The 71,802-nt window shown below is 33.8% G+C and overlaps 1 pseudogene; it reads left to right on the top strand.

Moving 5' to 3' along the window:
• Window positions 1-64,584: 64,584 nt before the first annotated feature.
• Window positions 64,585-67,764, top strand: LOC143535784 (putative late blight resistance protein homolog R1B-16; annotated as a pseudogene).
• Window positions 67,765-71,802: the final 4,038 nt, after the last annotated feature.

Genomic DNA, 71,802 nt, shown 5'->3' with positions numbered 1-71,802 from the left:
CAAGAGCAAGCCTACGAAATCTGAGAGCAGAACCGAGCTGCCAAGACCTACCTCTACCTTTCGTCAGACATGGACTATGTTCTGTATCCGGAACCGAGGAATCATTACGAGATGGTGACACTGGGATATCGTGACCCACCTCCACAGTGCGGATACCCCAATGTAGTCCCGCAATCGTATGAGGAGCATTTGGATCGCGCTCTACAAGAAACTGATGACTGAAGGAAGAGGGCAGCTGAGGAAAAGAAGAAGAAAAAGAACGTGGGAGAGAAACTTCTTCACAAATGCAACAAACTAACGAAAGTTGTGAAGAAGTTTATGAAAGATTGAAGACGGTGGTGATGTGAGGATATGTGTGTAAAAATAGTCCTGTATGTTATGTGTATAAATAAAGAACGTTTGAAACGTTCTCATGTAATGATAGGACAAGTTATATATATCGTTGGAACGATATATATGTATGTGTAATAGAAAATAAATATATATATCTTTTGTGATATATATATATATATGTGTGTGTGTGTGTAATAAACTTGTGTGTTTAATAAACGAAATATTGTTAAAATTTCAGACTTTATTGAAAAAGAAAAAGAAAATGTCTGAACAAAGTAACAATAACGAGAATGCTCGTAAAGAAAGAGAGATAAAAGCTAAGGGGAAATGCCCCGAGAACGAGCGAGAGGAAAAAATTCCTGAAAAATATATGCCTAAAATACAAAAGATGATAAGAGATGCGGTTAGGGAAGAATCAATGAATCAAATTCATTCTAGACAAACTAGAAATTCCTAATCTGTAAATCCTTCCGTTCATCCCTCTCGAAAATCTGAAAAATCTCGTCCAAACCCATCTCATGTTGAGGAAAGTGTGCATGAGTCTAACGCCACGGTGGAGTTAGACGTGAGTTCAAGAAACTCAAAATTAGTGGGTGTTCATTTAATGGCTTCAAGTACTATGGACCGAAAGAGTTCCATGGTGACAAAGGAGCCATTTCAACCGTGAGGTGGCTAGAGGAGATGGAAACCATCGTGATTACTAGTAATTGTTCCGAAGTAGAAAAGATTCAGTACTCTGCCTTAATGTTCAAAGGAGAGGTGTTGGAGTGGTGGAATGCTCTGTTGATGAGCAAAGGAAGAGATGTGATGTATGGTTTAAGTTGGGAAAAAATTAAAGCTTTGTTGATGGCAAAGTTCTGTCCCATGCACGAAACCAACCAGATTCAAAAGAAATTTCTTAATCTCAAGGTCGTAGGGACAAACCTTCGAGAGTACAATACCAAATTCCATGAGTACTGTCGCCATGTTCCCCAGCTGGTTAACCCTGAGTCCAGCAAAGTTACAAGATATATTTGGGGACATCCACGGGAAATCCGCGACATGGTAAGGTCACACCTACCGCAAACCGCCGACTCCGCAATGGAGTTAGCAGGTTATTTAATGGGCGGTATGGTTCGTAACAAAGAAGAAGACAAAAAGGTTACGACGGAAACAACTCAAGGAAGGACAAGTGGAGGAAACAATCGATTCAAAGGTAAGGGCGTGAACCAAAGTCGATTTAATTCAAACGCCACACAATGCAAGATTTGTAGGAGGTATCATAAGGGACGATGCAACTTCACCCCACCTCCTAAGGTTTGCGAATCATGCAATCGCACGGGTCATGATGCTGCTGATTGCTGGAAGAAAAAGATGACTTGCTACAACTACAAGGAGATGGGCCATCTGAGTTTCGAGTGCCCAAAGAATAAACCTGCTGCTGTTGGTGCGGGTGGTAGTGGCAAGGATAAGAAGGGAAACGCTCAAGTCTTCGTACTCGACACAAAAAGGGCCGCTGGCGTGCCAGAAACCATCACTGGTACATTTCTAGTCAACGACACCTATGCTAGAGTTTTGTTTGATTAGGGTGTGAATTTAAGTTTTATAGATTATAGTTTATGTAGTCTATTAAACGAACCATTAACTAAATTAGATAAAACTCTAAGCGTCGAGACTACTAGTGACGAAATCGTTAAAATCTCCGAAGCTCTTAAAAACGGAAAAATTCTTTTAGAAGGTTATATCTTACCTATTTGTTTGTTACCCATGAGTCTGGCTGGTTTTGATATTGTACTTGGTATGGATTGGTTATCCGATAACCAAGCCCGTATCATCTGCAATAGCAAAATTGTGGAACTTCAAGCCCCCGATAAACGAACAATTCGAATTGAAGGGGACAAAGACGCTGGTCAAGTTAGCATAATCTCCATGATTAGGGCTAACAAATGTTTAAATCAAGGATGCCTCGCATTCATGGCCAACGTCACTGAAGAGTCTAAGTCAAAAGAAATCAAAGACGTTCCTATCGTTTCCGAATTTTCTGACGTCTTTCCTGATGAACTTCCTGGAATCCCTCCCGAACGTGAAGTAGAATTTAGAATCGATCTTATTCCCGGCACTTCTCTGATCGCTAAAGCTCCATATCGCTTAGCGCCAACCGAGATGAAGGAGTTAAAGAAACAACTCGATGAGCTTTTGGAGAAAGGATTCATTCGACCGAGTTCGTCGCCTTGGGGAGCACCAATTCTATTCGTCAAGAAGAAAGACGGTTCCATGAGGATGTGTATCGACTATCGTGCGTTAAACAAAGTTATAATCAGAAACCGATATCCACTCCCTCGTATTGATGACCTTTTCGATCAACTTCAAGGTGCTAGCTTCTTTTCAAAGATCGATCTTCGTTCCGGCTATCACCAACTCAAAGTCCAATCCGAAGACATTCCAAAGACTGCTTTCTGAACAAGGTATGGATATTATGAGTTCACGGTTATGCCGTTTGGACTTACTAATGCTCCGGCCGCATTCATGGATATGATGAACCGTATTTGCAAGCCTTACTTAGATAAATTTGTTATCGTATTCATTGACGACATACTTATTTATTCAAAGTCAAAGGCCGATCATGAAATTCATCTTCGAACGTTGCTTGAAATTCTAAGAACCGAGAAGTTGTACACCAAGTTCTCGAAGTGCGAGTTCTGGTTGCACGAAGTGCAATTTCTTGGTCACATCATCAACGTAAACGGTATTCAAGTGGACCCCGCTAAGATTGAAGCTATCTCTAAGTGGGAGGTCCCAAAGTCGCCAACCGAGATCCGAAGTTTCTTAGGTTTGACCGGCTATTACAGTAGATTCATCGAAAACTTTTCTCATATCTCCGTTCCCTTAACTTCTTTAACTCGTAAGAACAACAAGTATGAATGGGGAACGAAGCAACAAGAGGCGTTCGATATACTCAAACAAAAACTCACCCAAGCACCTATCTTGGCTTTGATAGAAGGTACTGAGGATTTTGTGGTATTTAGTGACGCGTCTCACTCGGGTTTGGGATGCGTACTAATGCAACGAAAGAAAGTAATCGCTTACGCCTCTCGACAACTCAAAGTACATGAAAAGAATTATACGACTCACGATCTAGAGTTAGGTGCCATAATTTTTGCACTTAAGATATGGAGGCACTATCTCTATGGAGTAAGATTTACCGTGTACACCGATCATAAGAGCTTAAAACATATTTTCGATCAAAAAGAGCTAAACATGCGCCAACGGCGATGGATGGAAACGCTCAATGATTATGATTGCGAGATTGTCTATCATGAAGGCAAGGCCAACGTGGTAGCCGATGCCTTAAGTCGTAAAGAGCACAAGAAACCAAAAAGAGTTCGAGCGTTACGTCTAGAGCTTCAAATTGATCTTATCGAACAAATCAAATTTGCTTAAACTCAAGCAATCAACGAAAACCAAATCTCCGACGAAAAACGCAATGGCACCATTGACTCGTTAGTCAAAGGTGACGATGGTATCCTTAGACTCGGTAATAGGATTTGGGTACCAATCGTTGGAGGTTTACGTGAGAAAATTTTGAACGAAGCTCACAAATCTAAGTATATGATACATCCAGGAAGTGATAAGATGTACCACAACCTCAAAGAGAATTATTGGTGGAATGGGATGAAAAAGGATGTCGCTTCGCATGTTGCGAAATGTTTGACGTGTTTAAAGGTCAAGGCTGAACATCAAAAGCCTTCGGGATTGCTTCAGCAACCCGAACTTCCCGTATGGAAGTGGGAGTTGATTACTATGGATTTCATTACTAAACTCCCAAAGACGACTCGACAACACAATGCTATTTGGGTAATTGTGGATCGTTTAACAAAATCCGCACGCTTTATACCCATCAATGAGTCATACTCTATGGATAGATTAGCGCGTATCTATGTAAACACCATTGTCGCTTTGCATGGAGTACCGCTGTCTATTATATCTGATCGAGACAGTCGTTTTACGTCTCATTTCTGGAAAAGCTTCCAACAATCTCTCGGTACACAGTTGAACCTTAGCACTGCTTATCATCCACAAACCAATGGGCAAAGCGAAAGGACGATTCAAACGTTGGAAGATATGCTCCGCGCTTGTGTGATTGATCTAGGTGGAAGTTGGGACGACCACTTACCCCTAATGGAATTTTCGTACAATAATAGCTATCACGCAAGTATTCAAACCTCACCATTCGAGGCGTTGTATGGAAGAAAGTGTAGAACGCCCGTGTGTTGGTTTGAAACCGGAGACAATCAGTTATCTTGAGCCGAAATAGTCCAAGAAACTACCGACGAAGTTATTCAAATCCGAGAACGACTTAAGACGGCGCGTGATCGCCAAAAGAGTTACGCCGATGTCCGTCGTAAGCCGTTAGAATTTAATGTCGGTGACAAAGTACTTTTGAAAGTCTCGCCTTGGAAAGGCGTCGTTCGCTTCGGTAAGAAAGGAAAATTGAGTCCTTGATTCGTTGGACCTTTTAAGGTACTCGAACGAATAGGCACTGTTGCATACCGTTTGCGACTGCCCGAGGAAATGCAAGGGATACATGATGTATTCCATGTTTCGAATCTGCGTAAGTGTTTTACCGACGAATCTTTGACCATGCCATTAAAAGACGTAGAAATAAATGAGAATTTAAAATTCGTAGAAAGTCCAAGACAAATTGAATATTCGAAAACAAAGAAATTAAAGAAAAGAACGTTGAGAATTGTGAAAGTAAAATGGGACTCGCGTAGAGGGCCCGAATATACTTGGGAACTCGAATCGGAAATGAGAAAGAAATACCCCCACTTATTCGTGTAAAGCAATCTCGAGGACTAGATTTGTTTCAAGGTGGGGAGGATGTAACATCGTGAAAATTTCGAGTTCAAAGTATCAACTTTCCAAAGTCTAGGGACTAAAATTGCCAAATTCCAAAGTTGAGGGTTAAAAATGAAAATTATGTTTTCTAGACCCATAGCGGTACGCGCCGGGCAGAAAGAAACACCCATCGCGGTACGCGATGGGGTGTCTGACAAAGTGTGACACGTGTGCCACGTGGCACACGGTGGCAACATCTGCTGCCACGTGTCACCACGTGGCAACACTGCTGACACGTGTCGTCACGTGGAGCGACGCCTTCCACGTGTCACCACGTGGCAGGTCTACGCTGTGACTCAGCCAAGCTACGTCGCGGCACGTGACGAGCTGGCTTAAGGACCCATCGCGGTACACGATGGGATCCAAAATATTGCCTGTAAATAGCGGCCATGGGCAGATCATTTTCACACACCAAATCAGCTCTCACATCTCTCTACTCTCTCTCTAGCCATACCTCGATAAACGTGCCATAATATCTCGTTAAGGGTGCCCCAATCCCTCGTTTGTGAACCTATGTTTCCTCAAAGTTTGTGCCACCCTCCACCCACATACCAAGAAGGTGTTTGTTATTATGGCGATGAATCTCGTAAAGCGTGTCGACGAGTATTGAAGTTGGCGTTATTGTTTGACGATCGAGAAAGAAGCGGCGTTGGAGTGCTGCTTGAGTCCCTTGGGTTTTCTATACGCGACTAAGGTTAGGCATAATAACGAATTCAATATAATTCAATATTTTATTAAAGGCTTAAGCCTTAAGTCGAGGTTATACTCGATACCTCGATAAATGAAAAGATATGAAAACATAACAAAGAAAAGAATGAAAGAATGAATATTGAATATTATGATTACATATATATGTGTGTAAGTATATATGAACTAAAGGTTCACCGAGGATTGAGATAAACTAAAGGTTTTCAAGTAAAAGAAAATGAGCTAAAGGTTCATCGAGGATTGAGACAAGACTAAAGGTCTTAAGCCGGATCGTGTATCCGACTAACAAATATTTATACTCGTACTATAGGTGCGAGATAAAGAAAGGGAAAGACCCTTGGACGGTGAGTGAAGCCGATCCTAAAGAGATAAGGTGAATACGCCCCCAACTTTTATAAAATTGTTTTCAAATAGTTCAACGTGTTATATGAAATTGTTTACAAGGAACTATGTGTTCCTAAAACCGTTATGAATAAGGGTATAAACCTAGCCCTCAGGCTGTGGTATACGTATGTCTGGATCCTTACATAGGTGGTACTATGCGATGTATGGGCATGATCGCACCACCCTTGGTCGTAGGACGCTCTCCTGCAGGGAGTACGACCGTTGTGTATATATACGGGTACTTAACTAAGTCGAACACTGCGGTGTTTGCTGAGGTGACCTAGAGTAGAGGCTCATATTTATAATGTGTTATTTGACTTTGTTATTCTTAAGCCACGTTGGGCTGAGGCAGGCGTAGTCTTGAGGGGTAATAAAGTAAAAGAAAGTATTTTTGCGTCAGCGTGTTCACCAGCATTCGTTGCTGACGTATTTTCTTACATTTTGCAGGTGAACAAAGTTAGAGCTTGGAATGATGAAGTACTATGATATCCGATGGCTCGGATTAATTTTGTATAAACTTAATATGGTGGTTTGTAAATATAAACATGTAATCTTTTGTTAACAACTCTAAACGGGTAATTTATAATTCCCGTCTTTTGAATATATATAAACTACACTTTCGATCCTTAAAGTTTTATAAGTCTTCCGCAACTTAACGCAACTCTGATTTATTTACCACTAAGATACCAACTTATGGGTCGCACTCCTAGGCCTTAGATGGGGTGTGACACCAAATTACATAGTAATCAAAATAACCCCAAAACCTGAACCAGATTTCTAGCACAAAAATGTTTCTATTTTTAACCCTAATTGACCAATTAATCTGCAAATTGACCAATTTCTAACCATAATTGACCAGGAAAAAATATCGACGAGTGTAGGGAGACAATGTCGTACCTGGTTGTAAGTGGAATCATGCAGAAATCGAGCGATGATGGTGGTGATGTGCATTAGTCGGTCACCCAGAAGAGAAGAAGAAATGAATGATGTGTGGGCAATTAGGTTGGTCATCTTCTCATTTAGTTTCCATTCAGCAATGTTTTAAAACTGAATGGTTCAGAGCCTCATTTAGAATTCAAATCTGAGCTTGGATGAAACAAACGATCTAAAGTCTGAGCGAATCAGACTTCAAACCCATTCAGACCCATTCAGATCTCAAACAAACACACCCTAACTATTTTAGATGCTAAAGTTGAAGAACTCGAGTTAGGTCTTGCTGAGAGAAAGATAACTGTAGATAAGTTAGAAATGGCCTCTAATTAGTTAAATGGTATTACCGGTTCACAAATGGGAGTAAAACAAAAGAGGGGTTTGGGATATGAATATGAAGTTGTTCCCCACCATTTAATAATAACTATACATCCCTACCCCACTTTAGTTTAACACCCCTCCTGAAAATGAAATGGTCTATGGAGTTGGTCACCAAATCCTAAGATATTTGTCCCTAAGGTATCTCTATCTGTTGATCCAATTTATGAACCAGTGAGTACTAATGAAAATTCATCTTCTTCACCAAGTGGTTTAGGAGATGAGGATTCGTTGGACAATGCCATGAGTTGTGATAAGAATAACGTTTTAAATTCACTTTTTGAGTGTGTTGTGGATTTAAAAAAAATTAAATTTCAACTCTGTCTGTAATGATAATAATTCTGTTTCAATGCAAAATACATTAAACTCATCTTTGGATATTAATGTTAATTGTGACAATGTTGATATTGGCACTGGTCATGATGTTTTGGATGATAATATTGATGTTGTCTCTGATATTGATTGTGCTAACTTAACTAATGATTCTTGTGTTGAAATTTAAATGAGAATGTTGATATGAACATATTAATTTGTTCGTCGTCAAATTGTGAGACTAGGGATATTTCACCAAAAAACAAAGTATTTCAGAATGTTAATTAAGCAAGTACTTCAAGTAAACATGTGCCACAGTACAAAATATCATTTTCTCAAACACCTAATCACATAAGGAATCCTCAATCTTACAACTGCACCTAAGGAAACTATTATGGTCATGAAACACATTCTAATGTTGAGTCTTTTTACACAAATTCTTTTGATGATTTGAGTCAGAAATTTGACAGAAGACACAATCATGATCCATTTTCCAAAGATCACTTATTCTGCACCATCAAAATTCTTACAGTTCTAATGAGTATTATGGTGTTTAGAGTAGAAAATGTCGCTTTGTGTGTGGTAACCCATCTCATATTGCAAGACATTGCAAGAACTGGTTTAAGCAATAAATAGATATGCAAAAGTAGTTTAATCATTCCCGATCAAAAACTTCTAGCAGCTCGGGGTCAAGGACTAATCAAACTGACAACAAAACAATGAAATGGATGTGAGATCCAAAGTCAACAAAAACAAGAAAAGAAGAAAGCCTTATTGGAGAACAATATGGAAAAAAAATAAAAGGAATACAAAGATTGGAAAATGAGGATTGTTGTTTTAAAAATAAAGAAAACAAAGTCCAAAACTGTTAATCAAAAGGAACAAGGTTTTTGCTTGGATTCCTAAGGACTACTCTTCAAGTGATCACTCACCTAGAAGTAAAACGTTTTCTGGAAATAAAATAAAATTTGGTGATTTTATTGTTAATCTTCCAGAGACAACTTTGTCTCAGGAACCTATGTCTAACTAATTGTTGACGGCATGTAGGGTTAGTCATAAGGCCTGCCAATAGTTTTTCGTACTTAGACAATGGCTGCACCCTACATATAACGGAATACAAATCCTTACTTTTTGATGTGCAACCATTCGAAGTTGGATCCGTATCTTTCGTAGGTGGGAGGGAAAATAACTTCGAGAGGAAAGGTCTCAACCGACACTTTAACTTTTGAGGACGTCAATCTCGTTGAACAACTCAATCACAATCTGTTCAGCGTACCCCAAATTTGTGATACGAAATACTCAACCTTGTTTATTGAAAATGAATGCTTTACCTTGAAATCAAGTTTTAAAGTTCCAAAGGAATGGATTTTGATGCGTACTCCGATGCATAATGTTGCTTACATATTGGACATGAGAAGTTCGTATTCACCACAAACTGCCTCATGTTTGATATCCAAGGCCTCGGAGAACGATTCATCTCTTTGGCATCGACGTTTGGTCATGTCAACTTTAAGAATTTAGACAGACTTTTCAAAGGTGAGCATGTGAGGGGTTTGTGTGAGAACTAACATTTTCATGTCAATATCCGTACAACTCATTAATAAAAATAAATCATTATTACTTATCATAGGCGTTTTAACACGTATGCATGATCATTCATCACCTAGAGGTCATAAATTCCAAACATGTTTGTTATGTACATTAGATAATTATAATTACCACGTCACATATACAAACACTTGTCACACACACAAAAGTTGGTGATACCATATTTTAAATACTAAAATGATACTTTTATATTTTATAGGGTATATAACGACTCTGAGCCGTATCCAAAGCACAATGGAACGTTAGAACTTGGCGAACAAACTTAGTATAAACGAAACATAGTGAGATTAAATATAAAATATAAAACTAAGCATCAAACTAATGACTACTAAGTAATGTTATTATACGACTACGAGTATAATGAACTCATATTTTAAACCTTAGTTATACTAAATTAATTATAAAATAAATATCTAATAATAATTCAAATCAGTTCATGCATGCATGCGCCAATTTGTTGCACACCACAAGCAAGCAATACACCTAGTGTTGTTCAGGAGTCGAGCCAGGGTGGTTCCGAGCTCGGGCTCAATATTAAACGGGGCAAATCAACTAAGTCTCTAGCTCGATTTTGACGTTAAACGAGATTAAGATCGAGCCAACGAGTCGAGCCATAATCGAGCCAAGCCTAGGTTAATTTTGGCTCGGTTACAAAAATGAGGCAGCTCAACTCAGGATGTTTCAAATCAAGTTTTTTACCTAGTTTTATTCGAGCTTTTATCGAGCGAGTCACGAGCCCGAGCTTTGAGCTTTTTGAACAGCCCTAAATACACCACAAAGCCCCATGCCTTATATTGTGTTGTGATAAAATATAAAAGAAAAAGAAACTAAGCAACATTTGACCAAAAGACATGCCAAATTTAGTGATACAAGAAAAGTAACAAAAGAAAGTCAAGAATAGAAAAGTAAGTGCAGGCCCCAATTTTCCTTCCATCTATCCCGTGAATTTGAAGCTCACGACCCAAAATAAAAAAAGTTGCCATCTAGTGTTATGACAAGGTAAACTAAGTGCCATGCATGCAACTCATTAAATTACCAAGGACATGGAGGGATTCTTTCACAAGAATGACAAGATGAGGAACAAGAGAAGTCAACATAAAGGAAAGAACAATCTCAATACAATCCTATTTTATTTCTTCCCAAGCCCGATCCAACCACCATTTCTTTAATATAAATCAGTTTATACATACACACTAAAATTTTGTCCTCTAGTTACTCCTACATTGCATTTAGTGATTATATAAGAAACCTTAGGCCAACCACACCACCACATTTTAAATATTTCAAACACCCTAGCTCACCACACTCTTTTTCCTTTGTCTTTAATTGTCTTGACCAAACTCTTACCAACCACCCCCTCATTTTGGTTCTAGCCTAACAAGTTCAATGGCCTAGTAAAGTCCAAGAAAAGAGTGTTTGAGCTCAAGGAGGAATTAAGGAGTAGGAAGGTTTTACAAGTGCTAGAAGTTGTTTTGATCATATTCATCTCCCCACTAGAAATCTCCACCTAGCTTGTCTAGTGGTATGGACACCATTCTAACCCTCTCTTTACACTAATAATCTTGATTAGGCTATGCTTAGTTCATCCAAGTAAAAACAACAAAATAAAACTAATAATGTAGCAAGGTGACTAAATTTGTTAAACTAGTATTAGGTAAATATGAACATAACGACAAAACAAAAAAAATCTAATATGTTGTCACTTAAAATATAGTTGTAAGTTATGGACTTGTAAGTTATGGACTGAGTAATGTGTAACTAGTAAATATAAGGTATAAACCTTAAGATGACCAAAAGATATATTTAACATATACTTAGTGGATTAGAAACACATAAAATAAGTTATGTTTGAACAAAGAATTAATTATAGACACACTAAATAATATGGTGGTTAAAGTTAAGCTAATAAGTTACATGAATATAATAAAATGTTATAAATTTATTACTTTGTCTTGAAAAATATTATATTCTTTTTAAATATCAAGACTAGTTAGGAAGACATTTATTTAAAGTGAGACACTTGAGTTTAACTTTACAAATTATAAGTTTATTTATTAAAGTAATTTAGCTTTCAAGAACTTATTTTAACCATACATAAGAATAGATATATTTAAGATTATATATTTTTTAAACTAGTTAGATGTTTTGTGTAAAAACATAGGCATATTTATCTATATAATCTATATTATATATAAAGGAGGAGTGATGGGCACAAAAGTAATTTCATAATTGCATGGCAAGGGTAAACTTGACATTTCATAATAGCGCAAGAAAAGTAATTTGTCAACGTATACATCAATTCTTAAAGCTTTTGGTACAACATCATGAAGCTACACGTTTTGTGACATTACTTTTCAATCCTTGAGAAAACAAAAGGTTATGGTTTAAATATGTTATTATTGTTATTATTATGGTGACTATTCACATTCTTAACTCTCATGTGTCATTATGTGTCTATTAACTTTGTTAGCCTATATATAGTGGGTTCTTGTGTATACATGCATACATACCAATGAAGAATAAACTCTCTTTTCTCTACTTATTTTGCTCTCTATACATAATTCAAAACGACAACGACAACTAACATAAAGCAAGGCCCGCTTTGGATTTAGAAGGGTGGACTAATCGTTGTTGGTTCTCATTTTAGGGAATGTTGTGTAGAAATTAGAATGTTTAATTTTTATGCTACTTTAAATCAAACTTGTACTTGATGTATATGGTTGATGAAAGTGATAATAATGTTTTATGTTAAAGAGTAATGTAACAAAAATTAGAAATCAAATAGTTTTACTTATAAGTGTCATATATACATGTGTGTGTATACTAGAGAGAGAGAGAGAGAGTTACCGAAGCTTCTTTTTTAAAGGGTCATAAAGCTTAAAGAAAACTAGGATCTCCTCCTTAGTTTTCGCAGGTGGGGAAACTGGCTTTGAATCCTACATCAATAAAATAATCAGTGAAATTAATAAAATATTGATTTTAATATTACCATATAATAAAGGGGTGAAGGTGTATAATTTACATACGAATTCATATCAATAAATGATACCTGTCCTTCTACCTCCAAAAACAACTTAACCTCAGCATTGTTATCCTTATTTGATACCTCTCTCAAATGTCCAACCTAAACATAAATTAAAATTAAAAAAAAAGATTGAGCAATATTAAGGATCACTAACCAATTAAAAATATTAAAGGTACATACAGATTGAGCTTCTTCTAAAAGAGTCAATGGACAATTTGGACGATAAGTATGATTTTGGCGTTTTGCTCAAAGCCAGAAACGTTGATGTTGTACTGGTATACCCAATTCTTTGGCTACTTCCTGCTAGAAAAGTAACATATGGAGCTTGATAAAATAAAATCTATGAAAATGAAAAATAAAATAATTTATAAATAAAAAATATAAAATAATTTATAAATAATAAAGTTGATCAGTGATAATACCTTGAAAAGAAGGTATCTGCTTTTGGATAAGGAAACTACGTATGTTATCATGATCCACTAGGTCATAAAATATAGTTTCCCCTATTTGTCAATGAAAATTCTAATCACGTGCAACCTGCTCACATTAAATGAAGACCACTGCAGCACCACTTTTATTATCAGCCGTGTGCCTACTTCTGCTACATGTATTAACTCAGTGTACTTATGATTGAGACATGGTTCTCTTTTATTATTTGCTTTACTACTTTTTATTAATTATTAACATATAAAAGATATTAGCCATATCAAGATCACCCATCCTTAAAGTCATATTAAATTAAATTAAATAACCTATCATTTTATATTGATGCAATGAAACTCTCACTCCATGAAGTTACCAATTAATACCTATTTATATATGCATTGAACTTGAACATTTCAATTGCCATTCAAGTAATTATAATTATTATAAGTTATTATCTACAATACTATCATCTTAAAGTCTCATGATGTTAGGATTAGTTACTTATATAGCATCATTTTCTATATATGTGTGTACTTTTGAAGAATTCCTATCAATGTTATATGCATTGCACGTTTAGAGGTGTTTTTCTTGTTATTTAGATTCAGGAAGGTTGTTTGATGTTCCCTTTATTTAAGAAGAAAAACAAACTACATGTATTGTTATTTTCTATACATTTTTTATCATAATTTAAACAAATTATTTTAATTAATGCGACTTAAAATGAGTATGATTAGTTTTTTTTTATGTTTTTGGGTAATTATATGATTATTCATGTGTTAACTCAAGCATGTATTGTTCTTTCTTTACATTTTTTTATCATAGTTAAGCAAATTTTTCTGATTAATGCACTTTTGGGTATGATTAGTCTTTTATGTTTTTGGTTAATTATATGATTATTTAGGTGTCAAGTCATTAGTTTTGGATAACAAGAATGATTTATTTACCTAAAACCGCCACCTAAAAAGTGTTTGTTCAAGAATGGTGCAACGTCATATATACCTCTCAATTAAAAAAAGCAAGAGTCGTAGCAGGAGCAAGAGTTTATCGGGGTATGATAAAATAAAAAAGTTGTGTTATCTTAAATACATGTAGATGCTGATAATAGCATTAATATAATGTGCAGGTGATGGTTTGGTGTGACTGTGAAATGATGGAGCGGGAAAGGTTACTTAGATGCATGTTTTGTGTATTACAGCATTCTAGAAAGTTAAATTTAATATAGAACATTTATTGTATTAAATTATACCGAGAGTGTATGGCTTGAAGAATGTCATTGTCTGTTTATGTTTTCTAGACGAGGTTGGATAAATTTGTAAAATTGGAATCTATTGTTGTCTTGATGATGAGATTTAGTGTGTTTTTAACTTTTTATTAGTTGTCACATCATTTTTAGGAGGTGCTATTAAACAGAGTCCAATAAAACCATATGGCTAAATTGTCTTAAACCGTATATGTGTCATTGTTTTAATTTTTTCAGATATGAAACATATAATCACAAAAGTTAATCAAGAACCACCAAACAAGCATTATAATAAATTAAGACATGATCATATAGACTTGTAATGTTCCTCAAAAAAACTACTACGTTATGTAAAATTTTACTTCAAGTACTTGATATTTATAGATGCAAGCTAATAACTCATCAATTTAAACCAATATTAATTAATAACTCATCAACTTATATTAGTATATTCACGAAAACCCACTTTCCATTTACTCACCAATTAATACCCATTGATGCATCCATTCTATGACACTTTCGATTTCACAAACACCATCACTAGCCTTATTTCAAGTTAAATCCCATATTATTCCTAGCCACTCTTTGCAGTCAACATTCCATCTACCACTATGCTCACAACAAGTATGCACATTGTTAATTCCATCAACACTTTCTTTCAGAATGTTAGAAAGAAACATTGCCTCTCGCGCACTTCACAAATACAACATGCACAAGTACCACTATTCGGGCCACCTATTCAATATTTTTAGCATTATATGTGAATACCGGGTATGGTGGGTAAAATCTTAGTTTTACGCAACAAATTTAAATGGTAGTTAATATAAGGATTAATTTCATATATACCCTTACAAACATTACAAATATCATATATGCCCATGCAAAACTTGATATATCATACTTACAAAGTAACTAAAATATCATATAAGCCCTTATAAACATAATTAAAGTATCATATATACCTCTGTTAGTTAATAACAATTTAATAAATGACCATTTTTATCGTTATTTTTTAAAAAAATTAACTTTTATTTATGCCCATTTTAACAAATATACCATTATACCCTTTCTATTAGATAATGTGTTTATACCGTATGTTATTATTTTAATTTTAATTGACGTTTCTCACCTTTAACGACAACCAAATCGTCTATCGTCACTACTTCAAAATTGCAAACCATTCGAAGATTTATCGCATCAAATGGTCTACACTATAAAACATGTTATCACTTCTAATCAAACAAGAGTACTGGTCATTTTTTAAATTTTTTAAAGAACTGATATATTAATAACTATGTAAGGGCGTATACGATATTTTTAGTTTTGCATGGGTATATATGATATTTTTAATATTTGTAAGGGTATATATGAAATTGCACCTTGATATAATCATTATCTAACACTAACCGATTTGTCCATTATGTGTGTGAATAGAACTTGAATTTTGATGGTCCATGGGTGAACATGGATGGGTCGTTTGGGAGGATTGGGGTAGGAATGATCAAATATATATTATTTCTAATCTTCATGGAGTCATGAACATTAATTGCAAGTAAATGTGCTATTAGAGAGGACGGGGCACCCATATAGATAGAGTGAATGGGTTTCAAGTCACATGGCAACACCACCTCACCCAATTAGGGTGAGGTGCGTGACTTCATTTCATGGAAAATGTTTGCCATACAAAATTGATTCATTGTTGGCCATTGAAGAATTAAAATGAATTATTAAAGTTTTAGGGTACTTGTGGGTAGGTGTTGCCGGTAATTTTGTGGTTTATGGGTAATTAAGAGTAGAAATGAGGTGACAATACATGATTGACTGATTCATGAGTAATACCCATGAGTGACCATTCTCCCCTCACATCTTAAATATGTATATACACCATTTTGATACACAGATTTGATAAGATACTAATGAAATGAGAAAACACGCACCAAGAATGCCTCATGACAAAATTAAAACTCATACACCACTAAGCAACACTAACACGAGTTCTGCTTCAAGAAAGGATTCATTATCAAAATGTCCAAAAGGACCAGACCCTGGTACACTCATAACATATTTCATTACTCATAGGATTAAACTACAATTTATATAGTTTGTTTTTATTAACAAAAATAACATTGTTGGTTGTTAGCAACACCCACACCCACTTCAAAAACAACTAAACTATGGTTAAAAATCGGATGTCCTGTCATGTTGCTAAGAAACATTACCCCATAAAACGTCATAGAAAAGGGAACAAGGCTATATGCAAGGCATTCAAGCGTAACACGATTGACACTAAGATAGCTATCGGGAACACCAAGGAAAAAGAGTGTTTCTACTAAAGTATCACACTAACCGTATTTGCAGACGACATGTCAGGCGTAACGTTGCTTTTGAAATAATACCGTTTGCTGAGCTTATTTTAAAATTATTCCGGTATTGTTATTTTACTAACTACCTAGATTGTTTCACTTATATCTTATGTTATTGATATTTTTAATATTTACTTTATGAATCAAAACCTTATTGTTAATGTTCTGTAGTTTTAATCGAATATAAAAAAAGCAGTATATTTTCTAAATCACATCATTACATCACTTTACACTAACTATTTTACACTAACTAAATTGTCTTAGAAATATCAATAATAAAATTTGACTATTTTTCTAACTAAATATGATAAGAGTATCATGAATATGGTGACATAGTAAATTTTAATTTTTGGTGATGTAGCATGTGTGTGAATAAAACTCGAATTGTGATTGTCCATGGGTGAACATGGATGGGCCATTTGGGTGGATTGGGTTAGGAATGGTCAAATATATATTCTTTCTAATCTGCATGGAGTTTTGAACATTAATTCCAAGTAAATGTGTTATAGCACGGTTGCATGCCAAGTTCTCTTCGTGGACTATTAACTACTCTTACACACATACAAATTATAATAATAACTCATTATTTTATATTCATATTATATAAATAAGAAATTAAACTGACACTTTATCAAGTGACCGATATCAAAATTAAGGGAACAAGGCTAATATGAAAAGTGTTCAAGTTCAAGTGTAACGTGATTGACGCTGAGATAGCTATCGGGGAACACCAAGGAAAAACATGTTTCTACCAACGACAACACTCACCGTATCTGAAGATGACATGTCAGGCGTAACATTATTTTAAAATAATACTGTTCGTTGAGGTTCTATTAATGTCTTGCTATCTTACTAACTACTTGGATTGTTTCACTTTTATCTTATGTTTGTTACTGGTATTTTTAATATTTATCTTATGAACCAAAACCTTATTCTCAATTTATGTGAACTACCCTTTGAGTCCACTAATATCTTCATGGAGATTGCATATGGTATTGTTTATGGTGCTTTTTCTACTTTGCTCACAAACCCTAGGAAAGTTGTAAAGTTGAAGAGATGAAAAGAATTGCCATATCTTCTAGGATGGCTATACCTTACCACTTTGAGGGCTTGTAATGTTTGATATCATTATTATTTTTATTTGTAAATAAATGTCCTTAATTTAAGCTGGTAAAATCATTGTTAATGGTAGGTTTTGAACTTTTAATTAACATAAAGAATTGAATGTGTATTAATTGGTGAATAGTTAGAGATGAAAGAGATACTCAAACTAATGTCAATTAAGTTGTCTGTACACGAATGATAGAATGGGTAAAGAGGTGGGCATATGTGAGTTGGTTGTGCACATGCATACTGGTGTATGCATATATATTGAATCGATGATGTCATAAAGTAACTGGTACTAACTTGCATAAACAAAAAGTTTCTACTTGGTGCCTTACAAACTGATAAGCAAGAATATTAACAAATGTTTCACAAAACATGGTGTATCCAATATATATGCATGCATTAATATTTTAGTGCGCAACCCCCCCCCCCCACCCCCACCCCATCCACACGTGAGCACACACACACAAACAAGTGCAAATGCAAAAATGTGATCGCACTGATAACCCATTACACACCACGCCAAACACTACAAACCAATACAAGGAGATAAGTTACTCGAACCCGCAGCAACGCGCGGGCACTTTTGCTAGTATATTATTAAGAAAGAGTGATGGAAAACCTTGGTAATTTCACAATTAGATTACAAGGACAAAAGAGACAATTCACAATTGGATAGAAAAAGTAATTTTCCATTACATTATTTCGGTTTTCAAGCCTATTGTACAAGTTCATAAAGCCTCACGTTTAGTGTGATTACTCTTGTATCCCTTGGCATGCAAAGTGTTATTAAATACATTAAATTAAATACATCTATATTATATTATATATTATACAATATTAGCAACCTTCCGTCAGCATTTCCAACAGTTTGATCATTAATCCATTTGATTACCATTGAATTGTTATTAATTATTTCATCATCAATTGTCATTCTAAATTCAACCTATATATACTACGTTGGCGCGTTGCTGACTCCTAACCATCCGTTTTCGTGATTGAAGGCGGTGGGTGGGGTTTTATCATCTTCATTTGTATCTATACCGAGCCTGCAATTCGTTCATTATTATTTTGTGGTTACTTTTATCATATGCCATTTCCCTACGCCGTTTCGATTCGATACTCCGATTTTCTTGTTTGGTTAATGTGTTGTTGATTTATGATTGATATGTGGGAAATAAAATCAGGTTTTCTTTATGTTTTGCTTTAACAGAACTAGAAAGAAGTGCCTTTTGGAAGTTCAGAATTTTAGTTTCATGGTAAGGTAAGTTGATGCTACATCGTTCTTTGTAGAAACAATTCAATTTGTTGCTATTTGTTTATTTATTAATTTATTTATATTTTGTTTAGACTTTAACATAAGTCGATTTTGATCTTGCCCATGCGTATATAAACAGATTTGTTGATGAATAGGAAAAATATGATTTTAAATTACTATTATGTATAATATGATTGGTTTCATATATATGCATTTGATTTATTTAATTGGGTATTTAGTTTGTATATTGTGAAAGTTGTTTGATGAAATGCTCCATGGAAAAATTATACATATTTTTTTTTATCTTTGAGCTGAGTAGGTAAAGATTAACATGCACTTTATCTTACAGTGTAATGTAAGCATTTGGAAATTGTTTAGTTGTTTTTGATATATGAATTGTAGAAAATTCAAAATGATAAGAACCGAAAGTACAAGGAAAGGACACAATTTTTGAACGATAGTTAGTTTTCATGTTAACTATAGATTTTTTGAATGATTCAAAACGTGTTAATGTTTGTATGTAGATTTAACCTTAAAAAGGAAAAGTAACTAAAAGATTTTGAGTTGATGATTCTGTTAGAAAAGTGGTTCTTTTATCACACTAATGTTGTCTAATGCAAATAAGAATTTTGATTATCGCATATAAGGATTTTGATAATCCATGAGTAACTGCTATACAAATGAATAAGAATCGAAATTGAAGTTTAGGGTGTTGATATTTGAAACATAATTGGTGGACCAAATGCAACTGGAATTAGCATAAGCCCATCAGATGTACGACGCCTTTCGCACGCCGGCTGAAAATAATCTTTACAACCACATGTCACATAAGGCACACTAGATTATATAAAGAATTGTTTTTTGAGTTTGATACAATTGCCTCATGCAATGTTTGTCACTTTGTTGCTCAATTATTTTTAAGGTTTACTTAAATTTTTTTATTTATACGAGTTTAGATAATTCAATTGGTCATGTTGGACAATAATGGAAATAGTACAGGGTCTTTCTTTGTACATTGTTTTTAACTCATTTAAAAGCTTCTCAAACTGTAAGTGACATTTTAAACTAAAATTTTGTGACTTGAATTAGCATAAGCCCATCAGGTATATGACGCCGACGCCTTTCACACGCCAACTGAAAATAATATCTACAACCACATGTCACATAAGGCACACTGGATTATGTATTTATTGTTTTTTGAGTTAGGTACATTTGTTTAATACAATGTTTGTCGCTTTGTAGCTCAATTATTTTTAAGGTTAGCTCTGTTATTATTTATATGAGATAATTCAATAGATTATGTTGGATAATAATGGAAATAGTAGAGGGTCTTTCTTTGTTGCATTTAACTCCTAAAAAAGCTTATGACATTTTAAACTAAAATGTGTAATGTTAATACACATTTTAACAGTGCAAAGTAATTATTATAATTTGGCTATACATTAGACTTAATATATAATTTACGGGTATGGATAGGAAGATGGTTGTTGTCGTACCAATTAGCATTCAAATTCATAATGGAAATAAACCACTTTAAGTCACGCTAACTCAACATAAAGAAGAGAGAATGACGAAACTGCAGGTTTTCTCTTGGTTTTTAAGTTTTTGAAAACCGTTTTCTTGGGTTTATCATTTGGGTTGAAAAATATTGACCCAATATATTGAATGTGTCTTAATCGTTCTTTTAAGTTATAATTAATTGATTATTAATACATGTAACTAAAAATATTTGGGTAACAAGTCCAGGAGTCCATCATTGATAAATAATGTTATCAAGTTAGTTCATGATCAAGGAAGTCAATGATAATGCTTCAGTCAGTTTTACTCTAAACAAAGTTTAATATATATATATATACTTAATCATATATATATATATATAATATATATATATATACACTTAGTCGGTTCTTGACTCTTGTATGACTGAACAAACACGCCATCGCCAACTCCTTAATACGACCCCGCCGCAACGCGCGGGCACTTACACTAGTACTTATAATAACACACATATATAAGTATCTAGTAGCTACTTACTTGTTTAATTTCATAAAAGTCCATAAAAGTACAAGGTATGATAATTTATTAAAATCATTTTTACAATAATATGTATTTTTGGCTGTATAAATACTTATAGTTTCTCAAAATATGTTTATACATGTAATATATTTATTAACATAAATATATACAAATATATTTTTCCTTTAAAATAAAGATATAGTTTAATATATATTTGATTTACTATTACTTAAAAGATAAGTAGATGAAGATATATTTATGAAACATAATATATTAAACTTAATGTCACCAACGAGGCGTACCATGCCTAGGTCTAAGTTGTTGGATGAACACATAGCATAAACTGGCATAACTAATATGTTGTGCCGACCCCAAAAAATGGCCTGTACTTGTTATAGGACACACTTAGGCCTGATACTGTCAAGATCTTTGTCATCACTATTCACCAACACTAAGGTGAGTTTCACAACCCCTCTTTACAGTTTTACTATTTTTGGGGTGCAAACATACTTAATCTTTTAATGCGTAATAAATCATCTTTATATAATCATGAGTAACTCGAGACACTTAGATCTTCGGATCAATGCATTCTATAATCAACAACTATGGGTTTAGCCGAGGATCATGTGGGTAGTACTATCGGGATTGATTCCCCGCTCATGGTTAGTCGCTCTAACCGACGTGCTAATGGGAACATATATTCTACAATTCACACCTTGATGGCACGGTTATCGGGAATACATAACCAATTTAGGTTTGATTATAGGCTCATGTTATATATTAATTTGTACTCCTTGCAAGTTTACAGAGGATCACGCATTACATTATTTTACACGTTTTTAAATTCCTTATTTAACATAAATGTTTTAAATTTTGGAAACAAATGATTTATATTGTGTCATTAAACCTCTGAGCTCACCAACATTATGTTGATGTTTTCAAATATGTTTTTTAGGTCGCTAAACAAGTAAGAATTATTATGGTTACCAAGAATTGCATGTCGGATCACCTATTTTGGAGGATTTTTGTCTATAACTTAAATTATTTTGAGTCATAGATTTGGGAATCCTATAATTATGTTATGTTTTGAAATACTTTCAAACCTTTTTATTTTGAAAAATAATTGAATTATTTGGTTATCTATGAATGTGATGTTTGCTTTAATCAATAGCTGTGATTATCCATGATTCGTCGCACGCTCGCGATTCCGTTGTGGCGGGGTGTGACACTTTTCCTATTAAAACCTTTTCAACTATTGATAAATGTATTTGTGCCCAAAATGCAAACAAAACAAACTCCCTCACATGCCCAAAACTCTTAATTCTATAGATTCCATTCTTCATTCGTTACACATGGATTTATTTGGACCAGTTCATTTTTTGGCGATAGTCCGAAAAGCCTATTGTCTTGTTGTTATTGATGATTTCTCTCGTTTCAGTTGGACTTTTTTTTCCTAGGATCTAAGGATGAAACTCCTCAATTCTTGATTAGATTCATGACTTTGTCGATAACCAAACTGACAAAAGAATCAAGTGTGTTCAAAGTGACAATGGAACGGAATTCTGCAACCGCAGAATGAATGATTTCTATCACTCCAAGGGGATTGAGCGTCATTTCAATGCCCCGTACACTCCACAACAAAATGGGGTTGCTGAAAGATGAAACAAAACATTGATTGACGTTGCAAGAACAATGATTTCAGATTCAAAGCTAGCGATATTTTTCTAGGGCGAAGCAATCAACAAAGCATACTTTGTCCAGAACCTTGTGTTGAGCAACAAGCGTTTGAAGAAGACTTCGTATGAAGTTTACAACAAGACGAAGCCTCAAGTCAAAAAATTCAAGACTTTTGGAATCATGCACTTTGCGTCATACCGATGCCATTTCAGGTTCCAAGTTTGGTTTAAAAGGTAAATGGGTGTTGTTTTATAGGATTTGCATAAAAAATATCTATTATCTGGTTTACAACAAAAAAGAAAGGGTGATTGTGAAATCCTTCAAACAAATCAAATGTTGGCACATGTCCATATTGGATGTTCAACTATTACTCATTGTTCAATCTGTTTCACGTTTTGTCTACTTCTCCGGTTGTAGTTTCTCCAGCCTCAGCTACAATATCCCAGTCTACATAAATTCATTCTCGCATAGACAGTTTGGGTCGTGTTGATGTATCTGGTTGTCCTAAAATTGAAAATGTATTACCTACAGTTCCTTAACTAGCCAGAGTTAATCCTGCTCCTTAGACTGCAGATACTACGAATGTAGTTCTTAATGAAGAAGATTCTGATCCATATTCTTCCTATATGTCAGCTAACAACATCAATAACAACATTGATCCACCCCCACAGAGCCTGTAATTGGTATTTAGTTATAGCCAATTGTGGTTGAATCTATATCCATAAATCCTCCTTCAAGTGATAAAGTACAAGATACGTCTAAAGCTGTGGTTACAAATGAAATTCCTTCTGGTGCTTTAAGTAGTGGTTATGCTCCAGTCACTTCACATCAAGTTCCCTTCATGAAAGATTTTTGGGATGGTCCTATTGCTCAATAACATGTGTTTGACCAACCAGAAGACATTTAACATACCAATGATGTTCTAGCCAATGCCCCAAGGGTTTTTCACCCATTGAGAATATGACTGTTGAGTTACAAGTGGATCCGATTCCTCATATGAGCGTTCGCACAACACATTAGCCGACATCCAAACAAGGAGCCAGTCTGGAACTATTAACAAATTTCTTTTTGCTTGTTTTATATCTCAGGTTTAACCTAAAGATAATCTTGTTGCTTTTAAAGAAAATATTGGGTTGAAACTATGTGTGAAGGATTTCTATAGTTCAAGAAGCACAATGTGTGGAGATTTATGAAGAAGTCGGAGAACAAGAAGCCGATTGGTGAAAAGTGGGTGTTCATGAATAAAAATGATGATAAGGGTGTGATTATAAGAAACAAAGCGATGTTGGTGGTACGAGGATTTTCTTAGCGTGTAGGTCTTGATTATGATGAAGTCTATGTTCCCGTGGCTAGACTTGAAGCCATTCGTATCTTCTTGGGTTATACATCGTACATGAACTCCAAAGTGTATCAAATGGATGTGAAGACTGCTTTCTTATATGGAAAAGTGAAAGAAGAAAGTTATGTCAAGCAAAGTCATGATCGTCCAAATTTGTTTACCTTCTTGACAAAGCTCTCTATGGTCTCCATCAAGCACCCCTTGCATGATATGCTACTTTGGCTGAATATTTGTTGGAAAATGGCTATAAGAGAGGTGTTATTGATCAAAAACTCTTTGTCAAACGTGTTGGCAACGATATGAGCCTGATCCAAGTGTATGTTGATGATATTATTTTTGGGTCAAAGAATGATGAATTGCGTAGAGAGTTTTCCAATGTCATGTAGAATTGGTTTGAAATGAGTTCTTTGGGAGAGATTACATTCTTTCTAGGCCTACAAGTTGAATAGAAGACGGATGGGATTTTAATTCATTAAGAAAAATACGTCCATGAAATTTTTCAAAAGTTTGGGTTCAAAGATTTTATTTCTTTCGCCACTCCGATTACTACAAGACCAGTGTCAGCTCCAGATCCCTTAGGGAAGTCAGTCAATCAACATCTTTGTAAGGCACCATTACCGGTGCCTCACATGTGGGTGTTGGATTTACTCATTAACATAGTTCTAATCATCAGAGTTAATAAAAACATTCGTGGAATATAAAAACTTTCACAAAACATTTCATAACAAACCATAACTTGTCTTTCAAAAACTAGGTAATTAAAACATAACACGTCTTGAGTCTTTTGATGCCAGCCTCTTATCCAATGCCACGTGTTCCCCTCAAGCGAGCTGCTTCAACCTGCTCACTTGCGTGCATACTAAAAGTCAGCTACGCTGAGTGAGTTCTAGTTAATCAAGCAACATACCATTCATACACATATCATAACTACTATACTACTATCAATACATAACTTCATACATACTTTCATACTTTATTATTTTCATACTATATACTTTCTGTCCTATCTATCCTCGGATATTATTAGGGTCCGGTCACCCTCCATCCTAACATTATGCCATACCTTATAATATGTATATTTGTAAGTTTCATATGTACTCACATCATTCATCCATCTTATACACAATCATGTCATCGGTCCATCTTCTGGCAGTACGTGCAATATCCGAAGATCGTTCACGTACTATCAGTCATTTATATATATCACGTAACATACATACATCATTCATACATATTATATATAGCAATCATATCTTTAAACTACCACCTGGCGGTACGTGCAATATCCGAAGATCGTTCACATATCGACAAGAAATCATTCATATCAATCATATATATCATATATAGCATACACTTACCACTTAAGGTAAGTGTATTAACTAATCACATCGAGTATGCACACATCCCCGAAAACATAACAATGAATGGGGCTAGAAACTTACCTGGATCCTATTTCTTTCTCCGTTTATCGTTAATCCTTTCTTTAGCTGAGCTCTGCTAACTGTATACGAGTTACATATATCAATACTCATCCTATTCGTATTTCAACCGAAATGACTAAGTCTGGTCTCATTGGTCGGCCTTGTATTATATTACATTTAACTTAGATTATTTTATTTATTAACTTCTATTGTATTAGTATTTTGTTTATTTAATATTTTTAATTTTTATTTCAATCTTTTCTTTATCGATTTCCCGTCATGTGTTTATAAGTTTACTCACATTTAGACGTATGTGTGTGTATAGGATACACGGGTTATCCCATTCTTGTGGACCTCCAAGGGTAATCTTAGGTGTGGTTTTAAGCGAGTATTTCTTTTACATATACGTTCTCTCGGGTTCTCAACAAGATCGATTTCAAAGTAATCAAATCACTTCATAAAGTAATCAAATTATTAGTGCTCGAGTATAGGGAGTGTAATAGGGCTCGGGGTTGTATTTAGGCTTGGCTGGGTCTTGGGACGTGAGTTGGTAATAAAAATATAAGCCCAAGTCCTTCCATCTTTTAACCCTCTGCTCGTCCTTCTTCTTCTTCTTCATTTCATTCATTTTCATTTTGTTCCTCATACAGCCGCCCAAGTAATCGATCCTCCATGTAATCGACCATATACACATGTAATCTATTCCTTCCAATCGAATCTCCATTGTAACCGAATCCTCCTTGTAATCGAGGATTCATTGTAGTCAATGCTGTTCTAATCGGACTTCTATTGTAATCGAAGCTTCTTGTAAGCGATATAGGGTGATCGGCTCACTGTAATTGATTTGGCATCAATTTTAATCAAGTGTTGTTGAAATCGAGTACGATGTAAGCGAGTTTCGACATAAAGGTATTGTAAGCGAACGTGTATTGTAATCGATATACAAGGTAATCGATGTCTGACTGTGAGCGAGTTTAGTTGTGATTGAACTATCAGTTTGTGAGCGAGTTGTATATATAATCGAGTCACGGAGTATGCGACTTTACGCAGCTCAATTGTAATCGGGTTTTTGTAAGCCAATACACCATGTAATCGAGTCTGGTGTGCTCGATTCATAGTAAGCGATCCGTGGGTGTATGTATTGTAATCAAATTTCGTGTAATCGAGTTTATTGTAATCGAATTAACTTGTATTCGAGTTCTGTTGTGACCGAGTTTCGTGTATGCGGCTTGGGGTACTGTATGTGAGTTTGTGGGTATTGTATGCGAAACTGTGTATGTATGTATTGTATGCGAGCTGTCTGTGTTTAAGTATATGTATGCGATGTTTCTTTTTTTGTTGTAATCGAGTTACTGAAACCACCATTGTAATCGAACTGGGTTTGGGGCTGGTGGGTTTTGGACTCCCAACCCACTGCCCGTTTGTTGTTGTTATTATTATTATATTATTTCAATAACAATTCTTTAATATGATATTATTCTATCCCGCAAGCGCTCTCGTGGTCGTTTTCCGGGTAAGGCTTGACTCGGGAATTCATAAAGTTTGGATCTTTAAGTTTAAAATGCTAAAAATAGATCTAGGGTTTCTTTAAACAAGCCGTTCGTAGTTACGAGTTCGTTAGGTTCCATTTCATCATCAAGTTTTCAACTTTAATGTTCGTTTATAGCCGATCTATTATAGTTTCAAGTTTCAAGGCCAAACGTTAATAAATATGTAAACTTTAAAGATCAAGAACGTACCTTTGAATGTTTTTAGGTTACGGTTTAGCTTGGTTATCTTATATTCAGCTGTATATCATAGATGTATCAATATTTGGCTTGATTTTGGTCTTGGATCTTGTTTCCCTCTCTCTTGGTCGTTTATATATAGTAAGGAAGGTCAAAGGTGTGTGTTCTTGAGTGTTTATAGAGATTATAGAGGAAGATGGAAATGAAAGTTAGGGTTTTAGGATGGTTTAGGGATATATTTATACTCCTCAAAGCCCATGGACCTAAAGCCCATCCCACCATCTTGATCCATTTTAGTTAACCAAGTCCATAATTCTTTCTATATTTAATATTAATTAACTATTAACACTCATTTATAATTTCATGGACTTTCATTTATCTATTATTTTATTATTTCTCTATTAATCCGAGTAACTATTGTTCCATAAATAAATTATATATATTTAAATATTATTTTTTGAAAATCCGGGTTGTTACAATCTTCACATGTCTATAATTGGCTCCCAATGTATCTCACCGTAAGCAGGTTGGACATTGTGTTCCAAGTTTTTCAGTGTCAGATATCAATCAGAACCTAAGGAGTCTCACTTAAACACTATTAAACGTATCTTCTGGTATCTTAAGGGAAAACATTGTTTGGGTCTTTGGTATCCAAAAGATTCTCCTTTGGTGCTACATGCTTATACCGACGGTGATTATGCTGGCTGCAACTTAGATTGAAAGTCGATAACAAGAGGATGTCAGTTCCTGGGTGACCTAATAATCTCTTGGCAATGCAAGAAGCAGGTCACTGCTTCCACCTCCACCACTAAAGCTAAACACATTGTCGCGTCCAGCTGATGTTCACAAGTGATTGGGATCCAACATCAGCTGTTGGATTACAGTGTGAATTTCTTTAACACCCCAATCAAGTGTGACAACGATGCATCGGTATGTATTGTTAAAAACCTGGTCCAACACTTAAAGACAAAGCATATTGATATATGAATGCATTTCATTCGTGACTGTATGACAGGAAAAATTATCAATACTGAACAAGTCTCCTCTGACTACAACTTTGCAGACCTTTTCACTAAAGTTTTCAGTCGTGCTCGATTTGATCGATAATCTTGTAGAATCGCTTGGCATGATAAATTTTGATTCAATTAAATATCTCTCTTTTTGCATATAAATTTGTAAATATTTTCAAATATGTCACAAATTTAGAGGAATAAAATGACTTACTATAACTCAACAAAAAGATATTATTTTAGTTTTAAGACAAAAACAAAAGGATTTTAATTTTAATTTTAAGAAAAACCAAAAAACTTTTCATCCTTTCTTGTTATGAAAATTAGAAAATGTTCCAAAAAGAATGTTCTCCTGTTTAGAGGGAGTCATGAATTATAAAACTTTGAGAAATTGATCTGACATTTGGAAAATGATAAGAAATTGATTGAACACTTCAAGCTCATGGATAAAGTAAGCTAAAAAGAACAATAAACTCATAACCTGGTGTGCTCGATACGTTTTACATGTCTAGTAAGAACCTAAGTGATATGAACTAAAATATGCTAGATAAGTGGTTTACCCTTTGAAAGGATGTGCTTGTCTCAAGATACATCTTTCCGAATGATAGGCAAAACTATAATCATCCATTCATACACGAGCCCGTTAACGGTTGGTCACCATAAAAATATTTATTGTTTTTGTTCCTAAATATTGAAAATTCAAAAGAAAAAACAAAAATAGACAGTTCTTAAATGCTAATAAATCAAAAGAAAAGGCATAAAAACTACAAAAAAGCTTAAGTGTTTGATATCAACCCAACATAAGTTCTAAACACCTTAAACGAGAGACATGTAACTCCGACCTGCGTGACATGTAAGTCTATGGTTCAACCTTTGTCGTTTGTAAAAGTTTTGCAAAATGGCGTGAAAGCTTGTCTATCTAAAATGTTTTTTTTGCCAATCATTAGGGGGTCGGAGTCAATTCGGGGTTATATGGAGAAAACATAATAAGCTTTGAGAATAGATATGAGACATAATTTTTTGATAAGTGGGGACCACGCATAGTCTATGCCTAATTATAACTCACTCAGTTCTCATAAGACTCTGAAAACACATGTGTAGTTTAAAAGTGGATCAATAGATTATAATAACAGCCAAAATAGACATGTAGCGAAGAGCATCTCTGTCAGTATGATTCCATATTATGATCTTTCTAGAAAAATTATATAATCAATTATAAGTGGTCATATATATATATATATATATATATATATATATATATATATATATAGAGCAAGGTTATAATAAGAAATATGTTTTTTTCTAAAAAGTATAAGAAGTGATTTTAACCATTAGATCTAATATACCACATAAGGACAAGATTGTAAACAACCATATTATGTTAATTATGGAATTTAATTATAATACTTATATCTTTCCTTATAACCCGGTCAAACACATTAAATACATATCTAATGTTAACATAAACACACTAACTCGTATAAACACACTAATCCCGTTGTAGCATTAAATACATATTCATACTTTCAAAAACACACCAAAAAAAAGAATGGAGAAAGTGGTGATGGTGATGAACAAAAAAGGAAGAATGTGGTGGTGGTTAACGGTGGTTCTTAGTGGGTGGTGGTGGTTTTGGTGGTGGTTTATGGTGGGCTATGGAAGTGTTTTCTCTCTCACATGTGACTAATTAATTTGATTGTCTATTTCCAAATTTAATATAACACAGTAGACGATAATGCCCATCGAGTGTTATAAAACAAGTACAAAAATAGAACACACTTAAGAAAAACACTACATTTAACCACAACCATTGGATCATCAGATCCAATGCACCATATCTCTTCCTACACTTCCTAGATACACATTACATTTTAGTATAACCTCACCCTATATATATATATATATATATATATATATATATATATATATATATATATATATATATGATAATGTTCATTTTAGAAGTTTTCTTGACGCGAGAAGTGAGGTAAGTCCTTCCAACCAATCATATAATTTTCTTTTTATTTTATATTTAATTAATTATTAGGGCATATTAGTAAAATTTCTATGCCTTGTTTTTTGGTAACTAATAAATAAGTTAGGAGTTTTACACATAATTTTTTTTATGTTTTTTTATAGTGATTGTTAATCTTTAAATACTATTAAAGCAATACAATATGGACACATGTCCTTCTAGGCTGTCCACATGTGCAATCCAGTCAGCATGTTTCCATTCTCATGTGCTCTAATATTCTGCCATGTGTCATGTTGACCAAATACCCAAAAAACATATTTATACCTTAATTTATTCCACACAAATCATTTTAATCTCTCTCTCTCTCTCTCTCTCTATATATATATATATATATATATATATATATATATCTGCTTACTAACTCCATCATTCACCATCTTCTATATTCTGGTAATATAGATCAAGATTAATCATTTTCCGGTAAGGTTATATATTATACTCTAATGTCCAACAATGTTATATGATTTTCCGGCAAGGTAATATCTTTTTCCGGTAAGGTTTTCCAATATGGTTTTATATTTATTTTAATTGTTATATGATTTTGTAATGATCTCTTTAGGTTGTATATCAAAATTCAAGATTGAATTGATATTTTGAAGTTATGACGGTTTTCCGATAAGATTTTTGTCACAAATTCAACATTTTCCGGTAATTTTATATATTATACTCTAATTACCAACAATGTTGTATGATTTTCTGGCAAGGTAATATCTTTTTCTGCTAAGGTTTTCCGATATGGTTTTATATTTATTTTAATTGTTATATGATTCTGTAATAATCTCTTTAGGTTGTATATCAAAATTCAAGATTGAATTGATATTTTGAATTTATAACGGTTTTCCGGTAAGATTTTTGTTTTCCGTTTTTGTTTGTATTTATATTAATTATTATATGATTTTCTATTAATCTCTTTAAGTTCTATATCAAAATCGAAGATACAATGGGGATTTTTCCTATATCGTTTTTCCGGTAACGCGATTCAAATATTCCGGTTATCAATTAGAATATTTGTATACATATTTCAAATCTTCTATAATTGGCAATTTATTTATTTTGTGATATTAACATTAATATTTAATTTTCTCATTTCAGGTTATCTCTCCAACTTGATATAGTTAATTTCACGGATTGAAGATTTGTTGATAAGATTTCATATTTTTTGTTTACTATTGATGTATATTTTTGTTATTATTCATGTATTTTTGTATTTTTGTTTAATATTGATGTATATTTTTGTTATTATTTATGTATATTTTTTCCACTTCCAAAAATTATTTCTCAGATGTCAATATTATTGTCAATCTCAATTAGTAAGATTAAGTTTTGAGTATTTCCTAATTTTCACATATTTTCCATCTTTTTTGTTTGACCAATGTATAATGAAACATAAATGTCACAGTTAATGCTAATGAATACCATCATTTGGTTATGGAAACTGTTTAACAATTAATGCACTATAAAAATTTAAAATATTATTTGAATTTGAATTCTAAAAAAATATATATTACAATTGGTTATGAAATTTTTTTGTTTTCATTGTCAATATTATTATGTTTATTAGTTTCCAATCTCCACAATCTTTCTATCTTATACGTATGACCAATTTATAATTAGACATAAATGTCACAATTAATAATAATGAGTTTGTAACAAAATTGAATGCAAATCTCAAAGACTGTAATAATATAATATTAATTATGGATCGCCTAAAAAAATTAATAATTTCAAGGTTACATTATGCCATGGTTTTTGTAATCTTTGACTATAACAAATTTCGTTTAACAATTTTGGTAAACAGATTTATAACTTAAATAACAATTTATAATATTCTAATTTAATCAAATCATATAATAAAATTGAAAGTCATTATTTATAATTATTATTTTTTACGTGTATTCAAATTAATAATTCGAATATCAAATAAATGAGTTGAGTATAATTTATTTATTTATTTTTGGATTGACTATGTAGGTCGGTGTTTTCTAAAATTTTTAAAGTTAATAACTTCATTTAATATTGTTGACCGACTATTAGTTTTAATAGTTCCAGAAATTTTGGTAAATAGATTTATAACTTAAATAGCCATTTGATATATGCTAATTAAATTCATTTTTCTAATATATACTCAACATAAAATGTCAATTTCTTAAATACGTGTCTATTACATTTTCTGTTTTTACGGGATATTCATATACGCTCGTTAGTAATGTCTTTAATAATATTCTCATTTAAATATAACAATTAATTTCCACGTTTTTAATATATTCTTTATTAAAATACGTGTATATATGGTATATATATTTTTGTATCATATTTTTTCACCTTTAAATATTTTTAAAGTCAACATAAAGTTTTTTAATCTTTCCAAATTTATTTGAAAATTCATTTATTGTCAAACGTTTTTATGTTTTGCAAGTTTAACAAAATATTAATGTCAATGATTTAAAAGTTTGTTGCAAGATTGGTAAAAAATTAAAAAAAATTCATAATTTTTTGAAGTTGACTAATTCCATTTTTTTAATATTTTGTAACTATTTTGAAATATTTCAAAACGTGTTGTTTTAAAAGAGTATCAAATTTGTTATCTATACAATTACGGGCAAAAAGGTTTTTATTGATATATCTTTTCGGTTTAATGGTTTAAGTTATAAAGATGTTTTATGTTGTCATTTTACTTTGTTTGCTGTTGTATGTTATTTTGTTTTAATAAAAAATAAAAACAACAATTTAATAAAAACAACTTTATTAATGTTCAAATGTTACTCATTATTAAATATATTTAATTTGGATGCTATTGTTTTATTATATTTTCAGGTGGTGAAGCAAAATGAGTTTCTTTTGGTAGAATGTTTGAAGAAATTGATGATGGTTTAATATGAAAGAACATGTTTATGTCTTTTGTTGATTTTTTTGGTTGTTTGATGTACATTAACTTATTGTAACTTTTAACTTTTAATATCTAGAACAGGTAAATGGCTAACGTTTTGGTCCGAAAGTTTGAAGAAGTTTTGTGTTGCTTGAATTTGTTGTATAAATTTATTATGTTTATTGACATGTTTTTCCACTCGTGTGTAACACGGGCTATACCCTAGTTTTTCATTAATTCAAAATTCTTATTACAATTCTAGATTTTTATATTAAAATAAGAACTAATTCTGAATAATTATCCCTACACATTAAAAATACATGCTACACATCAATGTTAACAACATTCTACACATCATACAAAATATTATACACATTAAAAATACATGCTACACATTAATGTCACCAACATATCCTACACATCATACAACATTATCTGCAAAAAAAAAACACATGCTACACATCAGTGTTAACAATATATCCTACACATCATATAACATATCCTACACAACATAAAACATATCCTACACAATAATTAATCAACATATCTTACACATTGAACAACATATCTTATACAACATACAACATATCCTACACATTAAATATTTTTATATTTTGTACCAAATAATACATCCTACACAACAAACAAACAAATAATGCAGTTAACCCTTAAATGAAGAACAAAAAAAACAAGTACAATCAAATGCTGTTGAAAATCAAAAAAGTCAATTGCGTGCTCACAACATGCATATCATATATACTAACGCGTGTGTATGTATATTTATATACCTACACATCCCTTCTATTTTATCACCATTCTTACACTATATTCTACTGTTCCTACGTAGAAACACAACCCATACACAAGCTAACCAATATCTACATAAACTAAAAACACACCACATAATAACAACCCATTAACAAAAACAATATACAATTAGAATAATATATAAAAAAAACATACCTACATCCATTATAAAGCACCGTACATAGACTAACTACACATATTTTGTAATATGGTAATAACATTTACATATTTTTTATAGAATATATTGCATAAATCCTACACATCAAGAAAATACTTACACAAAAATTTGATAGAGACCTACAAAATTTTAAGATCACTTTTATACATACATGGGATAAGTTATATAGATTTCATACATAGATATATGGGATAAATCATACACGGTTACAAACAACTAAATTAAACAAAAAAAATAGATAGGTAACTTATTCAAAATTAAGAAACCTACACAATCAATAATTTAAAACAAGAATAAATGCACAGATCGTTCCATATATTTAAACATTCATAAAATTTTCATCCTAAATAAATTATATAATAATCAAAATATAAAATTGATTATATATAGGACATTAATGAAAGAGTGAATTGGGGGAATGTTTGAATTGAAGTCTTCTTTGATAAGGGCTACACAAAAAGTCATATGTACCATTTTTAATTGAATAACAATAATAATGTCTCAATAATTACCAATTTGCCATCTTTATTTCATACCATTGATTAAAGACAATCAATGGTTTAGATCTACTTCTCGCACTTCTCACTATAACTTTATTTCTCACATGAACCATCTCATATATATATATATATATATATATATATATATATATATATAAGTGTTTTATTTCTACTTCCTTTTACACTTTTTATTTTATTTGTTTGTTCTTATTTTAATTTTAATTAAAACTTTGTTTTTAAGTTTACTTATTTTTAATTATTATTACTTTAATTTTAATTTGTTATTGTATTTTATTTTATTTTAAACTTTATTATTTTTTTATTTATCTTTGACTCTTTAAATTTTATTTGCTTTATGACAAGGTCCAACATGCAAACGTTGTCAAACCAGTAGACTAACAAAATATATTTTGTATATATTTTGAGTGTTCGAGTTCGATGTCTAAATGTTTTTCAGACTTAAAAAGGGTTAATATTTTCAAAGTTCGGGAGTTGAGAGTGTAAAATTTTTCAACAACTCGAGAGGATTGGACCCTATCGCGAGATAGGCTAACCATATATATAAATCCATTTTCTCTTTCACTTTATTACTTTTACTTTCTCTCAAACTCTCTCAACACTCTCTCTCTCTCTCTCTCTCTAACCGTTCACAACGAAAAACCACCCGATTGTAAATGTTTTTACACTTGATTCTCCTTATAATCATCACTATGGAGTCCTCGTCTAAGGTAGAACATCGGGTTCTTGTCAAATCAGATATGTTTTTGACTGTTTTGTTCAAACCGAACAGTACTGGGTTCAAAAGGGTTTCTTTGTGTTGATTTTTCCAAAATTGACAACTAAATCTTGTTGTCGACATCTTGAAGGACCTTTGTACTGATTTAACTAGATTATTTTACAACTTTGTTAGGATCTAAGATCTTTAATCTTAGCTAATTGAACACAATTCAATTCAATGAACAGTAAATTATTGATCTAATCCTTTAAACATATTAGTTATCACCTTAATTGAAATCATATTTAAATTATAACTTTAATTGGTATATGAAATGAACAACTTAATCAACATAATTCATTTAAGCTAAATAAGAGGTTTCATATGAAAGAACAATTATGTATTAACTATAACCGAATGATTACAATATATTCCCCCCCCCCCCCCAACCTTAGCTCATCATTCTCACTTGATTTTTCTAGTACAAAAGTACATGAATCAGCTGAGTAGTATGACGTGAAAACTGTTAATGAAGAAGAGATTATCTTCTTCATTTATATGAGTGTAAAACTACTGATGAGCTAAAGGTGATAGTGATAGCTAACAAAAACGGTTATAAACTACTGATAACCTTATTTCAAACAACTGTCTATAGCGAATCCTATGCTTACTACTGATCTTTTTTAAAAACCTAATGTTTAAACCATCCGTTGTTTGTCTTCAGTTGATTGGATCTACAATAGTTCGTAGAACAATAGTTCGTAAAACAGCTGTTTTACTTTCAGTTCATTATGCCAGCAGTTTACCAGGTTATTTGGAGCAGTAGATGTGAAAACTTCATAATGGAGAAGAACTGATGTTTGATCCATCAGTTGTTTGGTATTTGGTCATAAGTTCTTTGTAAGGTTCAACAATCTCCCCTTGAACTGATGATGCCAAAACCATTTATTCTTTTAGCTCCATTGTCTTATCTTGAAAGTCTTCTTTAGGTTATGTCTTTGATGAATTGTAGAAGCTCAATGCCGAAAGTATCATCTTCTTCCATCTGCAATGGAAGGTCTATTAGACTACTTAAAAGGTGTTCATCCAGCACTAACACATCCTGAAGTTCCACCCTCTATTGAGTGCCAGACTCAAATTCCAAAATCACATATGAACAATCTGTAAGTTTGCTTCATTTAATGACTTTAGAGTTTGACTGATTTTGTTCAACATCACATCAGCCAATGTTGGTAAAGAAGTTGAAGAAACAACAAATTTATACCCTATGTGAATCCCATCTTAGTATCTCTGTGGATATCTTCGATGGTTTATAGGTCCTCTTCTTTAGTCAACTGCCTTCTCTTAGCATACAAAGCCAAGTTTCTTACTTTGATCCCCTCATGTGCAGAACTTGGGATCAGAGCAGTACTTGAAACAATCATTTGACTTTTAGGAAGTTTAATTGTATACAAGACTAATTCTATCTTCATCTTCAAGATCTCTCTTTCTCTTTCCTCAAAGATTCTAGCCTTAACTAAATCCCAATCAGGTTCAGGTAGGGTCTTGTTCAATGAGTTTTTCTATTCTTCCACATTCAGATTGTAGTTCTTTATTGGTCCAACCTCTGAATTTTTGAATGGGGATTTTATACTTGGCACGCTCTTTCAACAAGACAAGAGCAACTTTCTTAGATTCCATCAATAGCTTCTTATTAGCTATTAATCTTTAGGAAACTTTTAAGCTGAGTTCATAGGCTTCTTATTCCAGGTCTCTTGTCTTTAGAAGCTCCTTTTGATATAGCCTTGCAGCTTCTTCATCGGACATTCTTCTAGTAGCTTCTGCTAAAGTTCTTAAAGCCTCCTCTTCTTGATAACTAATTAGATCTTCAACATTTTTAGGCTTGAACTTTTTAGCAAGAGTAGATGATGGAAACTCATCATCTTCTGGCAAGACCAACCTTCTTCTATTTAAAATACTGTCAACAACCTTTTGTTGTGCAGGATTTGACTTCAAGGTTTCAACTACCTTTCCAATTGTAGTTGGTTCTTGTGGTACCTTGGGTGTATCAACAGTCTCTGAAACTACTGCCGGTTCTTGTGGAGCACAATATTTTGTGCAATAGCATCAACATCAGTTGTAGGTGTAACAACTGTTTGAACATCAATAGTTTTGGAATCTACTGGTCAATTCTTGGATTTTCCCCCTTTTCTTCCTTTCTTTCCACCTTTAGATATTGATTTCAAACATTTTGTGTTTGAAGAGCCCGTTTCATCTGGTTTTCTCGTAGTTGCTTAACCAGAGATCTTTCCTTAATTTTCTACTCTTTCTTTCTTTAGCATATCTGACAGAACCGAACCCCAGTGTGGAAGCGTGTGTCGTGAACGAACACGTATAAACGAGCCCGGTTCATGGATCGAATCATAACACGTATTCACTCTTGAATGATAATAATGGACGGATGCGGCGAGTTCGATTTGATTAACAAGCAATAATAGGATGAACAATTGTAATCAAAACACAAAAGATAGATGTAAAAGTATGATTTTCATTAACCGAATGATTCTCATCAAGAACCCTCATACATACATTCATACATACATAATCATAAAGAAACGACCACCCGGGGAGAGCTCTTCCCCGGGGGCAAACTCTCAACACAATCAAATAAATCTCACAATGCACACATGCCCTAAACAAATGACCTAAATCATCTATTTATACTAGTCTTGTGCCTTGGTCTTCACTCCACCGCCACTTGGATAAGACCAAAGGAATAAAATATAATATAATATTTCACCTGTCAAGTGCTTCAAATTCTCGTTATAGTATCATGTTGTCTTTCTTTAATTTCTTATTATAAACGAGTAACGATTCGATGCGTCGGTCTAAAATATAATACCCAACAATCTCTTTTATCTTAGCAGCTTCCTCAGCAGTTTTATTTGCTGAATTATCTGGTTTCTTCTCAGCAGCTTTCCTTGAAGCCTCACGGATATTCTCCCCCCTTTTGGAATCAACAACAACCTGAGCTTGCTCTGGAAACCAAGGTGCAGGAGGAGAAATACTTGTGAGGTCTGCCAATTGGTTTCTCTGATCCACTATCTGCTTTCTTATTTCATTAGCAAGTGTGTTGAGTGAGTTTTGAAGCATGGTGGTATCAATGTTGACTTTGGTTTGAAATATTTGGAATTGAGAAATATTTTAGCTTAGCAAGCTCTAGGTTAGAGGTGGCTATACCCTGTTGAGTGCTTGAGCTTTGAGTGGCTAGTGGCTTTTGAGTGACTAGTTGTTGTATGCAGGATTGGAATTCACTCCGGATGAATACCAACAAATTGGTATTATCATGGTGTTGATAGACTTGAGGTTGAGTCATGTTTCAGATAAGCTGTTTGAGCTCCATGACTTCAGAATTCAACCTCTAAACTTGATCCGTCAATTCATGAATAATTTAGCATCAACTAAGTTAATAGTCTCATATGTGTCGTGTCTTCAGTAGTTTTACATACATCAGCAATTTTATCTAATTCAAAATCAAAATTTGCATCTTGAAATTGATCAGATGCGCCTTTTCTTGGTACTGGGGACTTCCAACTGTGTCAGATATCAAAATATCAGTAGTTGTTGCCAGGAAATGAGTCTTATTCATGAAATACTGTCCAACTAAGAAACAGTCATTTGAACAATTGTAGTAGTTGCTCTAACCCCGAATCCAAATTACATAGGGATTATAACCTCCTTTTGCTCTTGGCTAGTAATACCTATCTAAACATCAGTAGTGTGATTAGTGGTTTCCCTTTCAGGTAATGTGTTGAATAATGGACTACCTTCAGTGACGTTGGATATTTTGGTAATTACTTGAGCAATGTTTTCATTTGTGATGATGTGTTGATCTAATGGTGGTGAAAGAGAAGTTTCTATGGGAGAGAGGCTTGGAGTTGGAGTGCTAATCAGCCATTCAACCCTTGATGTGAGTCCGCTTGGCTTACAATAGTTTCCTTTTGTGAGAAAGACTAAGGAGTTTTCTTAGGTGGAGGCGAGACATGTTGTGAGGAAGTAATCAATTGTCTTTGTGGGCTTTATGATGCCCCCGGTGATTCTGGCACCTCACTTCCTGAATTACCTTTTTGAGTTTCTTTTTGGATTTGGCTTTTGTGGATTGAACGAAAGTTTTCGTTTTGGTGGTAGGTGTGTGTTTCAAGGTACTAGGTTGAGTACCTTGATCACCTAGAGCAGTGGGCTCGGTATCTATAACTACTACTGTCGGAGCATCAATAGTTTGGCCAGGTTCCTCCTCATCAACCAAGGTTGATGATTTAGAATCCTTCATTCCCGCAAAGATCTCATTGCTGAGACTTTGACTTTGGACCACATTGCAAATAAGATTGGTATTCAAGATTGAAAAATCAGTCTTTGATACTACCAAATCAGTCCCTAATACTTATTTCGAACTGATTTTACTAGTCCCCAGTCAGTCCCCTATTCCTAATCCTAGATGCTAGTTTTAGTGACTGAAAATCGGTCCCCTTCACATGACATCAACGGGGACTAAAATTTAGTATCCAATACACATAAATTCAGTTCTTAATATGTTGTCCGATTCCACAACATTTCAGTCTCCAATACACTTTTTCCGTGACTGAAAATCGGTTGCTGTTACTATAATATTAGACACTAAAATGTTTGGGACTGAAATTTAGTTGCCAATAAGTTTCCCTCTAAGATCTTATTTTGGGTTGACATATTTAAGACTAAAATATAGTATTAAATAAGGTTATATCATATTAGTGACTTATTATCAGTCGCTAACATCAATCACATAGAAATCAGTATGAAGTATTAGCAGTAACTGATAAGTTAGTCCCAAACGCTACATATTCGATACTGATATATCAATCCCTTAAAAGTTTAGTCTCCATGATCACTTTTTTGTAGTGAGTGATGATCCTTGAATCAAGTCAGATTTTGGTAAGACATTCATAAGGTAGACCATTAAAAACCTTGGTAACATCAAAAATGGTTTTCCTTTTGGTGAATATATTGCTTTTACATTTGAAATGAAATCACTAAACAATGATTTTGAAATACATTAATATCCACCACTTAGAATAGAATAAGCCAGATAATGAACATTTAATGGCAATTCATTCCAACTCGTGGATTTGCATGACATAAATTGAAGTAGTATATGAAAAAGGAATTTTATTGGAGAGGGAAATAAGTTTTTGTAAAGAGTATCCTTTTGGGTAGAACCCAAATATCCTCTCTCAATGAGTTTAGACTTCTTTGTTTGTGCAACAATTTTTAAGGGAAAATCATCATCATTCAACTTCAAGTGTAGAAAAAGGAGTGAATATGAGACTAAAACTTCTGTGTTACCTACCATTGACTTGATGAATATCGGTGTCCTTTCATCCTCAACATATTGAACTCAGGCGTTTTTCCAAAACTCATTGAGAGTTTGTGGATAAAGATCAGGATCAATCGCCAGTAGATAAAAGTATATGCTTTCAGTGATTGTTCCAATCATGTTGTCATACTTTGTATATGCATCACATGTGATGAGGTATGGAAAATGGTTATGTGGATATTTGAATTGCATATTTCTAGGGTCTTGAGCCATGATTTCAGTGTAAGAAATACGATGAATGTAGGAAGTGAATACGTGAGCGTAACTGAAAGTAGAGGCTTTCTTTAGGGTAAAGAAAGATAATAAGGAAGGTAATCTTTTGATTGGTGAAGGATTAGGCGGTTTAAGCAAGTGGACCAAAAGTTACCGTTGCAACCACTGTTCTACTGAAACAACAACTAGAAAATCTAAACAACTGTTGAGTAAATGAAACAACTGTTTCATTTCATTGATCAACAGTTTGCATAAAACTGGTGAGTTCTTTTTAGAAAGTACTGATCATCAGTAGTTTCTACAAACAATTGTTTAAAATAGTTGTTTCCATTATTCTTCTCAACGGTAGTTTAGAAAAACAATAGTTTTCTATACAATGATCAATAGTTTAAAGAAAATTAATCAGTACTTTTGAAAACAATATTTTTCGTGTGTTATATACATCAAAGATGCATAAACAGTCTTTTTGAAAAATTAAAATGATTTTATCATCAAAAGTTAGATGTAAATAACTGTTTTGACTTTGTAAAATGACAACTCAGAGATTTCACATGCTTAACTATTTTAATCGAACCAAACTTTTAAAAGCAAAAAGATTTTTAATATTTATTACGTTTAATATAGTGTTTTTACAAAAAAAAAAGTTTTTCTTTTCGAATATAGAATACTAAAAAATAAAAATAAAAACAAAATTTGACCTGCCCGCATGGGAATTTGAACTGCCCGGCTCTGCATTCTGACCTAAAAAGAGGTAAAAATGAAGAGATTTTGACTCGACCGTGTAAAGATATGACCAGGCCGGGTTGACATTCTGTCCAAATTTTTATTTTATTTTATTTGGTGTTATATATGTTTCTCGATATTTTTAACTCATTTAATAAACAGAATTATAGCGATAATGATTTTAGCCTTGCATGCTTCCACACGTGTTTAAGAATCTTGATGATTATAGTTGAGTCTTTGAAGAAGACAAGTCACCTAAGCATAGGACAAAATGAAGTTGCTTAAATCAGGAACTCTCATTTCCATGTTTTGTTTTGTCATTCTAGTTAACTCATTGCTTTGTTGAAAAGTTTTGTTGTGACCATTGCATCCTCGTTTTAAAATTGTTAAACATTAAATTTTAACCTCGTCTTCCCAAATTTTCTTTAAAAAAACTCAAATATTTAATATTGAGGAAAATGCCAACCTCAAGTGTGGGGATTGGGGGGGGGGGGGGGGAATTAAAATTTTCTGTTGCATTTTAGGTAGCTTGATGGTGCACAAAAACTGTAGTTGTTAACCGTTAATTATTGTTATTAATGCATAAGTTATAGGTCCGTGGGTCATGGTATGTTATTGAGCTTCTCAATTGTTTTCTCAACAAATGTTTTTCGAAAAGTAAAATTAAAATGGGATCGTTTATATGGGGACAACGAGTTAAGGGGACGGGTATACATGCTTCATATCGGCAACCTATTTCATCCCGTGTATGTGCGATTTGACCCTATATTTAATACGCATACTATTATATATTGATATACACATGTCATATGAGTGTTTGAGTGTGACAAGTATGTTTCACAATATCTAGAACTTGTTTGTTATATGCAAATCAAGATCTTAATACCACCACATGCATGGAGAATTAGGACTATAGAAAACCCATACATTAAGCCTTTGCTCAAATAAAACTCCTTACCTTATAATGTCTTTTAGGATCCCATCTTGAACCATTTTCCCTTTCATTTAATTGAACCCTAAATTACAAGCCATGTCAGCCTAAGCCTTTTATTTTATCCTTGTGTGATGAAATCGAGTACTTTAGAGTTATTTATGTCAGCTTGTAGAGCATATGACACAATATACATATGTCTCAGTTATATTGAATTTGTTATATTACATGTTAAAAAATAAAAGTGAAAAAAAACAAAAAAATGACAAATGAAAATTCAGAAAAAGTCGAAAAGAGTTATCACTGATGTTACCAGTAGTTTGTAAATAGCAGTTCTTATATTTGCTAGTTTGTTTGCTTATTTTGTTTTAAGTAAACTGGGTTTCATCCACCTTAGTCACAACAATATTCCAATTTCGCACCCAAGCTTAAGCCACAACAAGACCTGTTTGTCCTACTCTTTATGCAACTGGTGGTTAATTGGTGGAAATATGACCGGAAGACAAGCTTATTACCTTGTGTCTCATAATTGGTCTTGAGGGCAGTGATATACTAGCCCACTTTTTGTTAGTCCGGATATAAAACCGAGAGGAATGATATATTTGTGAGGGGTATGAATATGTATGCCTTCATCGAAAACAAAGTACACTTGTTTAAGTGGTCCAGTTGTTTTAAAGCATCACAAAATGTATTTGTTGGGTTGTTAATCTAGAAAGTGTAAGCCTTCGGAACCGAGTATGACCTTAAACCTTACTGTTATTAATGACGATAATTGATGAACCATCGATCGATGTGTATACATAAGAGTTTGCTTGAGGTTAAACAAATGATAAGCGTGAGGATGTGATGATCGGGTATATTTTATGTGTTTAAATAGTTTATTTTATAGTTTTTATTTAGTTTTTAGTTAAGATTGTGGTACTTCAAGTGTGTTTTTTTTTATATTTTGTAGGTCTCACGTGATAACTAGCAAAATTGATTATATTTGAGATAGATAAAAAGATTTTTGAGTTGGGCTAGAGGTGGAAACAAGAGCAGTTTATGAGGCCCACAAAGAAAATGGGTTTTGATCTCCTAGCATCAATAACAATTTGTTGGAGTTTTTGATTCATTAAATCTTGAAGAAAAAGAAAAGATTTTAAAAAGTATAGATATAAATAAAGAGAAGGAAACAGGAGTAGCATCTTTTGACAATTAGTGTAGGATTTTCCTTCTATAACTCCAACTATATTGAGAGGAGTTTTGACTCCGATTATTTCGAAAGAAAAAAAAAAGGAAAAAGGTAGCAACATGAATGCAAAAGCAAATATAGCTTGTAACTCCCATTATTTTGGAGTTATGTAGGAAAAATTATTATTCCATTCTTTTTAAACTCAACACACAACGAAGGCATAAAGGAGAGGCAGGAACGAACAATTTTTGAAGGTCCAATACCATTAAGAGATCATCAATTGAAGATTTCAATATAAAATTAAAGATGGTCTTCACAACCATGAGAGGCTAATTCACCTGTAATCATTCCCGGGTGTAGAGTTTTGTAAGTTTTAGGGTTTTTTCAGATCTATGAATTGAGATAATATTTTATGTAATCGTTTAGTTTGAACACGAATTATGTGACTTTGTATTATTATGAACTTATGTTGTTAAGGATTTCTTGCACCATTGACCTTATAAGATGATAATTGCTAGTGTCCATGATGTGTGTTAGTGTTAATTCATGTTCTTAATATATACTGCATTTACTTGTCTAGGATTCTTTGCATGAAGGTTTTCCTACACCATTTTCCTAGGACATACGAGTATTGATGCTTTTCGTTGGGAAATTATTTATTGAACCTAAATAACTATTGTGATTACATGAACTCGTTTTTATAGTGTATACATTTCATAATCATTGTTTACAACTCAGTTTTATTTCTTGCAAATTGTTACTTGTTTTCATTAAAATAAAAAATATTTATTTCAAAACTAAATCATATTAATCTGTATGACTACTTAAAGAGCTTCATAATTATTAGTCGCTTAAATTTAGACCACCGACCACAAACTCTTCGTGGTTTGACACCCCTCTTAACCTAACTAGTTTAATGTGATTAGGAGCACATTTCTCATTATATTTGATCGGTTCAACGACAGCCGATCATTAGCTACCTGATGACACGTACGAACTACCTCATTCAAATCACCAATAATAATGCCCAATGATGATAAGAATGAATACGAATAGTCGGATTCTCACGAACTTGAACATTATCTTGCAGATTGGTGACGTTTATATTAGCCTCTTCTTCTATGACATGAATGGAAGCTTCACCTGTATGTACCTCATTGTCTTCATGAGTTTCAACTAAAGGATTCGAGGTCGAACCTTCAAATTCAACATCATCATATGTATCTGAGGCTTCAGGTTGATCAGATATAGAAGTAGATAGACAAGTAGAAGAAGTTGGGGAATAAAACAATTCATTTTCTAGATAATAACTAACCAAGTCTTTATTTTGCACGTCAACCGAGGGAGTAAAAGAATCAAAGAGACCATCAGAATCAAACATCTAGTTCGGTCCATTGCTAGCAGGAGATGTGGTATGCCTTTGACAGTTGACATGGTATTATTCTTCAACACACCCAGAGGAGAGATTAAAAACTTGTTTCTTAGGCAAAGCATACCCAAGAAAGTATCCTTCAATGGCTTTCTCCTAGAATTTTCCCGCATCACGTTTTAACATTGTGCAAGGACATCCGAACGGCTCTAGAAATTGAAGATTCGGTTTACGGTTGATGAGAAGATTGTAACTTGTTTTCTTGAATTTCTTAATCGAGAGAAGCCGATTAAGCGTGTAGCAAGCAGTATTTATAGCCTCATTCTATAACTGAATAGGAAGCTTCGAATCTGAAGCAAGGTTCTATTCGCTTCAATGATGGTTCAATCCTTCCTATCAGTAACCTTGTTCTGTTGTGGCACACAAGGAGCACTATATTCATAATGAATATCGTATTGAATACAGAAAAACTCCATAATATGATTCTTCAATTCCGTGCCATTATCACTTCGAATAAGCCTTGCAACTTGTAAAGTGTTTCGATCTTGGTGATCAAACTTTGCACGATAACGGTTCTCTGATCCTTCCGCTCATAAACAACACCCATGAATATCTCGAATAGTCTTAAATGACTACTAAACAATGTAAATCTCCCCCAATATTCGCTTGATTAACTGTACCAAACAAATCCATGTAAAAACGTTCAAGTGGAGTATTGATTGAGTTGAGCTGCTTCAATGGATGAGATTTATTCTTATATTTGCCTTTCTTGCACGAAACATAGTGATCGGTCATGTGAAAATGTTGCTGATGTGTGAAAAGCGTGTATAATATTAAAAACCAAGTTTTACCGAATTCACCTAAAAAAACCACATACAATTGGCAAGTGTACCGGTCACAATGTAGCTAGCAAGTAAGAACGGATATCGAACCTTGGACACTATGGGTAAACTATAATTATTAAACCTAATGATTACTAACCTAAACTTTCTTTTGTTTTTATGTATTTTTCATGTTAATTAAACTAATAATACTTAACTAATTATAAATTAAACTAAAAACAAGACTTTATAAAAATTGGGCTTAAAACAAATATGAGAAACGACTACCTAGGTAATGAAATCCTACTAGTTAAGATTAATAGTTAACGAACTTGACTTGGTTGAAAAACAATATCTTAAAAGTATGACACTAAAGACCACTAAAATACGCTAAATCGCCTCCCGGCCTCACCAACGCACCCTAGAACTCTAATGACATGTGAAACTCAATTGTTAAAGGTTTGGATCACCTCCCGGTCTCACCTTACCTAATAATACTATGGTACCCCAAAATCCAAATCACCTCCCGGTGTCTTCGAATACAATATAAATTAATATAAAGAGGGTATTTTTAATTAACTTGAACACAACTTGTATCACAATAATCTAAGAGACCTAGGAAAACTCACTCCCATGCAATTATTACCCAAACCCGCAAAAGACAAAGATGACACAACACTAAATGGTCTCCCGGCCTCTCTAGAGATAGAACAATAAAATCTAATACACTTTCAATAATTATTCCTACAATTATTTCGACCATTCGCAAACAAATTGAAAACACAAAGTAGACAACCTAATTAGTGTCAAACAATCACCAAAAATTATTATACACAAGTGGAATAATTATTAAAATAATAAATTAGATTCAATTACTCAACAATACCATGAACAAACCAATTAAAAACTTTACCGTAATACCAAATCAACTAACGTCAAATAATAATTCGTCAAACCATTAATATAAACTAGTAATCAACCAAAACCTAGATAGTGTAAAATATTTAGCCACTCGTATATATATATATATATATATATATATATATAGGATGAGTATCATTACAGAACTGTTAAATTATTTAAGAACATGAAGGAACCATTGAAAACTAACGTTTTTTATAAATTTTTTTGTATGTTAATGTTCTTTGAGAGTAGTTTTATCATTATGTATATCTATATCTACGATTACAGTTTTGAAAATTAGTTTTTATACATATCTATGTTTTGTTTTACACCTACGTAAATTTGTTAGTACATAAATTTTACATATATGTAAACTTGTGATTAATATATGTAATCAAAATTTTTTATATAAAATATGATAAAACTACTTTTAAATAATGTTAATATATAAAAAAAATTAAAAAATTGTTTGATTGGTAAGGGTTCCTAAGAGTTCTTAATCTTTTTAAAGTTCTTAAATGATACCAACCCTATATATATATATATGTTAAAGTTTATCATATTATTAAAATAAAGTTGACCTGCTTTCTTTTCTTGTCTTCACAAATTGTGCACATGAGCTCTCTTCCACGATAATATATATATTCTTCTTTCTTTGACTTCTGTTCCACTCCGATGCTCTCTCCGCTGTGTCTATTGTCTCTAGTTATGAGACACAAAAACAATTGCAGCCGCCACCAACAATTTATTTTTGACGCCCTCTTTTATTATCGTGAGTCGTGACCTCTCCACCGACCAAAACCAAGAATATATTATGTATATTTGTTTTGTTTTACTTCTCTTCCAAGTAGTTGCTCTCTCAATTAATATATGGATATATTAATTGTGCTAGGGTTTTTTTATTTTCTCTTATAATAATATGGTGAGTAAGTAAAAAATAAATCACATGATTTTCTTTAAAGTCTTGACTTGTGGGCCTCCAACACAATAAAATGTCAATCGTTTCTTTTGTAGCTCAAGTCCATGAAACAGTCATCTACATCAAAGGTGAAATAAATAATAATTCAATTAGTATAATCTATATTTGGATTCGAATAAACTATTAAATCAAAATGAACGTGAATCAATTTATATATTAAAAGTAATAATATTCGTTCATCGGACTCAAAGTTAGTAAAAATGTCTCTTTTAGCTTGTTGTATCATGAACTTCTTAAAAATCAAAATATGAGCCACCAACGAATATATTTGATAAAAAGCACCCAAAAGCTACTCAAAAGTATAGGATATATTTATATAAATTATGTATATTTTAGACCATATAAGTTTCAATGAAACACCATTCACCAAATCGTTTGCATTTAAGTGATTCATCTTTCTGATGTGGATGTGACCCATCCTTCTGTGCCGTAGGATAATTTCTTTCTCATTTACTTTCGATACAAAACATGTAGCAGTCGAAGAAGATGTTGTTGTGGATATCATGTCTAGTACATAAATATCATTTGATCTAGGTGATCGAATGATAACCATCTCCTCAGGAATCACAAACCCAGGCTTCAGAATCACACATTCTTTATCTGTGAACAAAGTTGTATACTTTTTGTCACAAATCTGTGAAACACTCAAAATATTATGATCAACTTTGTCATAAAAATTCACTTTCTCGAATGTGATCTTTCCATTTGACACTTCACCCTCCTTTGTGATCAGTCCACCATGATTACCCACAAATGCAAAACCCCCTTGAATGTCTTTAATATGAGTAAGGAGTTTAAGATTGCCAGTAATATGATGAGCACATCCACAATCTACAATCTACTTGTCAACTGAAATAGTCTTGGATGAACTCTGCACACAAAAGTAAATGATTAGTTCGGCGAGGTAACCCAAGCCTCAGTCTTGGGTTGATCCCGATTTTCATTTTGAGATAAAAACAATCTAGGCTTCCATCTTGGCAAATCCCCAGGAACCTTGTCATCCATAACCTTATTCTTCAATGCATGATGATGCAACTTCTGGAATTGCCTAAAAGTCAAAGATTCCTTTGACATTTTTTTCAATATAGTTTCAACAAGACTTACATCAAGCTTGACATATTTACAAACAGGTTTAACAAGCTCAACATGTTTGATGTAAGATTTCTTCATCTCATTGTTAACCCCAACACCTTTCTTAGGGTTAACCTGATCAACAACTTTCTTTTTTTCTTCAACCTTAGCATGTGTAGGTTGCATTTTCAAAATACTTTTAACCACATATACGTTGTCCTTGGTTAAATATTTTTCAATTTTTCTTACCCTAGATCCACAAAACTTGGATATATGACCTCTTTCACCACAAATGAGAAGCAAGTTCTCCTTTCAACAAAGATTTGTGGTGAACAAGGTCTTCTATATGAATCATCAGGTTGAAAAGTCATAGCCTTCACCTGAGACTAAACCAACTTATCATATTGTTTTTGTTTAGAAAAATCCAAGTTACAACACTTAAAAAAACATTTAAGCATATATGACCCAATTGACTTAACATATGATTTTGTCGAAATATCATTGGTTGTGTTTTCTTTTGGGACTCGGGCTTGTTATTCTTTCTATTCCTAATTGAAAGCTTAGTCCCATTGGATAAAGGTTTCCCACAATCAAAAACCTTTGTTACATATTCAGGTTTCACCAAAACCAAAGGGAATACATCATCAACAATAAGTTGATCAACTCCCTTTAGTTTGTAAACCTTCCGGTTTCTCCCCCTAGCAACTGCATTCGAAAACGATCTTAATATTTCATATGAGACAACTTGCTTCTCATATGACATTGATTCAACCGAAGATGATGTGTTACTAGTTTTGGATTTTACAATCTTTAGTGGTTCACCAAGTATATGATTTTCAGGTGAAATGTTTTCATTTTTGCGAATCACACTTGGCTAACATACATATTCTATGATAACACCATCATCAGTTTGAGATAACACTAGGTTACTATTGATGTGAGATTTTGGAGCTAAAATTTTCTCATTTTTCTCAACACTTTTTGTTTTGTTGACCTTCTCCTTTCTCACATATGTTACATTACTAACTTGTACAGGAGGATCTACAGTTGATGGAGATACAATATTCACTTCCTTTAGACTCTCGGCGCTAGTTAGTTTAGTAAAATCATGATAGAAAGGAGGAGGAATTTCAACAAAACCTAAACCATTTTTACTACCTTGTTGATGATTACCATTAACCTCAATGTTTTGATCTAGAAAAAATGATGAGTTTTTGAACTTGTTTAATTTTTGTTTCAACTCCAAGACCTCACTCTCATGATCATGAATCTTGGCTTTATTATTGAGTAATTCCTCAAACTGAATTTTTATGGACACTTGCTTGTTAGAGATCTCAATAATAATTCATGGTCACTCTCGGATAAAGCATCAAGTTTATCTTTATAATCTTTATCATTTTCAGGCATTACCCAAATAATTATCTCTAAGCATAGCAAGATCGATAACTAAAGTTTCATTGTGAGCACATATATTTTCAATCTTAGTCAATGACTCGTCACAATGTACGCATAGTCTTATCTTAAATAGAGGTGGGAAACTAAACCGGTTAACCGAAACCGATCAAAACCCGAATTGAAAACATTCGTATATATGGTAAAATTACTGTTTCAACCCGGACTGAAACCGATCATAAACACGTTTAGACTTTTGTTGACCAAACCGAACCGATTGCAACCTAAACCGGTTTTGAGTTTTAAACCGGTTTGTGTACATCTAATCATAATCATTAGAAGCATCACTATCTAATGAACTTGTGCTAACAGAATCAGAGGAAGAAATACAAGAGTTAGAACTAACCTCTTCAATTTTGGCTATACAAGCAAATATTTCCTTCCGATTTTCACATAAAACATTTGAATCATAATCAGATTCCTCAGTTTCCACTAGCTTGCTCTTCAAACCATCAAGCACATTTCCATCACCCTTAGTAATCACAGTCAAATTAGCTTGTTGTGGCTCACTTGATGATTCACCCAACAATCTTCTGGTCCGGTCTATACCCTCTTGCACTACTATGGCCTTTGATTCATTCTGCTTAGGCTTCTCTAAGAATTTCTTAGAAATCTCCTTTGACTTAGTATTGTTATACTTCTTTGTTGAGTTTTTATCTTTAGTCTTCTTACTTGGATAATACTCTCGCCTTGGTTTATCACGATCTTTAGCAAAATGACTGAACACATCACAGTTATAACACTTGACTTTCGGCTTATAACACCCGATCCTCTTGCTCATGGTTGGGAGATCATTTCCAGTCCTTTGCATAAACTTTTTGATCAACCTGAAAATCATAGCCATGTACCATTTCAAGCCCATCAGTTCCACATCATTTGGATCGATTTGATCATAGGCCTCATCGATTAAGTCACAAGTAGCAACATTACTACCCACCAACTAATCATAGGAAGACATAAAGGCTCCCATAAATGCCAAGTGTTGTTCTGCCTCCATCATATTGACATTTGGTGGATATAAAGGAGGAACTGAACTTAAACTAGCAATACTTGAGTTAGGATAAACTTTTTGTTCAGTAAATTCTTCTGGAAGAGAACCCACATGATTTGATTGAGTATAGAAAGCAATGATTGGTGTAGATATGCTCATGCTAGTTGGATTGGCACCATATAAGGAAGGATTTTGATTGGACTTAGAATAACTTTGGCACTTTAATTCATACTCTCTTTTCTCTAATTTTTCAACAAAATCCATGCATTTTAGAGTTGTTTCTTTGAAATGACCATTTTCAGTCAAAACTAGCACATAAGTTGAGTAAGAACTTGGTAGAGCTTTCAATGTGTCAATCCAATTAGCTTCATCTTTGTTCAACTCAAAACGATTCAACTCAACTAACTAGCGACAATATCTTGTCAACATCTCTCCAACACTCTCACTTGGCATGATGTTGAAGTTCACAGACTGGAACTTCAGCATAGATTTCTTACTTTCTTGAGTGTTTCCCAAACTTCTAGCTTGCAAGGGAGTATACAAAGATGTTGCGATTGTAATATGGCTCAACTGATGAAAGATGTTTTCTGGTAAAGCCATGGTCAAAGTGGAGTAAGTCTCGACTTCAAGATCATACTTCTTCTATTCAATAACAAACACCACATCACCTTTGGAACTTCACCAATACCATCAACCTGTAAACTTGGTCTCACATACTTGTTATCCAACAAGGTTAAACAATGTGGACCAATCACACCCAGATGAGATCTGAATCGTTGAGAAGTCAGACGAATGGAAAAGGGATTAGAAAATGGAAGATTAGGCGAATGGTTCCTATAGAAAATGAACTGTAACTCCATACTATGAGTTGTTATGAAGCGAATGGGTTGTTATGGACGATTATAACAGACTTCTAACCGTTATAGCGAACGGGCTCAAGAACACAGCGAATGAACTCAAGAAAACAACGAATGAGTTCAAACCTTTAAGCAAAAATCCAGCAATAAACCAAATCAAATCCATACCAAATAAATTCGTAAATAATGCAAATCAACCCTGAACCTATTCCAAACACAAACCTTATCAAAACAGACCAAAAAATAGTCAAAACACGTCCAGTTTTGACCAATTCAATTCAAAACCAAACCGTATCAAAATACTATATCTTCACGCCAAACTCAATTCAATCCAGTTCAGTCCAAATTAACTTTATTAACACAATTAAACCAGTTACAAGCATCTTAACATAAAAATGATCAATCCTTGATCAATAATCTAGTCAATTCACTTCTAATTGAACAAGTTCATTCAAATAAAGTCCGTAACAGTCTGTACATTTAATTTGATTCAATAACACGTCAATTATCCTAAATCAGTTCACGAATTGACCAATAAAATCATCCTTAAGCTCTAATACCACTTGAGAAGCATGATATCATCATGATCTTGAGCTATTGTGGGATCTAGTCTATTATTATAGTCAAATACGAACAATTAGGGCAAGGTGCGTGTTTGTGTGTGTTTTGAGAGTGAAATGGGACAGAGTAACAACACAAGGTTTCATAAAATAATTGATTGATCATTAGAATAAGATTACAGGACTCCATATAGACTCTAACTCATTCGCTAAACATGCCTTAGCAAATGAGTCTCTTTCGCTACGCCATTCGCTAAACATACCTTAGAGAATGACCTCTATAATCTAACTCTCATACGTTAACATTTCCTAGCGTGTGACACTACAAAACTGGTGTGTTCGCTATACAGTTCCTAGCGAATGAAATTTACATTAATGTCAAAAGTATCCCTTAGACTTATATAAAATACCAAAATAATAAACTAAGACCAAGATGACAAACGATGTATCAACAAGATGAGCGTTAAGTGAAAGTGAAATTGAACAACATGTTATTTTGAAATATGCGGACACGCATACAGGTTGAGAGCATTAAAGAATAGCGTTGGGGAAAATGTCATTGAGGAGCCGTCTAAGGTGTTTGATAGGGGAATTGGTAATATTGCAACACACACTATAGGTGCTGGGAGTGGCATTGTTGAGAATTCTTCCATGCAGCCGCAGTTTTCCCCGGTTCAATACCCACATGAGATGGTGCATGTCGTGATGAGTGAATGGCTTCGAGTATCAACACCACATACATACGGTGGTGGAACAATGAATTTTATTTTATTTTTGATCAACATAACCGGAATGCTAAGCTGCAGAGAAGAGAGACTCAAAGATTTTATGATCGTATGGAGCAATGGAACCGTACAAATGCTTATAATTTTCAGTAGGATATCAATGACAGCTACATGGATGATAGACAGAGGAGGATGTATGAGGCATGTCATCGGGTGAGCCAGTGGTGGGAGTGTTCATTACCCGCAGCCACATATTCATCATTCACGTTGCGTTCTCGATTTCAATTAATGAAAAAAGGAAATGAAAACTTTCCTTTCCATTCCTTTCACTTTATTCAATTTCTTTTCCTTTCCTTTTCATCATATTCTTTCCAAATTGGAAGGAAAGCATCCTCTCTTTAAAACATCCTATTTTCTCTTCATTTCTTTTCCTTCTCCCTTTAAATGAAACTTAGGAACACAAGGTTTTTATCGTTCCTTTCCTTTCTTTCTGAAATAAAACTTGGGAACACAAATCGTTTTTTTTTCCATCCCTTTATTTTCCTTTCTTTTATTAAGTGGGAGTAGGGAACGCAATGTCAAGGTGTGTAGATCCTCATGCTGATGCAGCTCGTGACACATGTGCAGGTAGCTCGTCAAATGTGTTTAACTTTTCAGGTGTTGTGGATAAGATGCGATCCATATTTGGTGACCCACGACCAATGTACTATTCAACACACAATGATCGGCTAATCAGGTACATGTCTCTCTCTCTATTTGTTTTTTTATGTTTTGTTGAACATTGTATTTGTTTTCTTGGGCGGTTGGGTGGTGGTTTAAAACTTTGGGGTTCTGTGGTTGGTTTATTTGTTTGAACTATATTTTGTATGTTTGGTGGTGCACAACTTTTATGTATTTGGGAATGGTTGGTATTATCTGTTTTTGTCACACCCCAACCTACGGCGAAACATCGGGGCGCGAACCGTTGGTTCACAACTCCCAAGGCACTAACACACAATATTATTGACAATATCTAATTGTTTCAATAAACTTAAATCAAGTACATGGTATTCAAAAGAAATTACAAATAACTGAATAAATCAAATGTTGTCATTTATTATAATAACTTAAAAGCCAAATAAAGTAAGTTCTTCAATAACTTCAACCATCCAAAATAAACATCCTGCAATATGCGTAAAAATATGTTTGTCAAAAACACATGTTGAGTAAGTAAATCACCAGATTTTGATAATAACTATATTATATAAGAATTATGTAAATCAATATCATGTGTATCAACAATAAATAATAAGCACATAATTGATGTCGGTTGATCATTACCTTGCGAATTGGGCTTTGGCTACAAAGACGAAAGAAATACAAATAATGGTGTTGGTTGACCATTGCCTTGTGAATTGGGCTTTGGCTACTAAGATGGCGTATGATCATACTGACTTGCTAGACTTTTGATGGACCTCTCCGAATGTGATAAAATAAACAAGTAAACATTTAGCATTTAATTGTTTAACACAACAAGTCATGATTTGTTAGGTTACTGTAATAAATGAGTATAAATTAAATAAATGAGTATAAATTAGGTACGCATAAAGTCCCTAGAAATGTTTGAAAACAGTAAAATAAGGGGAGTGATTACTCATCTTAATGATTGATGAGTTAAACAATAAAATATGACTAATAAACGAGTTCTGAGCCTTTAACACGCTGACTGATATGCCACGAACAGACTTAGAGCTTTGAGACAGTAAACTAGAATCAAAACCAAGAATAATGCAATTGGAATCAGATTAAGCGGATATCAATAAGTTATGAGATTTTAAAGATTTAAGCGACCTAATACAGTTCATAATCCGAACTTTGAGTCGGGTTCTAACCTATATACTCAAAATTTCAAAAAAAAAAAACCATAAAATTCTTCTGGCCTGAAATCTAGTTTTGAATTGAAGATAGAGAAATCGGATAGTTAAATACTTTTACTACTATGCCTTAAACGGGTTAGAATTAAATTGACCAATGAGACTCCCTCAATCCCAGAAATTGATTAAGGGATTTTGTTAATTGAATGAAAACAAATGGAATCACATAAAACGATTTACATGGAAGATGAATGGAGCAATGAGAAAACATTAGTCAAAGGGTCTTGAAACACCAAAGTCAGGCGAAGATTAAAGAACTTGAAAAGAAATCATCAATGGAAGCACCAAACCAAGAAATTGGTGATGGAGGCTGAGGTTTGCAGATGTTCTAGGGTTTTATGGAAAATAGTTTAAATTGGTTTAATAATAGTCTAATAAGTAAGCATGCTCGTTTAGGAAGTAAATCAAACGATAAATGACTAAATCAATCCTTTTAACAATCAAAATTCGTTTTTAATATTAAAGGTATGAATATGGACATGTTAGAATATCATATGACTTATCTTGGGGCTTAAGTTTGTTAATTAGGTCGGTTTAGGAAGGATTTTGCATTAAACAAAAAATCTAACGGTTATGCTGATCTACTAGTTGATCAAGCTACGCGACCAAGAAATGGGAACCCCGTTGCGATACGAGACGGGTAGATTTCTAGCATATTTTCAAAAATAACATTTTTAGTCCCTGAACTTTCTAATATACGTTTTTAGCCATTTTAAGCGATTTTAAGTGTTTCTAAGAGTTGCTTGACGAGTTTGAAAGTTATGAGTATATAACATAAGTTAAACCAAATGAATTCTGATAAATACAGAATTTTAAATAATTCGAAAGATCCGAATTACATTCCAAGTCGGGTTAATTATAAATGAATTTATACGAGAAAAATCTGAGATGTTACAGTCTTCCCTAATTTTAAATTTTTTCTCCCGAAATTGAGGAAAACTAAAACAAAAGGTAGTGTTAAAAAATGATTAAACTTTAAGGAAAAAATTTTTATATATAAAATTTAAATTTTTACCATAAGATGGAACTTCGAATAGTCGGAACAATGCTCCAAATGAAAATCTGATTAGTGCACTTATATATAGAATGTACCTAGCGGTGTATCCACCATGTCCTTATCATCTTAACATTTGTATCGTTACCCAAAACTACTTTCAATTCTACATATGACACCCACTTGTACGTACTATGATTTCCATGCGAGGACTTGGATAATTATGTATGCATCCATAATTACTTAGATTATAGGATGGTCCACATAATTCATCCCATCAGGAGAGTTACAAAAACATTTTAAAGACATAATTTGGTGATAAAGTAAAGTTTAAATTAATCTAAAAGGTAAAATTAGAAGATCCTAAATGTATGAAATATTTTAAATAAAACAATGCGATGAATTACATTCCATATCGGGTTAAACATAAACGAATTCAAATTCAAAAAATCCGAGATATTACAAGTATTAAGCCTCAAAGATTATTAAAAACAACATTTAAACTGATTCTCAAAAATGGTAGAAAATAAAACCAAATGAATGAGATGTAAAAACTCTATAGGTGGAAGCGGGTCTACTCGGGTTGTATGTCTGTGTTATACCTCTAATGGGTCAAAAGGTTCAATACTCAATGCTAAGAAACAAAATAACTTTGTAATCATATTTGATGTTAATTATGTATAAAAGAGTTTTAAGAATATTGTAAAAAGATGTTTCGACTTAATCATGACCAAATAAAACATGTTGTGCCAGAATTTCAATTTCTTCCCATCAACATGATATGGGTGAAAACAGATTACGCCATGTCAAGATTAAATAAAAGGTTACATAAAAAATGTTGTTTTATTGATCTTAATTGGCATGGTAAATATTCATAGAATAATTTTAAAAAAAATGAACAAACAAATTAAATGGCCAACTTGATTTAGGCTATTCTAACACATTACCCGGTCAACCCATAAAGTTTATTATTTTTGCACATACCTATCTTCCTACTTGGCCCAGAAACCATATCACTCTCAGACTTCAGCTCAATATAGTTCTAGGCTTCTTGCCACTTTGCTATGCTTTTATGCTTAATACTGGATCTTTAGCTAACAATTTACCTAATTGTCTTCACAGAAAAATAAAACACTAACTTAAAATATCATATAAAACAAGATATACAATTTGTTAATATTTACCTTCTATCTAAAACTAATTTACCCACCGAAATGGTTAAGAATATACAACTAATCTTAGTAACTTAAATGTTAATTGTTAACATATAATTAAAATTTTTTTAACGAGAATGAAACATCCTAGACACCAATAACTTAAATTTTCAAATTATTTTCCTATAAATGTAAGATTAATGAGTTTTAATACAAATTTGAATTTGCTTAAATTAAGTTTTTTATTTATAGAAAATAATAAAATCAATGAGAAATTAATGACATTAATATTTTTCAATATAGTTAGACTTGTTTGCTAAGAATGTAACACACTTAAAAACAATTAATATTATTAATAAGTATTTGGAAAATTTAACATAATTATGACATCATATTAAATATGGGTTAAGTTATTTCACAAATGCCAACAAAAATTAGAAGTGTGAGAAGCCATAATTAACCGGCATGCGTCAAGTAGTGACCAAAGGAAAAATGGTATAAAAGTAAGTGTACACATTTTCTCTCTACACATGCAAGTCACATGCTATTCTCCCATCATTTTTAAACGTCTATAACTTTCTCATATGACATTTTATTTAAAAAATAAAATTCACCATAATAACAAGTGTTTTTATCTTTAATATGAGTATGACTTTGTTATATAGAAATAAAAAAAAGTTACGTCATTTTATATTTTTTTGTTTACTATTGTGTCTTTTTCGTCATTGTTTATTTCTCTTTGTCAATGTGTTTTTTCGCCATTGTGTCTTTCAACCAATGTTGTAAAAGTAGGTCTACAAGGCCGAGTACTCTCCGAGTACTCACTACAAGGCATGGTGCCGATGGGAGTTTCTTTAACTCCGCCTAGTTACAAAAAATTATTCAAAGGTGGTCAACATCAGCCAGAAATACATCTAGTCGGTTAACTTGGGCCTATTTTGACTTAAAAATACAACATAATTCGTATTTCTATAGTATTAAAGAACAACTATCATTTTTTTAATTAATGATTAAATTTTTTTAGAATAATTTAGTATTTAAAAATGTATCTCTCTTATTTATATTGATATTCACTTATATTTTTATAAATATTAGTAAACTTACGATGTTTGAATTATATATATTACCCAAAAATTAATTTTCTTTATATTTATCATGTCCGAGTACTCTCCGAGTACTCCCTCCAAGGGGGTCGGCCGCATTGGGACCTCCTAACGACTTTTGCAACATTGCTTTCAACTAATCATTGTATTTTTTTTAAATACTAATAACACCGTTGTGTAATATTATGTAGATATAATAAAAAAATACAAACAAATTATCTAATACATTAATCATAATGATGAATGCATATTACACTAAAACCTAAAACGTAAAACACAATAATGAATACATGTAACACAATGGCTTGAAATGTAAGACACAATGATAAATGCATATAACACAATGACCTGAAACGTAAAACACAATGAAATCTACATATTACACAATGACTTGAATGTAATACACAATGAATATAATATTACTTTTCTCAACTTAAGTAAATGTTAAACACAATGACTAAAACACAATGATAAGTTGAAAGACAAATGTTGAGCATAAAGACACACTGACGAACAAAAAGGCACAATGATGTTGATGTTGTCTGCGCGTGGTAGTAAAGTGATAACGGGGTTTTAGCTTTCTCACAAGATCGTGTTTTAAATTTATAAAAGTGATTTCTACTAAAACTAAACACACACAAAATAGGGAAGTGTACCTATCGTATATGTAGAATAGTATTGATAAGAACCACGTATCGATCCGTGTACACAAATGTTTCTAATAATAATTCTTCGTCTTGCTTAATCGGAAGGTTTAATCATTTTGAGGTTGATTTTTAAACTTTTTATGAAATAGAAATACTTATATATAATATATAGGTGACAAGAATAGAATATCTAAGTGAGTGATTCAATTATATGAAGGTTACCATCGAAAATTAAGAATCCACTCCATTATTCCTTAATGATTATTAAATAAACATGTGATAAACTTGTCATAATAATATATGATAGAATAGTCCCTCATTTCTAAGTGAACGCATTCTATGACATAAAAGAAAGTAGCATGTGCATTTTAAAGTCCATCATTTCCTAATGTCATGCTATCACAAGAATGTCAATTTAAGTAGACAAGCAGTTTGGTATAGTAGAACGATTAGGATTGACTTCGATTTCTCAAATACCAATCCTACCAAGTTCGAGTGGTTGTAGTTAACTCACACAACCTACCCTTGGTTGATTTAATTAGGTTATAATTAAACATTCCATTAACATCTAATTTCTTTAACTAGCATGATAACCTAAGCAGTTAACAATGTTATTTTAGAGTTATCAAAACTAGAAAAATAGATCATAACTTATATCTCATCATTTCTAAGTACAACATAAGGATCCATGTTTCATCTTGAATAAGTTATCAAAGTATTCTTTTTACCATTTCTAGTTTCCAAGAACATGAGTTAACATGAATGATTATAAATCATCAACCTTGATGTATTGAGTTAAAGTGATAAAACATTTCTTCATCAAAGGATAATTGCAAAATAACCATATACTATACCAAACTAAACTACATGTCTCACATAATCATCAAGTAAAACAAAGCTTCTTCATAGATTATAGATGGTAAATGGAGTTTAGCTCATAATGAGCATTATTATAAACATTAAATGGGATGATGATAACAAACACATGATTAAATTAGAACAATCTAACCAAATGTGGATGAATCTTCCTTCTTAATTATGATGATGGATGATAATGATGATGGTAATGATTGATGATGATGATAACCTCCAAGCCTTCAAACTCCTCACAAGATCTTCAATATGAGTGTAATGTGGGTGTTTTTATAAGAGAAACTCGTTTAGAGATTTTCTTCAAACACACTTGATTAATGCAACATTCACCTCTATTTGTAGGCAATATGAGGAATTAGGCACGACCCCGTGCTTCTAAAGGCACGGTCACGTGTCCAGGTGTCCAGTTACATTAAATGCTGTCAGATTGTACATGATGACTCACCAGGGGGTGTGCTTCCTAAGGCACGGCCCCGTGCTTTTTAGTGACATGTGCTAATTCTTTTTGTCTTATCTGAAAGGTGACCACGGCCCCATGGTGTCTTAAGCACGGCCCCGTGCTTCTTTGTCCAGTGTTTGTATTTTTTTTGTAGATGTTGTCTTTTATTTGTTCAGAAGCATGGGGTGTGGTTGAGAGTTTTCTTGAGTTTTCTTCATCTTTTCATTTGTTTCTTCGTTTAAGGCTTGGGTTTACATGAAATTGCATTTTAAAGTGAAAAATAGTCTTCTGAGCTATATTATTTGATAGAAGTTGCAGTTTTTTAGAGATTATTTGATGCTTAAAAGATGTATAATTTTATGTACATAAGATGTAATCTTTGTTTTAATTTTTATCTTTAATATGAGTACCAATTGAAAAACTTAATGACCAAAATATATAACACAATGCATTTCTAAAGCCCAATTAAAAAACACAATGGACAACCAAATAACCCAATATAAAACCACCAACTAACTTTTTTTTATTTCTATATAACAATATGATATTCATATTAAACATTAAAAAAACGCTTGTTATTATGGTAAAAAAAATTTCTAAAAAAATGTCGTATGAAAAAGTAATAGACGTTTTAAAATGATGGAAGAATTGACATGTGCGTTGCATATAGATAGAGAAAGTTATAATAAGTGGGTTATTACCTTCATGCATTTTTCATCAATTTTTATTTTTAAATTAATCTTCACCATCTAAATTTAATATCAATGGATTAGATTCCTTCTCTCTATTCTTATTTTTGTTGTACTTCGTATTTTACTTTACCATATTAAATATTATGCTAACTAATCAAAATTAAAAATGCATTTATTAAATGGCTCATCAAGTTGTTTCTTTAACACGGAAGAATAATATTAAAATAAATAAGAATTAGAACGGTAGTTAACTAAAAGAAACCAAATTTTATAATTTTAAACCGAATTAATTGAAATGAAACTTATAAAACTGGAAAAAGAAAAAGTAACAAATCTTAATTTTAAATCAAATAAATTGAAATGAAACTTAAAAAACTGAATAAACTGAAACGAAACTAACAACAAAAAAATCTAATTAAAATGAATCCAAAAGCTGATAAAAACAAAATAAAAAAACCGAAAACACTGTATGAAACCAAAAAAACCTAAAAAATTAAACAAAAAAATGAAAAATTCTCAGCTGGGATCAGACTCTTTACACGTTTCAGTATATTAGTGGTTAACCAAAACTATCGGCGAGAAACCAAATTCATCGACGCCTTGAGTTTTGCTTTGACTATTATGGGAAATTTTCAAAAATTTGGATTAATTTAAGATTCTCTCTCCTACTTTGTCCTATTTTAAGAATTTGCCCTTATATCTTTTGATGCGTTTACCATATTTACCTTATTTATTTTTAGTTTATATTTTATTATTCGTGAGGGTTATTCTATTTTCAGAGGTTAGAGAACCAGTTATGTGTGTGTGTATATATACATATATTAGTTAAATTAATCAATAAATAGAATTTTACCCCGCGCGTTGCGCCGAGTAAAATCGGTAAAATCCGGGTGGTGGTATAACTCAAACGTTGTTGGTCTTGGGCATTTGGACGGTACGTCAACGCGAATTCGGTCGGTTTCGTTACGGTACCGGAACTAAAACAAAATTGGCAGTCGGTCGGTTCTCGTTACGTTGGTACTGGAACTTAAACAAAGCGTAGTGGCTATACCCGAATTTGGTCGGTTTCCTTCTCGTTCGTTATAGTACCAGAACTAAAAAAAATGGTATCGTTTTTCATTACGTTCATTATGGTACCGGAACTAAACCAAAAAAAAGCAGATGGCGTCAAAACCCTAGCCTTGTCAGTCCCGGACGCTGACGCAATGATTTTACGTTCGTTATGCTACCAATACTAAAAACGAAAATTGAATTCTTGTGAATAAGTTTGGTGCCGTTACTTGGCCCAATAAGGGCTTAGCTTCTCTTTAACTACATATAACATATAGTGCACGGGTTAATAACCTATTATTAACAAATTAAGAAAAATAATTACATGACACAAACTTCTTCCTAACTACAAGTAGATAATAATTTGAAGCGCTTTTGATATTATAATCTTTGCCTAGTTATCATTACTACGCGTAATCTACCTACCTGGTGGAAGGATTTTTTATTGATTAGGCTAAGGGGTGTGGGGGGCTCTAACGGGGGCTCCAACGGGGGCTCCAGCCAATAATATTATGACATGTGGCAGAGAGAGAAACTGGATAAGGGGGGTGTTGGAGCCCCCGTTGGAGCCCCTGGCCCTGGTGTGGAGGGGCTCCAGCGGATTTTTTTTTTATTTTTTTATAAATGTATTAAAAAAACGTATTATTAAAAAAACTCATAAATTATTTAAAAAAACACACATTAATTAAAAAAACACATTAATATCTAAAAATAAAATAAAAATTAAAGTACTAAAAAAAACATTATTCTTATTCTTCGGCTTGCTCTTCTTCGATCAACCTCTTTCGGATACGTTCCTTTTGCTTTTCCATCAGCATTTGATCGACCGGATTTAGGTTACTGAAGTCTCTTGTAAGGAAGTCCAAATCTCTCATTCGACTTTTTTCCTTTTTGTCATTAGAGACAACCTCTATGGTTTTGTTGAATTTATTGAGGGATTCAACAAGATCGGCGATGTTTACGGCTCCCCCCTCAGCCGATTTTTTCCCCTTGGCGTCCCTTCCCAATGGCCGCCTCCTCGGCGGTGAAGACGTTTCCTCCCCCGCAATGTTTAGGTCGAATCCAACGCGGCAATCCGACCCGGCGGAAGTGTTATACGCTCCAGACGAACTAGTTTTAGTCCGTTTCGGCCCTACTTCCGCATCAAGGTCCGGCGCCACCAGCTCAACCCACTTGGAACACCTTTTCAACCTCTCCCACAACTTTAAATCGTCCCACGTCTTCACCATCCCATACCTCCGCAAACACTCCTGCCTCCACTCTTCGACCGTGAAATTGTAAACCGCCAAATCATCACTGCCACTTGGTCTCATACGACCGGCGTTCCTGTTGAAAAGATTAGTAAACAAGCCGACAAATTTTCTGATTTCGGACCACCGACCCGAAATCATATCGGCGTTTCGCTCTGTACTCCCAACGAGCGTATAGAACGTCTCCCTAACCTTTGTCCAAAAAATCTTGCTTTTTTGGTAGTCGGCTGCAAAATGAATAATTAAATTAGATTTCCAGTTAACTTTTTTATTTAACTTTTTTATTAAAAATCATTTTTAAAAACGTTAAAACAATTACCGCAACGCCGATCCTCAGAAATGACTATCCAAGCCCGACACAAGGCTTCCTTCTCATCCGATGACCACGGAGTGGTTTTCCGTTTCGTCCTCGGAGTCGAAGCCGGTCCCGGCCTGTCCGTTGCAAGTTGTTTTTTCCGGTGGACGCGTCTTCTTGCTCCCGTAGCATCACCGTGTGATTCTTGTGTCTCTGGAACAACAAAGTTAGGAGACGGTTGTATGTTGGATGGTTGAAAGCCGGATGTTTCTTGCGGCCCCGAATAAAACATCGGTTGGTCTGGTGACGACCATAAATCGTCGTCAATATAATCTGAATCTAGGTTTGGGTACCAATTTCCAGACATTTTTGGGTATTATATAGGAGTTTGGGATATTATATAGGAGTTTGTAAGGTGAAATTGTGTTTTGATATGGTTGAAATGGGAGTAATTTGGGGTATTATATAGAGGTTTTTAAGGTTTTTTTTTATTAATTCCGAGCTCAACGGCTCTTTTGGGCATCCACACCAGCTTTTTCTCTCTCTTCTCCCGCGACCACACTCACGCCTGCCTGGGGGCTCGCGCTCGCGCCCCGTTGGTGTGGGGTTAGCGCCTGGGGGCGCGAGCGGAGGGGCTCTCGCGCCCAGGTTAGCGCCCCACACCCCTCAGCCTTATATGAAAGGGGCGGCCAGTCAATGTTTGAAGACCGTCTTAAGAAATTTTGAAAATAATAATGGCACTCAGAAAGTGTTCGGTCATACTCATAATTGCTACATTCCCTTAAAAAGAAGATATACTCCGGACTTCGTCTCTTTCCTTTTCCTCCATCAGCAAGCGTTGACTCCATGGCTTTTCCGATCTTGAAAGACAAGTCGATGGCACACGCAGGTGTCCTGATGTTTATGGAGAAGTTGAACCAACTCATTCATAGCACCAACAATCCTTTGATCAACAACCACTCAATAATATATGCACGACCTCAGTTTCAACTTCTCCACGAAGAACTTGGCTCCATGATCCGAACTCTTTTTGCCGACCAGCATCAAGGCCTCGAAAAACTTACAGATCTCAAGAGAAGATTTATATACGCAGCAGAAGAGGCAGAGTATATCGTCGATTTGTTTCTATCCCGTGTTCACATCAGGAACAATGGCCATTTCCTTACACCAGAGTACTTTAAACGACCCCTAAATCTTGATGATGTTAGGAGATCATTCGAAGATCTCAAGGTGGAATTCATGAGTATGAGAACTGATGACATGAAGACGGATTCATCTGAAAGAACACTAAATCACTCTGCTGCTACTCCAGTTTCCATCTCCAGAAATTCACAGAAATCACAGGATGGAATTGTGGTGGGGCTTGATCGTGATGTTGAGCTCATAAGAGACAAACTTGTTGCTGATTATCCGAAGAAGCTAGATGTTGTCTCTATTGTGGGTATGGGTGGAATAGGCAAGACCACCCTCGCCACCATAGTATTTAATGATCGTTTTATTATGCATCATTTCTATGTTCGTGTATGGGTCAGTGTGTCTCAAACATATGATAAGCGGGGTGTGTTGGTTCAAATTCTAGAATCCATCAGTGCTCAACTAGACCTCAAAAACGCTAGTGACTTTCAACTTCGCGAAATGGTGCATAAGAGCCTAATGGGTAGGAGATATTTGATTGTCATTGATGATATATGGGACATAGAGGTGTGGGATGACCTCAAATTATCTTTCCCCCATGACAACACGAGAAGTCGAATTCTGCTTACCAGTCGTGTAACTGAAGTTGCTAAGCATGCAAATTCAGATGGACTCATTCATCACTTGGGATATTTGAACAAATAAAACGGTTGGGAGCTGTTGCGTGAAAAGGTGTTCCATGGCAATGAATGTCCGGAATGGTCAGTAAAACCTGGAATGCAAATAGTAGAAAATTGTAAAGGACTACCACTCATCGTGGTCGTCATTGCAGGAATTTTAGCAAAAGAAGCATGGAGTAGGAACTTGTGGATGGAAATTGCCGAGAGTACAGGCTCATACATTACTGGTAAGGAGAATGGATGCATGGAAACATTAGGTTTAAGTTACAATCATCTTCCTTTTCACTTGAGAGAGTGCTTTCTTTATCTTGGTGGCTTCCTAGAAGACGAGTTTGAAGTAGAAAACTTGATGTGGTTATGGATGGCCGAGGGGTTTATTGAAGAAGATGGAAATAGAAGGTTGGAAGATATTGCAGAGGGTTACCTGATGGATCTAATTGATAGAAATCTTGTAATTGTAGCACGCAGGAGCAGGTCTAGTGGAGCTATGAAAGCTTGTAAAGTGCATGATCTTTTTAGAGAGCTATGTCTGAAAAAATCCTTGGAAGAAAGATTTATTCTTCAAACAGATAAGCTAATATTGTCCTCTAATGTTATTACACCACCTTATAAGCCAGTCCGCAAGTTCATTCATACCAAAGATCCAAACTTAAGTTATACATCCACCCAAAACCTTCGATCGATTTTGTGGTTCAGGTATTGCAGATTCTTGAGTGATGGAATTGCAAAGTATTTCCATACCTTTGTGCTACTTAGGGTGTTAGATCTACAAACATGTGAATTAAGCGCTTTTCCCTACAGCATGGAATTGCTAGTTCACCTGAGGTATCTTGCAGTTTATATCTCATCATTAAATTTCCCGTCTTCAATATGCAATTTGTGGAACCTTCAAACTCTCATCTACGAATCAAGTAGTAGCGATGTTGTTTTACCGAGTAACATATCAGATCTGGTAAACCTGAGGCATTTGAAGAGCTCGAAATGGGGCTTTGATATTAGTTCCATTGAGAAACCAATGAATTTGCATACTGTTTCATTTGTTAGTTTGAAAGATGAGGCATTTAGTTTTCAAAAGTATTTTCCATGCATTAAGAAACTTTCATGTGTTACTTACAGCTTTAAGCAAAATGACTTCAGATCTTTCACCTCCCTTGAAAGCCTCACTTTGCGGAGTTTTCCTGTGCGTGGAAAGAATCATATGACACTCCCAACAACATTGAAATCACTTTCACTAGAATGTTGTGGTCTACCTTGGAGTGATATTTCAATCGTTCAGTCGTTAGCTAATCTCCAGGTTTTAAAACTATTAGACGATGCCTTTTGGAACACAGATGATCAGGTGTTTCCACAGCTAAAATTTTTGAGACTTGAGTTGTTAGATATCAGACAGTGGGAGGTTTATAGTCCAAGCTTCCCATGTCTTAAACAATTAGAAATTAGCAGGTGCTGCCACCTTGAAGAGACCCCCCTTGAAATTGGTGACATACCGACACTTGAGCTTATCAAAATCAGCAAGTGTAGGTACTCTGTTGGTGAGTCTGTTAGAAGAATTCAACAAGAGCAACAACATATGGGAAACTACGATCTAAAGATTGAGCTCACCCCATTTTAAGATAACTTTGTATAGAAAGATTCAAATATTAATCAATTTGGCTGCAAATTTTGGTGTTGCTTTGTGCAGGTAGTTTAGCTGCTAATATTTATTGCCTGCGTTTTCAACTTGTACAATTGAAATTAGGTCAAGAGTTATTGTACATTTTTTATTTAAATCATTACCGACCGAAATAAATGTTGAATTATAACTTCCTGATGTAATTTAGCTGTGAATTAACTGCTATAATAGTCTTAATAAATGGTGAGTTCATAAACTGGTTTTTTGTTGCTTTCTACTTTTATGCTCTTTTATTTGTTGTGGTTGTTTGTTAGAGATACAACATAAACCAAATTGATTTGTTCGTAAAAGCGTGTCGATAATAACCGTTAACTGATTAAACCGAGTGACCAGTTTCTGATTCGGGTAAATTAGGGGAATATCGGTTACCCCGGTTTAGCCAAAGATTTTCGGTTTTAGTTATAGGTGTAGAAGATCTTAATAGGGTATACCAATAACCAAAATAAGATTTCCGGCATGACTGCAACAAGGCATGAGCCACATGCAGAAGATGCTGGAGGCTTGCATAGACATGCAACTTAAGCTGCAACGGTGGGTCAGACAGACACCTACAGATGTAATTACTATTTTGCCCTTTGGGTAATAAAAATCAGTATATAATGTGAGTTTCTTAAATGCAGGTATTGCTGCAGTATTATCAGAAGATGGATCAAAATGATGTAATATGAGCCTTTCCGCATGGTACTGTAAATTTATTATAACTAATAACAGTGCAAATAGGGGAGGAGATGGGAACACTGTTAATCTTACGTTGTGGGATATGCACGTTGATTATCTAATTACCTTGTAATATGTTAAAAATATTGTGTCATTTTATGTTCTTTAAAAATGTGGAGCCTGCATTAGACGTCCGGCTAGTACAGATCTCTTTATTTAATAGTAATCCCAAAGCTTAATTTTTATACTTAAGCGTAAAGTGTCTGATCATCAGTCCTACCCATTTTCTAGCTGATTCGGTTTTGTGTTAACAATATAAATTTATAACTGACCCACAGGTTTATTCATTGACTGAGATGATTTAGTCAGCTACAGCTTACCTGGGAAGCAGATATCCCTAAGGTAACTTTAGATGCTTAAACATAACAGCCGACACTTAGCTAATCATAGTTCTATTCAAGTGGCACTCATATGGTTATTATACTCCCTCAAGGCCCATTAATTTTAAATATTCTATTTGTCTTCTTGTTCACTTATGTCTTATTAATTTATGACATCATCCATCCACCACCTGCCTTGGGGTCATTACCTGATCTTGAAGCCCTTGCAATTGTTCATGTGACCCGTGAAAACTCGTGTCGTGTTTGTTTGTGTTCGTGTCAGGTTCAACCTGCCAGCCGGCATACATGACCCAATTAACACTTCTTGTTATCATGTTGAATTCTAATTATGTTATTAGTTAATAAATAAATACAAGCCATTGCATGAAATTACCTTTTCATCAAGTTTCTAAATCAGGTACTTATTTTCAACAATTGGACCAACATATTTTCGCATAAATTCTCATTGGTGCAAAATTTGCAGTTGACATGTTTAACAATTATATGATTCTGGTTTGTGGATGTTATGGTTTAACTGTGTATTTCGCATAGGCAGTTTAAGCAGAAGATGTTGTATGATGAAGATGGTAGGCCGAATTGGACAGCTCATTACTGGTCAATCCAGTGGTGGGCCCAACTTGAGGGAGCTTGATAGAAAATTAGAAACCTGAAATTCAATTGATTAATAATAAACAAGAACAAGGATAATTGGCCTGATTCAAGAGTGGCTTGTCTCCACAATTCCGATCACATAACAAAATTAGATAAAAAAAAAAACCAAGAAAAAGAAAACTAGAAACAAGAACAAAACATTTATAGTTGTAAAGAAGAAGATGGTTGTAGTGAAAGTAATGTTTATTACTTGAAGGTGTGAATAATTAAAAGGGGGAACCACCTATATATACACAAGTAAAACCCTAACTACAACCCATAAAGGGCCCATGGGCTTTAGCAAACTACATGGGTTAAAACCCTAATTAAAACAACTAGCAATACATTTAACAATAGTAAATTGTGATGAAGTAGTTATGTCTTTTCAGATCCCCTGCCCTTTTACTTCCTCAAACCCCCCATATTTCTGTTCGTGATTGAATGAGTAAACAACATACCCGAAAAGGATATTGAGCTCTTCCATGGGCTGATACGCATCACAGCTATACATAAAGCTGGTAGGAGGTTTCGAAAACCTGAGATTTTTCTTGCCTCAGACTGATGCTTTTTACTTTCGGTTAAAGGGGGTGACTGCAACCAGCTTCTCTCCAATGGCAAACACCCGTATCTTCTTCATGATCATAATGACAGCTCTTTTATTTTACTATGGTTAAACAATGTACTAAGCAAAAGAAAAGCAAAAACTAATGAAGGAAGATAATGAATTAAGTTGTGTTTTTGTTGCAGTTTCTGTACAAGGAAGAGTACCTAAAAGGGATTGAGGTGTATGAATCTATACTCAAAGATTTTGCATCGTTTGTTGCTGAGAATAAGAATGATGACGTTACAAAAGATGAGTTATAAAGAGACGCTCATGACGTTCTATCTGTGTCTCTTTTTGTTAGAAATGCATAATTCAGGCATAAAGCATTCGATGAATGTTAATATGGCCAGAAAATGATATATGCATTGATTATTTAAAATTTTAACATTTAGTCATTTCTCGCTTTTTATTGGCAGATTTGCAATAAAATCATGGAGGATCTTTCCCCTATAAATGAAATAAGATCACACTTTCCATTGTTCTCTTACACGAAATGCTATTGTTCATTAAGTTATGCAAATCACATTCAATTTAGCAACATAACAATGGTCAAAGCTGTAACATCAAAGAACGGCCCCGACTACATGGAACATTACATTTGAGGTAAACTGGTTCGATCTCACTTCCGTTGTGTTACTGTTTAGAAATGATATGGTTCTAGTTTGGAAGATAGTTTAAATGTATATTTAGCTTGTGAAGCAGGTGTATGACTAGAATTAGTAGGTTTTGTGTTATATGTAACATGCTTAATAAACAGGTTGTGACATGTTTAACCAGTTTAGTTATAGAGGTCCACCCGCCGATCCGTTGATTACGTTTAATACTTCCTGCCAACCCGTATCACACTTTTTTCATTTAGATACATAGGTTACACAATTTTAGGTGTTTGGGTTAGGCTTGGCGTCTTAGACATGAATAAATATATATATGGTTGTGTTCACGTTCAATGTTAGGACAGGACGTACACCATTTCTGAGCACAAAAGTCGAGAACTTCATGGACTCATCATTAGTTCCCGCATTAGAGAAAGCAGCTATCATGGTGATCCAAGAGACTACATTTCTCTTAGGCAATTGGTCGAACAATGTCTGTGCTTCGTCCAATAAGTTGAGCTTAATGTACATATTTATGGACTAGTTTTTCCTTCTTGGACGCTGCCACGAATGAGCGTGTTTTCTTTACCTTGGTGAGGAGAATAGTTGTCTTGAAACATTAGGTTTAAGTTACCATCATCTTCCTCTTTGCTTGAGAGAGTGTTTTCTTTACCTTGGTAGATTCCCCGAAGACTACAAGTTTGAAGTACAAAAGTTGATGTGGTTATGGGTGGCTGAGGGGTTTATTCAAGAAGATGGAGATAGAAGCTTGGAGGATATTGCAGATGGTTACTTGAGGGATCTAATTGATAGAAATCTTGTAATCGTAGCACACAAGAGCAGGTCTAGTGGAGCTATCAAAGCTTGTAAAGTGCATGATCTTGTTAGGGAGCTATGCCTGAAAAAAGCCAGGGAAGAACGATTCATCCTTCAAACACAAAGGCTAATATTGTTCTCAAATGTTATTACACCACCTTATAAGCTAGTTCGCAAGTTCATTAATGCCTACAATCCAAACTTCGATCGATTTTATGGCTTAGGTATTTCAGATTTTCGAGTGATGGCATCGAAAAGTATATCCGTTCCTTTGTGCTACTTAGGGTGTTAGATATTCAAAGTTGTAAACTGGATGATTTTCCGAAAGGCATGGAATTGCTTGTTCACTTGATGTATCTTGCAGTTCATATTTCATCAGCAGATTTCCCATCTTCAATATGCAACTTATGGAACCTTCAAACCCTCATCTACGAATCATGTAGTAGCGACGTTGTTTTACCGAGTAACATATCAGATCTGGTTAATTTGAGGCATTTTCAGAGCTCGAAATTGCACTTTGATATTGGTTCCATTGAAAAACCAATGCATTTGCAAACTATTTCATGTGTGGGGTTGACAGAGGAGGCATTTAGTTTTCAAAAGTATTTTACAGCTATAAGCAAAATGACCTCAAATCTTTCACCTATCTTAAAAGGCTCACTTTGTGGAGTTCTCCCGTGCATGGAAAGAATCAGATTACACTCCCAGCAACATTGAATCAGTTACACTAGGTGGGTGTTGTCTACCTTGGAGTTATATGTCAATCATTCAGTCGTTACCTAATCTCCAGGTTCTAAAACTAGACTACA

This window comes from Bidens hawaiensis, unplaced genomic scaffold (assembly GCF_021521415.1).
Source record: "Bidens hawaiensis isolate Kalapana, Puna unplaced genomic scaffold, B.hawaiensis_p1.1 tig00010601_1, whole genome shotgun sequence".
In the NCBI taxonomy this organism is placed as follows: Eukaryota; Viridiplantae; Streptophyta; class Magnoliopsida; order Asterales; family Asteraceae; genus Bidens; species Bidens hawaiensis.
The sequence above is the reverse complement of the archived record's forward strand: the minus strand, read 5'-3'. Positions and strand labels throughout refer to the sequence as shown.